The following is a 58,594-nucleotide window of genomic DNA, read 5'->3' as shown; positions in this document are numbered from 1 at the left end:
CCTATTTTCTTATACCTTCTTCCTAGATTAGAAAATATTATTTTTATTTTTAATCATTCATGGTTTTCATATATTTTTTCATCTATTATAAATTCTTCTTTGTTCATTTTTTATTTAATTGTTAATAGATCATGTTGGTATGTATATTCTAGACTATCTATTGTCGATTCTGAATTTGATATTTCTTTTTTTTTGTGCATTTATTGAGTTTTTACTAACTCCGGTAATTATGTTATATTGTAGTCTTTCTATTCTTATTTTTAATTCTTTACGTTTTTTTAGAAATAATTTATTTTAATTCTTTGTATTTTTGTACTTTATTTATTTAAACCATATTTATAATATTTTGATGGGTATCTAAATCTGATGTTATCATAATTAGGTGGTATGTGTCTCATTCTTCTAGATTTTAAATGGATTATTAATTTTTCTTCAATATTAGATATTAAGGTAATTAGGTAGGCTAATCTTTGTGGGTTTTCTTTTGTTTTATTTAGACTTACATATTCTGAATAATTTAAAATTAAAGAATCTTTAATTTTTCTAAAGGTTTCTCTGTTTTTAAATGGTTTCTCATGATTAATCAATATAAATTAATCTCAAGTAAATCAAATTTAAATTTAAACATATATGCTACTTCCGTATTAGTAGCATATACATAGAGTGGTCCAAATTATTTTTTTAGCCCAAAAGTTCAGAATGTTACACTTACACTCATTTAAGTTTGTCTTCAATTTATACGGGGAATAACAGCCTAAAAAGTGTTACAAGAAGACTTAAAAGCAACCAAAATACGAACTTATGGAAAAGACCTTCAGCATGTAAAGGCGATTTCATAGTGTACACAAGCATTTCTTGTAGGGTGTTTGGATGATCTTCTCTTAACTGACTTATTAATCAAAAGCTAAACGTCAAAGTTTGTCACAATCAACTTTTGATTTTTGACTTTTATTTATACTTTTTTAAGTCTAAAGTAAAGTACTTAAGAGTACTTTTGACTTTGCCAAACGTCTCTAAAAATAAAAAAAAATGATTAAAAGTTAAAAATACTTTAAAATAATTCAATTTAAACACCCTATTAGAATGATGATGTAAATAACTTAAACTCTATTAGCCATCACCAACAACTATAATTCGTAAGCTATAATAGGCCTCTTATCAGCCTTATTTAATTCATCAATTACCTAAGGAGCAATTTAGACAAGTGATTCTCATCATCCAATACGAATTTCTTAATTTATATATGAATTGACAGCAATTCTTTTTTGCATTATTTTTCAAATTGTCTCCACATTCTCTTTTATATTTTCACCTACATTATCATATAAACTTGAGTTCGTTACAATATATTACACATGACAAATGGTATATATAAGGAGAAGGATATATTGACCTGACTTAAATTCTTTGCATGACACGTTTTCAACATACGTAAATTCGTACGAGTTATTTTGAATGCATTTACGATTTACAAGTAGGAAATATTTTCATTTTAAATGATATCTTTTTTATAATTAAAACAAGTCCAAATGAAAAAATAATCAACTACATGTTGGGATAAACGTGTGTAATCTTGTAAGTTCTTGACCAATTTGCAGAATTCAGGCGAAAAGAACCTAAATGCGTATTTATGTATACTAGAAATGATTATCTTTATTTCTCCACTATGGAGCTTGTTTCAAATGTGAATTTTAGAAAAATCAGAAAAAACCAAAAGTAGAAAGAGAAGAGGCATCCAAACACCCAAGGACGTGACCAAATGATCAATGAAGAAGGTTGAAAATTATGAGGTCTCGGGTTCAAATTTCAATCGAGATAAGAACATTAGGTAATTTCTTCCTATCTATTCTAACCTTGGTGGACAGAGTTACCCGATACCTATTGTTGGTTGGAAATGGAGGGCAGATCTATTCCATAATAATAGTCGAGGTACGCGTAAGATTACGTGGACAGCTATAAAAAAGACAGAGAGAAGAGGCACCCCATGTAGAAGAGAGACAAAGAACAAAATATTTTTGTATAAAAATTACATTGGAATAGATCCCCTATAATAGGCAGAGTAATTTGAGAAAATGTACACAGGAATAAAATTTCTCATTCTTCACTTTGTACCGAAGGTTAAGGGTTATACATTCATGTTATGTTACTTTTGACTATGTATGGGTTGGTCATAAGACTAAACCCTCCACCAAGTTGTTGGTTCTTTAATTAAAATTTTTTACTTTTACTCGTCCACTATTTCGAAAATAAATTTTCGCTTTTGCTTATCACTTTTGACATATCAAGAAAAGACAATTATTAACTTTCTTATTTTAGTGGAATAGTATAGGGATAAAAAGAAGGACTTACATATGGTGTTCATCAATCTTGAGAAGACGTACAACAAAGTTCCCAGAGAAGTTCTGTGAAAGTGCTTGGACGCTTGAGGTGTTCATGTGGCATACACTAAGTCAATTTAAGACATGTATGATGGAGTGAAGACTCGTGTGAGGACGGTGGGAGGATATTCGAAGCACTTTTCTATTTTGATAGGATTGCACAAGGAATCAACTCTTAGTCCATTTTTTTTCACTTTGGTGATGAATGTATTGATGTGGCATATTCAACGGGAGGTGCCTTGATGTATATTATTTACTGATGGTGTAGTTCTAATTGACGAGACTCAAAAATGAGTTAGTGATAAGTTACAGGTTTGGAGACAAAGTCTAGAGTCTAAAGGTCTTCACTTGAGCAAGACCAAGACAGAATACTTGGAGTGCAAGTTTTGTGATTTGACACATAAGACTGGCGTGGTAATGAAGCTAGATTCCCAAGCCATTCAAAAGTATAGTTGTAAGTATATTGGGTCTATGATTTAATGAACTGGAGAGATTGATGAAGATATTACACACCTTATTGGTGCAAGATGGTTGAAATGGAGGCTCGCATTGAGAGTCTTGTGTGATAAGAAAGTGTCTCCTAAACTTAAAGCCAAATTCTATAGAGTGGTAGTCTGATCGACTTTTTTATATGGAGTAGAGTATTGGTCAGTCAAGAACTCCCGCATCCAAAAGTTGAATGTGGCAAAGATGAGAATATTGCGATGAATGTTTGGACCTACTAGGATAGATAGGGTTAAAATGAGATTATTTGAAAGAAGGTAGGAGTGACTTTGGTGGAAGACAAGATTCAAAAAGTGAGGTTGAGATAGTTTAGACATGTGATGAGGAGGTGCACGAATGCCACATTATGGAGGTGTGAGAGGTTGGCTATGAATGGTTTCAGACGAGGTAGAGGTAGACCAAATAAATATATAAGGAGGTAATTAGATATGACCCTAGATAGAAAGGTATGGATGACGCAAATTACGGTAGAGCGTTAGTGGGCAAGAGTGTGTCCTTGATAGTAGGAAGGAGTGCTTTGTTTATAAATGTACCTGTAGTCATAATATTATACGTGTGCCTTATAGTTTCTTATTTATGGTGTTCTGGTGTTGTTTGTGATTTCGAATAGATAGTTACTCTGTGGGTGTCTCATTTTTTTACTATCTATTGGTGTGTTATTCATGTTATTTTTGTTTTTATGTTTATATACTGTTATTTATCTTGAGCCGAGGGTCTATCGGAAGCAACCTCTCTACTTCATATGAGGTAGTTGTGTAAACTGTGTATACTTTACCCTCCCCAGAGCTCAATTCATGGGAATACACTAAATATGTTGTTGTTGTTGTTGTTTTTCTTATTTTACCCTATGATAGTTTTTTGGGCATTTAAATATTTTTTATTAATTTTTTGCATTTGTATTAGATAACTTAATGTTGGACGTTAGTGGTTGGATGACTTAAGTTACATTCTTGGAAGCATTTCTCACATCAATTGCCAATTACTCTTAGGGGTCCTTTGGTAGAGTGTATAAAAATAATGCAGAATATGGTGTGTTACTAATACTTGTATCAGTAATGCTTGTGTTAGCTATGTTTGCAGTATTTTCATTTGCAGTGTTTGATTTGATGTATTAAAAATAACATAAATTAAATAGTTCCTAAAAAACTAAAAAAATTACAAAGATAACCTCATATTTTTGAGGGATAATAGTTTCTTTAATCATGTTAATGTATGCATAGGATCCATTGCATTGCTCAAACCATAAATTTTAAATACACAATAGAGTGTCTAACTAATGTTTGCAATAGTTATACATAGGGTGAAAAAGTATACCAAACAAGGTATTAGTAGTACACATTAAACTAATGCATGCATTAACTTTCCAATACACTCTACCAAACAATCCCTTAAACAGTTAATGGTCTTCATTTTGGCAGTAAAACACACGTTACATGGCTTCCATTTGCAACTTTTTAACTTCCATTTAGTTTGTAGTTTATGAACCATTAATCACAATAGTTAGTATTGGTAGAATGTGGATATAAGTTTCATGTAACTTTCCACTCTTTATTCCTCCATTATCTTATTCTTTATGTGTTGTAACTCTTGTAACCTTTGTAACCTCTATTTTATTTATCTTCCTATTTATTCTTCCTATTCATTGCATGGAAGATTTCTTCACTTATAAATAGAGTTGGTCTTGCATGGTTTTGATATATACAAGATAATATAGAGTTCACAAAAGTTAGTACAAAATAAGAAAGTTTATCAATTGAAGGGAGGTGTTCTTTTTATGGGGCTTTGAACTCAACTCTTGTCCAAAGTTGTTGAGTTGTTCTTTGTGAAGGCTATTGTATCCTGGAGGGGACAAGTCATGAAAATTACTGCTGGAACAGTGAAATAATTTATTGCAGTGGACTTGAATCTTCTTATAGAGAACGAGATATCTACGCCTTAGCCGACAAAGAAGATAACTTTTATTTTTCTTCACTTGTATTTTTTTCAGTTGTAATATTAATGTAATTTCACCAACAGTTTTTAAGAAGATTCAATGGCAACAACTGAAAAACTCGCGGATGTCAAGATGGGAGATCTTAACAAGCCATTCAAGTTCAACAATGCTCACTTCAAGAGGTGGAAGGGTAAAGTATTTTTCTAGTTAAGTCTTCTCAATGTTTCTTATTATTAACTAAGAAAAATCCAAACAAAGTAGATAACTCTTCCATGACCGATGAAGAACTTATTTCTCTTCAAATGAAAGTTAAAAAATATGATAGAGACCCCTACAAGTGTCGGTATCTTTTACTTAATTGTCTATCTGATAGTTCTTATGATTATTATGATAGAACTTACTCTAATGCAAAGAAAATCTAAAAAGCATTGCAGAGTAAGTATGACACTGAGGAGGCTAGAGCAAAAAATATATGCTGCTAGCAGAATTTTTTGTTTCCAAATGATGGACAACAAATCAGTGGTAGACCAAGCCCGGGACTTCATAATGATTGTTGGAGAGCTCAGATCTGAAAAAGTCAAAATTGAAGATAACCTTATTGTTTGTGGCACAATAGACAAACTTCCTCTTTCTTGGAAGAAATTTCAAAAAACTATGCACCACAAGTAAAAGGAAACTTCCTTTGAGACTTTGATAATGAGAATCTGCATGGAAGAAGAAGCAAGGGTCCAAGATGCACTTTTGCAAACAGAAGAGAACAACATCACACCGAAGGTAAATTTAACAACTTGAAATAATGCTGCCCCTGAAACTAACAAAAATACTACTTTAAAGCCTAAGAAGAAAAAATTCAAGAAAAGTGATGGTAGACATCCCAAGGATAATAAAAGTGAAAATAATCAAGCAAAAAATCAATATGTTCAAGAAAAGGGTTCGTGCTTTGTCTGTGGCAAGAGTGGCCATATTGCTCATTTTTGTAAATTTTGGAAATGTGGGCCTACACCTCAGACAAATATTATCAAAAATCATTTGTGGCGGTGGTAACAGACATAAACATGATAGAGATTGTTGATGGATGGCGGGCTGACTCTGGCGCAAACTGTCATGTCTATTATGACAAAGACTATTTTAAAAATTATATTCATTTTGAGGAGCCCAAAACCATCATGATTGGAGATTCACACACAGCTCAAGTGCTTGAAATGGAAGATGTCGAGTTGAATTTTACTTCTGGAAGAGTATTAATTTTAAAAGATGTACTTTATACTTCTTCCATGAGAAAAAAATTGATTTCTAGTTTTCTTCTTACTAAAGCAGGCTTCAAATAGATTATTGAATCTGATCAATATGTAATTGTAAAAAGTAATATTTTTTGAGGAAATGGGTATGCATGTGATGGTATGTTCAAGTGGAATATTGAAATGAATAAACATCTACTTCTGTTTATATGTTTTCTTCTACTAATTTTTGGCATGCTCATTTGTGTCATATAAATGATTATTATGTGGGAATCATGAGTAGTTTAGGATTAATTCTAGTGATCAAGAAGAATTTTAGAAAATGTGAGGCTTGTAGTAAAGTCAAAATCATAAAAAAGCTTATTTTCAAGTTGAAAGAAAAATTGATTTATTAGAATTAGTTCATACTGATATTTGTGAACTTGAAAGAATTTTAACTTGTGGAGAAAATAGATATTTTATCAATTTCATTGATGATTTTTCTAAGTTTACATATGTATACTTAATGAAAAATAAGAGTGATGCTTTTGAAAACTTTAAAACTTTTCTCCATGAAGTTGAAAATCAGATTGGTAGAAAAATTAAAAGAATAAAAAGTGATAGAGGTCATGAATATGAGTCACATGAGTTCAATTCTTTTGTTCGATCATTGGGTATAATTCATGAATCTACTCCTCCTTATTCTCCTGCATCTAACGGTGTAGCGAAAAAGAAGAATAGAACTTTGGTTGAGTTGACTAATGTCATGCTAACTGAGTCAAGTGCACCTTTAAATTTTTTGGGGTGAAGCGCTTTTAACTACTTGTTACGTGTTGAATCGTGTGCCTCATAAAAAACCAAATTAACAGCTTTTGAGTTGTGGAAAGGTCATAAGCCAAATTTGAGATATCTAAGAGTTTGGGATTGCTTAGCCTATATAAGGTTAATGGATACAAAAATCTTTAAGTTGGGTAAAAAAGTTAGTACTTGTGTTTTTCTTGGTTATACTTCAAATAGTACAATCTATAGATTTTTAATCTTGAAGATAATATTATAATAGAATCTGTTGATGCTATTTTTCATGAAAATAAATTCTCTTTTGATTCTAAAAATAGTGGGGTCATAGGACTGAAAAAAATATTTTGTCACTACCTAGTTCTTCTACTTCTACTTTGAAAAATAAAGAAAATGATGATTTTGAGTTAAGAAGTAAACGAGCTAGAGTAGAAAAAGATTTTGATCCTGATTATTATGTTTTTAATGTTGGAGATGACCCTCTCACTTTGAAAGAAGTTTTGTCTTCACATGATGCTATTTTCTGGAAAGAGGTTGTAAATGATAAAATGGAGTCACTAATTTCCAATAAAACTTGGAAGTTAGTTGATTTACCACCAGGTTGTAAAACAATTGGATGTAAATGGGTCTTACATAAAAATTTAAAACCAGATGGATCTGTTGATAAATACAAAGTTAGGCTAGTGGCTAAAGGTTTTAAACAACTAGAAGGACTAGATTTTTTTATTCTTTTTCTCCGGTAACTAGAATTACATCCATTAGACTTTTAGTCGTTGTTACGGTAATTTTTTATTTACAAATTCATCAAATGGATGTAAAATCTGATTTTTTAAATGGAGACCTAAATGAGGAGATTTACATAAAACAACCCGAGTATTTTGTTGAGGCTGACCAAGAAAGCAAAGTGTGTAAACTTACTAAATCCCTATATGGCTTGAAACAGACACCAAAGCAATGACATGAAAAGTTTGATTCCTGCATGATTGATAATGGTTTTAAAACAAACGAGTGTGCTAAGTGAATGTATCATGAGTATTGGAATAATTTGCACATTTTATTTGCCTATATGTTGCTGATTTATTGATCTTTGGCTCTAATATGAATGTTATTGGTAAAACTAAAAATATTTTTAGAAGTCATTTTGATATAAAAGATCTTCGTGAGGTAGATTTTATTCTATGAATGAAAATTACTAAAATATGAGATGGAATTTTTCTTTACCAGTCACATTATGTTGAGAAAATTTTAAAGAAATATACTTTTCTTGATTGCAAGCATGTTGTAACTCCTTTTGATTCTATTGTTCACTTGTTTCCTGTTGAAAGTGAAAATGATGTAATAAAACAAAAGAAATATGATAGCATAATCAGAAGTTTGAGATAAGTGACTGATTACGCTGTGCCTGATATTGCATATGCAGTAGGAGTACTTAGCAGGTTTACTAGCAAGCCAGGTAATGAACATTGGCATGCTATAACGAGAGTAATGAGATATTTAGTTGGAACAAAAAATTATGGTTTGTTCTATAAAAAATATCCTGTTGTACGTAAAGGCTTTTGTGATGCAGATTGAAATACTTTATCGAATGATTCCTTATCTACTACTGGTTATATTTCACTTTGGGTGGTGATGCTATTTGTTGGAAGTTTAAAAAGCAAACTATAATTGTTAGCTCTACCATAGAGGCTGAATTAATTTTTATCTTCAGCTAGTGAAGAAATGAATTGGTTAAGAGATTTGTTATTTCAAATACCTTATTTTGAAAAACTAATTCCTCCTATTTTAATTCATTGTGATAGCACCGCTGCAATTGGTAGAGTTCAAAACTGTTATTACAATGGTAAATCCAGACCTATAAGGAGAAAACACAGTAATGTGAGATCATATTTAACAAATTATACCAGTAATGTTGATTATGTCAAATTTTGTGATAATCTTGCAGATCCATTAACTAAGGTCTTAGCAAGAGAGAGGGTCTAGAGCACAACAAGGGCAATGGGATTAAAGCCTATTGCATCCTAAGTCATATGTAAGGAAACCCAACCTGGAGACTATAGGTCCTATAACCAGATTCAATGAAAAAAATGAATAACATGATGACTTATTGTGAAAAAATGCACTATTTTTTTATCCCTTTCTATGGTGTCAACGCATTTACCTGTAATGATTGTTATGTTGAGTTTGAAAAAACTTTTAATGAAATTCTGTAGCTCGAATGAGTGGGCTGCTAAAATTACATGAGCACTCTCGACAGAATTTACCTATGTGAGTATGGAGGTAGGTCGCTTTCTATGAGAATTGGGCTTATTCTCAAAGACACTCATGAAATCGGGATAGCACAAGGCCGTAATGTGCTAACTATAATGCTTATTTCAACACCTTGACTATTATATGTAAGCAGTAACTTTTTATTTTCCTTACACAGTCATAGTTTAAGTCTGAGATCACTACGACTCTGGAGTAAAAATTACTGTTTTACTAAGTGGAGGTTCAATGCAGCGCACACCTTCATTATGCATGGTAGTCTTTCTTCAGCTAGTAGACTCTCTTATTACTATTAAAATTAGTGGAAGATTGATAATTTTTTGAGCATTTTAATATTTTTTATTAATTTGTCTCATTTGTATTAAATGACTTACTGTTGGACGTTAGTGGTTGCATGGCTTAAGTTACATTCGCATTTCTCACATCAATTGCCAATTACTCGTAAAGAGTTAATGGTCTTCATTTTGGCAGTAAAACACACGTTGCATGGCTTCCATTTGCAACTTTTTAACTTTCATTTAGTTTGTAGTTTATGAACCATTAATCACAATAGTTAGTATTGGTAGAATGTGGATATAAGTTTCATGTAACTTTCCACTCTTTATTCCTCCATTATCCTATTCTTTATGTGTTGTAACTCTTATAACCTTTGTAACCTCTATTTTATTTATCTTCCCATTTATTCTTCCTATTCATTGCATGGAAGATTTCTTCACTTATAAATAGAGCTGGTCTTGCATGGTTTTGATATATACAAGGTAATATAGAGTTCACAAAAGTTAGTAAAAAATAAAAGAGTTTATCAGTTGAAGGGAGGTGTTCTTTTTATGGGGCTTTGAACTCAACTCTTGTCCAGAGTTGTTGAGTTGTTCTTTGTGAAGGCTATTGTATCCTGGAGGGGATAAGTCAAGAAGATTACTACTAGACCGGTGAAATAATTTGCTGCAGTGGGTTTGAATCTCCTTAAAGAAAGCGAGATATCCGCGTCCTAGCCGAAGAAGAAGAACATAACTTTTATTTTTCTTCACTTATAATTTCTTTCTTTGTAATACACCCTTAACATTAATTACATATTCACAAAATTATTTTTCAAAACTTAATACTAAACATCAGTTGGTATAATAGTAAAACCATCATATCAATTATTATTTCTTAAGGAGGATGCAAATTTCAATGTAGAAAAGTAAGAATAAACAGAGGTAGTAACATTTACTCAAAAAAATAATAACTTCTTCAAAATTGGCTCTCTTGGTTTTGATTTGTTCTTTCCACACTTTTTAGACACAACTCACGGGCCATGATGGAGATTTATTATGATTATGTATTAATTAATTTATTGTAAATACTGTGTGGGGATAGTTTTATTATTACGTTGGGAAAGTAAAAAGGATTAAAAGGGGATGCTACATTATTGATGGGTTTGATCCCTTCGTCTCAAATGTAGAGGTCAATGACTATATCAAATGAGTTAAACTCTCAACCTAGTCCTTCCCCTCCCCCGCTCCCCCCCCCCCTTCCTCCAAGAAACTGTTATTTCTTTGAATAAATAGTATTCAAATTTTGAGATATTCATTTTCTTTTCTTTTCTATTTCTTTCTAGAAAAAAAAAAATTCTAAATGCTTTTATTAAGTATTAGAGAGTGTCATACAAAAGAAGTAATAAATATATGTTGAAAACTAATAGAATATCTATGATGCATATCAAATCTGTATACTTATAAGCATCCACTATCCCTCGAATTATGGCTAAAGTTGTTACGACATACTCCAATTTCACATGAGTCCTATTACTTTTTGAACTCAATTTTAGCATATTTTTGTCACCATTTTGATTTGTAAAAATGGGGCCCAAGTCAAAGATACCACATCAGTTAAAAAGATATCACATCATCTAAAAAAGGTGACAAAATACACTAAAATTAAGTTCAAGAAGATAATAAGACCTTTATTAAGTTGGATTGTATCGTAACAAATTTTATCATCATGGGGTACTAGATACTTTACTTCACTTTAAAAAAAGAAGTAACTTGTCTATAATTTCGACTGTTTGTTATAAATCCAACAATTTCTCAGATATATGTCGTCATAAAGATATAATAAAGGCATCATCGTACTAAAATATCTATTAGTAGCAAAAATTTTCAAAGAATCTATGATTTGACATTATATGAAACTTGTTTTTTTTCCGTAATCAAAGCCGCCAAAGAGTTCATAAAGGTGATGAGGTAGGCACTATTGGTAACAAAAGCCGACAAAGAGTTCATAAAAGCAAAAAACATAGGCCTATCATTAATGAAAGTCGACAAAACTTACCGACTCCATATACCAAATTGGGATATGGCTCCCCTCCAGTATAAAATCCCTCCAGTTCAGTGTCCCTCTAATTTTGTTACACTTGTCAACTTTTGGATCTAACGGTAAATTAGGTTTACTTAAAGGAAACCACCTCTGAAACCTTTTATTCAAATTTTGATGAGGTATTTCATTTCATATATTGTTGGAAATAAAAAAGCGGAGGGGAGATGGATTGTAAGCCCAACCTCTTGAAATAACAACACAAAGATCTAATAGTATAGGAGGTAACTTACAAAAAAAAATTAAGACGTCATATTTAGACCTAATATTTAGCATTTGAACATTTTCCAACTGGGAAGGCCCCTTAGTACCTTAAGGTTGTTGATTAGAGGCAAAACAAGAGGTTAATGCATTGGTGGAAGAGGTTGATTTAGTGTAAAGATCTGATTTGTGAGATTTTACTTTTTATGTAATATAATTATTTTGACCTTTATTATAGTTGTTGCATGTTAATTTTGACACTTGGGATAGTTGGAACGGTTTTCAATGTCTTTGAGAGGGTTCTAAGAGAGTTTGAGTTTTTCAGAGACTTTAAAAGTCCTAGACTTTAGTCAATATTTGATGTTTTGAGTGCCGGATGATTATTTGGATAGTTTTATTAGATCCATAATATTGAATTTGAGTTAGTAGCTGGGTTGATTCGGGTTCAGAACCTTTAGTTTGCATTTTGAGCTCTGTTTGAAAACTAGTGGAATTTGCCTTAGAGGGGGTCCCAGGGGCTAAATTATTGAAAACAACTTCTTTTTGAAAATTTGATATTGTCATTGAGTTTAAAACGTTAAAAATAACCTAGTAGAATATGTAATTTATTTCCTTGGAGTTCCGAATGAATCCTGAGAGGTCCGTTCGAAAAATTTAGAAACTTGTATTTCAGGTAAATAGTTGATATCTGGTGTAGACCCCATTCTTCTTTGCCAACGCAGGCCTCTGGTCATGAATATAGAAAAGGATATTTTTCCTTCATGGCGACCGCGAAGAGGGAGCCACAGTTGTTAAGAGTAGTCGGGACCAGGTCGGGTATTTTCATTATTCGTGAACGTGATAGGATTGTCGTGAATGTGATATTTTGGATCGTGGACCTTTGCAAACATGAATTCTTGATTACGAATGCAAAGGTCAATTAATTGGCTGGTCAAAGTTTTGACCGCGATTATGGGGTACTGTTCATAGAATAATATAACACTTTAATTTTGCAATTTTTCTCTATTTTTAAACCTCCAAGCTTCGGGAAATATGACTTTCTAGGATTTCTTCATCATTTTTGTGTGTGGGTAACCTCTAAACTCATCTTTTCATTAATTCTTAGTGATTATGTCTTTGAAAATTCTCTTTAATCTTGATTTCAAATGAAATTTTGAGGATTTTGCTAGTAAAAGTTAAAGGTAATATTTTTTCGATTTGGACCTCATTTTTGTGTTTGTTTTTAATTGTAGACTCCTATAACCTGGGAGAACTTATTTCTAAAATAAAATTTTAGTTTTAACCCACTCGTGTTCGAACCTATTTAAGACCTGACGTAAAAATAGTCAATATGAGTATCATTAGCTTTCTTTTAATGAGTAGATGTTATATTTGTATATTTTGTTTGATTTGAGACTATTCAAAAGGAGAAAACTCCATATTGAAGGACTTTAGGCTTGAATTTCGACGCTTCGAGGTAGTTTATGACTTAACTTTCTTCAGAGTGGGTTGGATCGTTAATGAATATGTAAAACGTGCTATGTGTCTGGGGAGAATAACTATGAAAATTGTTGTTTAAGTTTATTATAACTGTTGTGTGCCCGTTTGGAGGCTTATATATTTGTTGTTGTTGACTTGTGATGTTTATTACGTGTTGCACGTGTGGGGGCTTTATCTGATATCATTGTCCTTATTTATACTTTTAAACACCTTTATTCTTAATGTGATGTCCGTGCAGGGGCTTGAATAGATATTATAGACTTTATTGAGCATTGTTTGTCATTATCATGATAGAAATGCTTGAATTATGAGTTGATATGATATTATTAATGTATTACATGTATACTTAGTCTAATAGTGCAAAACTAGAATTGATATCATGAAATGTTGATATATCGAGTTGATTTCTAAACTCGCTTATACACGTATTGAATGAATTTTGTTTTCTTCATACAGATTTGATTGTGAGCATTATATCCTCATTCATACATACACATTCATGAGATATCAATCTCACCGAGGAATATTGTTTTAAAGAAAATAAGATATTTTTGTAGGAATCTTGGTCCATGAACACAAGCCATAGAGGTGTGTTGAGACTTTAAGATAGTATATGGACTGCCAACCCCTCATGAGTCCTACTTTGGGAGCATTGAGCCTCGATAGGTGTATGCAGAAAGTCATGCGGTGACTTTCAAACCATTCACTTTATTATTTCTTGCATTGCATTTGCATATGCATTTCATGTGTTACTTGACGTGTAATAAGTTTCTATGTACTTCTGTGTATGCCTATTTCCTTTTGATTTTCGTACATACATATTAGAATTGTTTTGGAGAGGATATGAGCTACTATTTGGGAATTTTTCTATTTGCAGGTGACGTGCTCATAGTATTTCTTTACTTGTATTATTTCCTACTTTGCTCAGTCGGCCTATGATGCCTATTGAGTACAAATAGACCGTACTCACTCCTATATATCCTTTCAGTACAGATCCTAGTATGATTATGACACACGATGACTCATTTCGTGTTGATTAGAGATTGGTGATTCGAGGTATTGGCACGCTCTAGGGCTTTTAGAGTTGACTGCAAACCTTCTCTTATCTAGTTTGATATCTTTATTAGTTTTCGGAGATAGTTTCAGTATTTCCGATGTATTTATTAGATGTTCTACACTTATGACATCAAATTTTGGGGCCTTTATGTATTTTGTTCAGACTTCAGTTTAACTTTTCATATGTGTTGACATAAATCATTCTAAAAGTCTCGTCTTGTCTTATATTATTATTTTTCAAATTTTCTTACTTTGGGCGATTGATTTATCTACTAATTAAGGTTGGATTAAAGTAGACGCAATTATAACCTCACTTTTTGAGTCGTGACAATTGGCCAAGAAACCAGCCACCTGATTGGCCTCTCTAAAGTAGCGAGGAGCCATGAGATTATACTGGTTCACTAATTGTAACATTTGTTCTATGATATTATTAAAGTTGTAACGGTTGGTTTTCTTGTGCTGGAGCATATAGGTAATCAAAGGCATTCGATTGTGAAATCATTGAAGACATTTTGAATACACCATTATATCCCAGATCGTGTTGCTTAAGCTTCAAAATGGTTATTGCTGATACATACAGTAGATTGCATCTAAGAAAGCCAATATGAAATCTCCATTGTCATCTCCCACCACCTCGTCAATATCCTACTTTGTCATTGTTATGCTAATTGTTCAAATTTATTAAGCTATGGTCAGGTTTGATCCGATAAGTAGTGGCAAAAATTGGGACAAGTTGTAGTTCTTGATAGGAAATAATATGGATGCTTGATTACTTTATAAGCATAAAATCTTTTTCACTATTTTATGACAAATTTCGTTCAATATTTGAGGGGATATTACGATGTTAGTTGGATGGCCAGTAATAATGATAATAAACTCATGTGGATGAATTTTCACTTTAGATGGCTGATCGATTTTCTGGACTTTTTAAAATCAGACATGTATTACTCATTAGAGAATGAAATTCGAGTTAGCTGCATTAGCAATTTACAGAGCCAAACTGATTGAAAAAATTATTGTTACAGATGTGGTCATCACAAGAGCCTATTGTACTATTATTTTGTGACAGTGAAGCAACTATGTTTAAGACATTCAGGAAAAGATACAAAAAGAATTTAGATATATTTTTTTAAGACACGAGTATATAAGACAACTGATTTTTTGAAGAAATTATTACAATTACATAATATTATATCTATGAATAACCTTGTTGACCGATTTATAAAAGCACTCACGAGGGATCTGATAATGGACACCACAAATGCTATGAATTTAAGGTAATTAAAATTCATCATTAGTAACATAAACACTTTTTTTCCTTACTCATCAGTTTGAATAATTGGATGAAAGTTTTGGAGGAAAATAAAAAATTTGATTATATTTTTAAATGCTGAAAGATGGAGATGAGCACTGGGTATTTGAAAAAATTTAAATAGCTTGGAATTAACAAATACTTTTTAGTAACCTATTAAATTTATTTTATTCATTTAAAATATTTTTTTAATTAATCAATTCAAAACATCTTTTTGAATTTGGACAGGTGACTAATTATAAAGGTTGATTCTATTAATTCAAATACACTCCATAAAGTTATTATAGTATCTGTATTTTTGGCAAAACTTGAGTGTCATTTGATGATATAAAATCTTGGAGAAATTCTGTCATCATCTCTGCAATAATATAAGTGATATTATAGTATCTGTACTTTTGGCAAAACTTGAGTTTCATTTGATGATATAAAATCTTGGAGAAATTCTGTCGTCATCTCTGCAATAATATAAGTGAGGCTTAAATTTTTTAAGGACTAATTATATTAAAAGACCAATTTATTTATTCCTCGTTTGTGAAGTTTAATTTTGAAAAAATTACATAAACTATAGCATACTTAAGACATTAATTACATAGAATAGCAACACTTTTTTAAAATTACAACTTATAGCAAAAGCAATAATATTTTATCATTTTTATTTAAAAGTGTGTGTTGCCCACCCTTTATTTTACCATTACCTATTTTCAAGCCACTTTTCCTATTTCAGTTGCTTCCACTGTAACGTTTTCTTTAATTTTTTTTTTCAAATTCCGCTATTTTTTCTCAATTTTCGGATAAACATTGTTTTCCATCAATTAAGGTAAGTTGATTTTACAGTTAATGCATGTTATTTTTTCATATAACTTTTTTTTTTTAATTTATTTTCGACATTTTTCAACCTTCTTTTGCTTTTTGAGTTTTTATTTTGTTTTTTTTTTGTTTTTTTTTGTGTTGAAATTTCTGGAGTTACACGATAATGGTAGAATATGCACATCGTTGTAGTTGAAAACATTTACTACTATGACGTACTTGTTTAATGGTGACTTTTGTGAAGTGGGTTTTTGTTTACTTCTCTATTTCTTTTATTCTTGGAACGTTCCTCTCTTTTTTTGCTTTTTTATTTTTTGAAATTATAGATAATTTTCAATTAGCAAATATTCTTGAGTTTTATCTATTAATCTGTCATTAATATATCATTATGTTTCTTCATTAATTGTTATATGTTAATGTTTAATCATGGGCATTTGTTATGTGGTATAAAGGAGCAATCTTTGGAGACCCCATAAAGGATTAGATGTAAATGAAGCCTAATTTGAGATTATGTAGTTTGATTTTTAAGATTATATTATATCAAGAATTTGTTTAATTCTGAGTTCCAAGATTGTTTTTTTTTTTTTTTGCTTAATGGAGTAATGAATTTGGGAGGTTTATTTGGTAAAAATGGAGCAATCTTTGAATACCCAGAAAGGATTAGATGTAAATAAAGTCTAAGATGAGATTTTATAGTTTAGATTTGTTTAATTAAGAATTTTTTTGGCTTGGATTACTTCTAAATTTGAGACATGATTATGTTTCTTGATTAATTGTTATATATGATGTGTATTTGGTAATAAAGGAACAATCTTTGGATAACCTAAATTCTCAGAAAGGATTAGTTGTTAATGAGGCCTAATATGAGATTATGTAGTTTGATTTTGTTTAATCAAGAAGAAGTTCAGTTGAGATTTTTTTGTTACCCCCTCCCTAAGAGCTTGCACCCTTTTTGCTCTCTTGGTGACTCAAACTCGCAACCGAGTTGATAGTGACGGGTGTTTACCATCCGAGCAACTCTCTCTTGTCTTGTCGTTTAGTTGGGGTTACTTCTAAGTTTGATTTTCTGATACGGGACTCCCCAAGAACACAACAACACAAACACCAAAATTAGTCCACTCGTTTAAGAACTATGGACTCTTTTGATGACCTCTCTCGGATTTACAAGAAGAACAAGAAAGGAAGTGACATCAAGAGTAAAACAGACTAAAAAATAGCAACAACACGTGATGAACAAGATGAACACAAGAACACAACTTTCGTATTCAACAAGACACAAAAACAGTCCACCACAAACATAAAAAGTGCAATAAGATAAAAGATAGATAGATAGACCAATGAAGTGGTACTATTAACAACCCAAAAGCTTATTCCACTTTTGGACCTTTAATATCACACGCAACCTAAACCTATCTCTTACGTGACCTCCAGGGAATCGGAATTTCCAAGAAATCTCCGTTTCTAAGCGATTCATCAACACAAGGATTCCACCTTGCTAAGAGGCTCTCAAAAAAAGGCTACAAATATCATTAAAAATCTTTCCAAAATAACCTAATGAGGTTCTATTTATAGCTAGCTTAAATTAGTTCAAATGACTAAAAATCCCTTGCAAAGGGGTGGATGAACAGTGACGGATGAACAGTAACAGCTTTGCAGTGTGGGACTTGTTCTCTACACTTCAAAGCTTATTTCTTATATGGTCAGCCCCACAAGCTTGGGTCTTCACTTACGTCTTTATGTCCTCGAGTGTTAAGATGCCTCTTTGACCCGTATCATCCTATCCTCCTTAGAAAGGATTCGTCCTCGAATCCGAGCCTTGCAAAACAATAAGAAGGACAAACAAACACAAGTTCCTCAAGGTATGAGGGTTAGGGTTAGTGTAATGAATCATAGCATTATGCCAAGGTGGCTCAAACTTCACGTATACCCAAATATCCCTCGGGTTCTAAAAAATGATAAACCAATCACAGAAAACTCAAAGTACATACAAGACATGCTTAGCATCAACATAATCATGCTCATACAATGCACACATATCATTCCCGAATATAGTTTGAAATGAATCAGTATCACACCTCAAGTGATCATCGGGTTCAAAGGGGTAAAGTATTCATGCACATATGTCATTCTCGAATATGCTTTGATATCAAATGATATGGGACTCCCAAAAAACACAACAACACAAACTCCAAAATTAGTACACTCGTCCAAGAACTATGGACCCTTTTGATGACCTCTCTCGGATTCGCAAGAAGAACAAGAAAGGAAGTGATATCAAGAGTAAAACATACTAAAAAATAGCAACAACACGTGATGAACAAGATGAACACAAGAACACAACTTTCGGATTCAACAAGATACAAAAATAGTCTACCACAAACATACAAAGTGCAATAAGATAAAAGATAGATAAATAGACCAATGAAGTGGTAATATTAACAACCCAAAAGCTTATTCCACTTTTGAAACTTTAATATCACACGCAACCTAAACCTATCTCTTACGTGACCTTAAGGGAACTGGAATTCTCAAGCAATCTCCGTTTCTAAGCGATTCATCAGCACAAGAATTTCACCTTGCCCAAGAATTCCACCTTGCTAAGAGGCTCTCAAAAAGAGGCTACAAATATCATCAAAAATATGTCCAAAATGAACTAATGAGGTTCTATTTATAGCTAGGTTAACTTAATTCAAATGACTAAAAAGCCCTTGCAAAGGGGTGGATGAACAGTGACGAATGAACAACAATAGCTTTGGAGTGTGGGACTTGTCCTCTACACTTCAAAGCTTGTTTCTTGTATGGGAAGCCCCACAATATTGGGTCTTCACTCACGTCTTCATGTCCTCGAGTGTTCAGATGCCTCTTTGACCCGTATCATTTTCAGATTGTATTTGTAATTTTTTATTTTATGGACAATATGTTCATATCTGTATTTTTGTATTAGCAATGTGAAGATATACACTATTACATTAAGACATGTATTTTTTATTAGAGATTATTTAAAATATATTTTTTACAGTGTCGATATGTATTTGTATTTTGGTACTGATTTATATTTGTATTTATTTTTATTTTTGGTACTGATAAGAATTGTATTTATTTCAGTATAGATATGTATCTGTATTTGGTAATGTAAGATTTGTATTTGCTACTGATAACTGATAAAATGTATTTGTTACAGTATAGATATATATTTTTATATTTGTAATCTTATATTTGATGGACAATATGTTTATATATGTATTTTTGTCTTTGTAATATGAAGATATATATTTGTTACATTAAGATATGTATTTGTATTTTATGGATTATATTAAATGCATTTCTTTCAATATAGATATATATTTATATTTGGTACTGATATGTTACTTCAAGATGTATTTTGTAAACACATATGTGGTACTGTTTTGACATGTAACTGTATTTCTAAATGTTAAGATATATATTAGATATGTTTTTTTTTATTTTCAATATTAATATGATATGTAATTGGTGAATGGAAATCATTGTATTTTATGTTTTGATTTAATACAATAGCTATGATTTAATAAAAAATATGTGTATGATTCTGTAGGTGTTGCGTGATCAAATATACATGGCAAGAGTAATGCATGCATATGTTTCAACTGTTGATGGTGTTTCAATTGTTGACTTGATCCAAATCTTCTTCGTATGAGATATGCTTCAATGTTGTGGCATTATGGTTTGAGGAAAGAAGGAGAAGGCACAAAGTGATGATGAAGCACCAATGAGGCCTCCTAGAAATATTGGAATAACAGAAGATATTAAAGTGCATGATATTTGAAGTTTATTTTGAATTTATTGTATTTGACAATAGTGAACTAAAGGTGGACAAAGATTTAGTTGAATATTTCTTAGGTTTCATATGTCATTTTAATATTGAAAGTTGATATCTTAATGTTTTCTTTGCTGTAATTGTTAGATTTTTGATGTTTAAGTTTCTAAAATAGAGTTGTTCGTGCTTAGTTTATGTTACTGTTATACATATTTTGGTATGAATATGTGCTTTTCAGTTTTGAATATAATTTTCAGTAATGCATATGTATGTTCCAGTCATTATATTTATTTTTCAGTTATGCATTTGTATTTTTCATTTTGTGCATATGTATTTTTGAGTAATGCATATGTTTTTTTCAGTTCTGCATATATACTTCTGAATAATACATAATTATTGTATAGTTTTGCATAAGTCTATATATTTTTATGATGCATATGTATTTATGATTAATACATATTTATTACATAAATGTATGTTAACTTATTCTTAGTTTTTATAGATTGACATAGGAAGATTCTTATATGTATTTTTTCAGATTAAAAATTTGGCTTGTATGGCGTACATTTTATTAGATATAAATAACTGATGTTATATTTCTTGTACAATATATTCATAATGATAACATTTGCAACAATTTAACTACAAAAAGTTCAATAACATCAACAAATTTTATCAAAATTTAGAATCATATAATAATCAGTGAAAAATGAAGCAATTATTTTTTGACTGAATACATCAATAAACTTATCATTTATTATATTTACTACATGAACACCTATTGTGGATGAACTGCAACAATTTTTATTTTTCTTTTCGAATATATCTCTTCTCGATTTTCCACGATTCTTTTTGCTGGTCTCCTAGGGGGTCACCTTGTATTTTGGGGGCAGAACTATCTCCTTCAATATCTCCTGTGGAATTACCCAGTCATCTTTGTGTGGTAGAGGATAAATGGAAAGATCATATATTCTTAACACATTTTTTGGTTTGTATAGATCAGAGCAATATGGTCCCTTTTGAAAACTCTTGCTATCAAGTACTGCACAAGCATGCACACACAGTATCTCATCCAATTGAAATACATGGCAAGAACTTTTTTTTCTTAAGGCAAATAATAAAATGTTTATCCTTGTCGTAGACTTTATAGACATACTCTGAGGCTGGTATAACCTGAAATTATTAATACAAAAATAATTTTAAAAAAAGTTGTCAGTTCAAATTGTTTTAGTTTAACAAATGTATTTTTTTTTGAAGTAACTTATGTATATTACAAGTCTTAATATGTATATTTATGATATGCATTTGTATTTTCATTATAGTATATTAATTACTGTATATGTATAATATAAATACATATAGCTGGAAACATATGAAACAAACAGTGAACACATAAATAGACTGCATACGTATATTATAAATACATATAGCTGTTAATATATATATATACATATAACTTTTAAAATACGTAATTTATACAATAATTATTTTGTATATATAAAAATGCAAAACAAATTCTAACAAACAGGAACAAACAGAATTTGCGAATTCCTCGATTAAACAAACTAACCGTTAAGAAGAAGAAATCAGAAAAAGAAGTGCTTCAAATGGATGTATATAAAATTATCATTAACATTTAGCACTCCATGACAAGGCAACCCAAGATGAACTTGTTATATGAGGAATGAGGATGAATACAAACTAACCATAAAAAGAAGAAAAAAAGTTGATAATATTGTTAAAGAAAAGCATTAAAATACATCGAATAGAGGCACAATAATACCGAATGTAGTCATCTTTAATAGTTTATGTTCCTGCAATTCTTTCCGATTTCTCATTTGTATCCTGTTAAAGGCAAAATATTTCCCATTTTCATCATAGATTTCGCGAATTGCTCAAAGAAAATCTCATTATTTTCTTCATATACAATCTCAAATTTTGTAATTCCACGACTGTTACGCAACTTTGTTGCAACTTTTTCAGCAATTCTCGCAATATTTTTTTATGAAATGCACAAATAGAATCAAGTTTGTTTATCGATACCTATAATATGAGTATTGTATTTTCAATATTTTCTCCAGAATTTCAGATGATCATCAATAATATTGAAAGCACTCTGTTTTTTGAATCTTCTTTGATTTTTTGTTTATGAAAATCATTGTTTAAATTTGAATTATGTTGATGTAAATTAACGGTTGAGGTAAAAATAAAAGAGTCATATAAGGTAAGGAAATCTGTTTAATTAAATGTGGCATAAATTAAGGAACAGTTTCATCCCTTATTTAACTCTAACTGATTAGAGTTAAATAAGGAACGGCTACCCTATTTGTCTATGTATTTATATAGCAACCTTTTACTAAAATATAGAATACATATAGCTATTTTTCATAATTTTAAAACTGTTGCTATTAAAGTTATAATTAACGCACAGTAACTATTTCTGAATTTCCCAATAATTTTTCTAACATTCACGTTAAAAAAGTCGATTTATTTATTCCTTTTTTGTGAAATTAATTTTTCTAACATGCACATTTAATATCTATATCTATAATATATTAAAAATATGAAGACTCTTAAAAAAGTGATTTGAACTTTTTGTCCTTCATTAAAAAACTCTCCTTTAGATAAAAATGTCTTTTCACTATTTTCTTCAATTTATTATTTAATTATTTTTATTATATTAACTAGACTCCTAAAATGTATGGGACTCCTAAAATATATGGAAGGAGAATCAATTAATATTTTTCTTTGTACTGATCAATTAGAAAAATACTCCTAAAATGGGATACAAAAATACTCCTAAAATAGGACTCTATTAAGACAATACTTTAATAAATATTGAGATACACGTTAAATTAGAGAAGAACCTGATTTACTTATTGGAAAAATATGATTGATACTCATCTAACTTGATTTAGTTGCATGTCTAGATTGATGGATATTTAATTTTCTAACTCTCAACTTCTTCACTTTTATCAATATAATAAAATTCAATATGTGTGTGTGTATATATATATATAGCTTCTTCGTTTTTATTTAAGTCATTCTTTAGTGTCAAAATTTTCGCTCAAACAAGAATTATTTCATCAAAACTGAAACTTTGATTGTATTATTTTGTTGTAATTTACAGGTTGTAGATGAATTTACAGGTGGTAGATGAATGTCGGTCGGCTTTGAGAAACTTTTTTAGGTAAAAGTTAGATTTAATTGTATTATTTTTATATCTCTGTTTTGAGAATTTTCTTTTAAAGGTAAATTTTAGTTATATTATTTTGATATCTCTATTGTTGTATTATTTTGTTATAGTTTACAGGTGGTAGATGAGTGTTGAACAACTTTGAGGAAATTTTTGTGTCAAGGTTAGATTTAATTATATTGTTTTGATGTCTCCATCATCGTATTATTTTGTTGCAGTTTATAGGTGGTAGATGAATGTCGATCGGCTTTGAGAAATTTTTTTATTAAAGGTTAGGTTTAATTAAATAAATTCTCCAAAAGATGTTGAATTTAATTATTGTATTCATCTTTATTATAAAAACAAATATCCTAACGTTTGAACTCAATAAAGAGAGGTACATGCGCGAAGCACGTACGCCTAAACTAGTATATATATATATATATATATATATATATATATATATATATATATAGATAGATATATATTCACTTTTCGACTCGGGGCTTTGAATAGTTTATCTTACTGTGTTAAACAAATTTATTTATAAAAACATAAGTCTTCCGAATATTTTGGGTGGATAATAAGGGTTCTTCTAGCTACTTAGGATAGCGTAGGTCGTCGTCCGATTCGTTAGTTCGAATCGTGATAATTTCATTCAAAATTAATCTAGCTTAAATTTTTAATTCTTTATTGGAGGAGAATCTTAATCCGAATTTTGACACGCTAGACTTTACTGTAACGACAAAAAGAATAATTGCACGATAGAAAGATAATGTTTCATTTTGCTAATTGCATGATAGAAAGACAATGTTTCTTTTGCTCAATAGCATCAACATATTCTTGGTGATCTTTCCTTATAAAGCGAAACAAGAGAAAATTAATAATTAAGATCTTAGCCCAATATTATGTCCATTAAAATGAACTTCGAAGGACAAATGTTTCTATTATCCATTATTTTTCTTTCAAAGTATGCTTCCCATAATCAAATTTTTTTATAACGATATTATTTTTCTAAATATTTTTTTATTTCTATAAGAAAATACTATTATAGATAACATGTAACATAATTTAATATAAAAGTCAAATTTTAAAAACAATTTGGTTGTTATAATTACATTATTGTAAAATAGCTCTTCCCAGAGAATAGAATTTAGCTTGAAGTGTGTCCTTTTTCTTGAGGATATTCCTCCTAGACAATAAATAATATTATTCGACATATTCCTATGAGATTCATCAAATTCTTCCAATGATTAACAGGAGAAAAAAACATGTCTTCAGAAAGAAAATTCAATTTTCTTAGGATAAGATCAAAGTAGATTAAAAAAAAAAGTTATTTCTTAAAATAATCTATATAAGAATTGCTCCGATGACTAGCTTGACTATAAATAAATAATTTACTAAATAATAAATAGATATAAAACAATTGTAATATTAGATAAAATTTTAACAAATCAATAATGGGCATTCGCTCATAAAATGACACAATTATTTCAATGATATCAATAGAGAGACGTAATTTTAGTATTAGAAGGTAATGGGCTTCTCATTTTCTTTTCTGTATTTTGGAGTTCAGGTAGGTTGAATGTGAAACGATCTCATGCGACGTGTCAAAGATCTTTTATCTTCTCACTTCTCTTTCGGTGATTTTTCTGTATAGAAGAAGACAATCTTTTTATGGACTTATTTCAACTTCTAATTTTCTTTCCCGAATTCAAGCTGAAAATAAAATAAAATAACTTTAAATTCATCACTATCTCTTTTGTTATCTCCACTCTTACTTTCTATAACCACCATTTTCTATATAATCCAACAACGTACCCCCCACCCACTTCATTTTAATATAAAGTACTCTTCATCCAGACCTCTTTAAATATCCACTCAAAAATAAGAATAAAGAGAAAGTGATTGAAGCATACAGAATAAATCATGTCTTCTATTTTTAAAGAGACCGATGTTGTTGCTCGAGCTAACCATAATAAAGTTGATACTAATGTTGTTGCCACTGATGTTCCTACTAATGTTGACGGCGAAATGATATCAAGTTCAACTCAAAAAGAAGTTGACACAACTTCTTTATCTTCATTGATTGGTGTGTTAAGTACTGGAGGCTGTTGTGATGATGAATACGATGAAGATGCGCAAAGCAAGGCTGATCTTGATGAAGGATCCTTTAACTCATTAGCAACATTGGAAGTCGCTCTTTCTTTATAGTCAATTTTTTATCCTTTAATTAATTTCGCTTTTGACAAATTATCCAAAAAAAAAATTATTTGCTAATGAGTTTTATTTTTCATATAATTTTATATTCCATTAAGGAGATAGAAATTTTATCAGAGGGGTCTATAGCAATTTATAGCAAAATTTTAACCTTATTTTGCTCGTGCCTTTAGTGTTCTTCCCATTAAATTTTGATTTACAACTCAAATATTATCTGAAAGGATTGAATGCAGTAATTCATCTCTTATTTCTAAAAGACAAATTACATGAATTCAGGCAAGATAAAAGAATTCTCCAATAGATTCAATATCTTTTATATATTTTCTTTTACTTATAAGAAGTCTAATTTTTATCATATAATTTGTTGGTGTTTATGATGTTTTTGTCATTGCTTTAGGCGAGGATTATCAGGTTATTATGATGGAAAATAAAAAACATTCATGAATTTGAATGAAGTGAGAAGTGTGAAAGAGATTAAGAAGGAAGAAAGCCCGTTGAACAAGCGGAGATGTTTGACCGTGGCACAAACTAGCTTATATAAATGGGGTAATAGCAGCTCATCAAATTCAATGCCTTATTTGACACCCGTAGATGATTAAAAAAATACATAATGCTGGAGATGAACAGGAGTTCAAATCATCCCCAGCAGCACTAGCTCCAACTCCGTCAACTCTACCATCTAGTCATCCATCAATTGACTGAGTTATCTTATGCGCACCTTGATGTCTAGTCATTGGTCATGCATTTATTGTATGAACAATTCATTTTTAAAGTTTTTTTTATCATTTTTTTTTTGTTTTAGTTGTGATGACATGTTGTTTTTCGGCTCTCAAGGTTATGCTTATGTCTCATTTTCCCCTTTTAAGTATGTGGATATGCAAATTATTAGGGACATGGAGTTTTCTTTATTGGCATCGATTTGATGATTTTGTGTTGCCAATTAAGTTCTTTAAGAGGTATCATGACTTAATACTTTTCCTCTGAAATCTAAAGATCTTACTGCTTCACTAAACTTTACTAATTATTTGGAGAAAAGTATAAAAAGAAGTTAGTGAGATCGAAGAAAGAAATTAAAGGAAATGGGGATATATATATATATATATATATATATATTCTACTTACTAATAAAGGGCAATAGCACACATCTCTTCAACATGCGTGCTTGGCATGAAAGGGTATATCTGTCTTTTAAGCTTCCAATTCTATTTATGATATTCCATCCACCGCCTCATCCATCATCTCTCAGTTTATCTAATTCTTATCCCTTACTCCACCGCCTCGTGCATCTCTCAGGAGGCTGCACCGTGCTGGTCTAAATAAAAGAACACCAGTGACTCCTAAGAGGCTGCACAGTGCTGATGTGCAGATTGCTCCTTTTTCGCCACTTACACAGCAACAACAATTGCAACTACTAAAGTCCTATTACGAGTCAAAGTATGAGAAAAGAAATTCATAACAACCAATGTTGGAGGCTGCGCATGACATTTCCATCTACATTCACCGGTTCCACAATCTTGACTTGTTCCAGCAAGGGTATGCGGATATCATGTTCCATAGTTCTTTATCTTGCTCCTTTGGTGGTTTGGCTATTGTACTTCCGTTGCCTTACAATTTTTTCAAATATCTAGATGGTACCATATTAAGATTACAATGAGATGGGAAGATGGTGATAATGGGTTATTAGGAACTCCATCCAGAATCCTCCAATATGAAGGTAAATTTATTGCAAAAGTTTGCACCAATTGTCAGGGTTTCAATTTGTTTGAGATTTGGTACTTTTTTTTTTGAACTTTGTAATTTTTGGTCCTTTGTTATTACTAACTTAATTTGACTTGCTGCATTGTGTATCTTTCCAATTTGGAACTCAAAATGACAGCCTCTCGGGTTTGGAGATTAAGGTATGTAACATTCATTTGAATTCGAATATTACTGGTGGTTCTGTATGTGGTAATATTTTTTTTCTACATTATGCTGACTGTTGTTATTGGATCAGAGAAAACTTGCTCAAAGATAGGAAAGGGTAAAGTCAGTGGATCTACATCCCACCGAACCATGGTAATGGAACTTCCATTTTATGATATTTGATCAATATGTTAAGGGTGTTTTTTTTCCTTTGGTGGATCCCTTGACATAACTTGTAAAATTATTGCCACGTGACCCGTAAAAACAACCTTTCATAGAAGTGCAGGTCAAGGCTGCATAAGAACCTTGTGGCCCGCCTTTCCCAGACTCCGCAAATAGCAAGAGTTTTAGTGCACCGTGATGCCCTTTAGATCAATATGTTTTCTGATGCATGCTTGCTTTCTAATTTTGAAATGTTACATATTTGAAAGACTGGCCCTACTAGAGGGAAATGGATATATAGAATTCATTTAGATGACACCAAATAGTCATGAATTGAGGTAGTTTAGTGAATTGTTTATTTGAGGGATACTTTTATAGGAAAAGAAAAATATGTATTAACTTTTTGTATATATTTTGAAGTGGGAGATAGAGTGGGGTTGAACTAAGTATGATGTTGGGTTCATTTGATTAAGAAGAGCTGTTTATTTTATCTTTAATTTTAGCTCTCTGTAGCTCATTATTTGTCTTCTTTCTTGCAGGATATTGGCAAGTTTGTATTCAGGGACTGTGTGCATATAGAACTACCAGACCCAGGTACCGAAAATTGTGGTGTTTTCTACTTGAATCTTTTGAGAAACATGTTTGACATTATCATAGAATGCCATAGATTTTGGATGTTCCAGACTTAGCAATATATACACATTCATTAGCTTCACTAAAGAGAGTCTCACTTTCTAGTTCAAATCAATTTGGTTTTAGTATTATTTCCAGTTGCAGCAAATTTATCTCTACTCAAAATCAGCATGCACACTTCCAAAATTTGTACCTTTTTCCTGGGCCTGCTGCGAATTTGTATAAATATGTCTTCTCATTTTTCTTGCCTTATCTGTGTAGGTTCTTAAATAGTGTGAAGCTTTTTTTTTTTTAATTATTTCAACTTCGCATAATATAGTTCTCTTTAGGTATTTTGCCTGTCACTTGGAAAATATGTTCAATCAGAGTTCATGTCTAAGTGCTGAAGTCCAGCTCTTGAAGCTCTTTATTCCACATTGATAGGTCATTTGATTCCTGCAGTAAATTACCCTAGAGATATAGTTATGGGACTAAAATTCCAAACCAGCAACGCATTTGCTCCTGGAAAATAGACTATCGCTTTCAATCTATGGGTTTGCTTTCCTCTTCACATCTGCATATGATTTCTGTCGGCTTTGGGCTGCCTTAAGCCTCTCCCTGATCAACTGTACTTTCTTTAAAGCATCAAACACCAAGTCAGGCCCTACCAAAGTGGTTTCTCCTCCTTAAAACCAACTAATCAGAGATCCACATCTCCTTCCATATAGAGCCTCAAACGGAGCCATCTGAATACTGGAATGATAGCTGTTATTATACGTGAACTTAATCAAAGGAAAGTAATTACCCAACTGCTCTTAAAGTCGACTACACATGCTCTCAACATATCCTCAAGGGTCTTGTAACGCCTCGAATCTGGTACCCGGAATGCTACACGGTGCCCATGACCCCGAAGAACCACAAGCTAACCCATGACTGATATCTGTTACTGAGCACTGCATAATATACTGTACAAATGTGGAATATAAGTTGTAAGGCCGTAAGGTTCAAAACTGTAACATGACTGATAAAATAATATCTGAACGGGGTATAAAAATACCTAAAACTGAAATAAACTGTCTGAACATCCTGTAGTTTGAAAGCCTCTAAACTGTTTGAAATCTGTGGAGTTAATGGGACATGTCCCCAACTAACTCCAAACTACTGAAGTAAACTAAGTGCTGAAGGAATAAAATAATTAAATAATAACATTCTCGAATGATGAGGACTCACTACTGACTCTGACTGCTAAAACTGGAATGCTACCGATGCTTTAGAGCTCGTGCTTCTGAACCTATGATATAAAAACACCATAGCACAAATGCGTCAGTATGATTGAATGCATTGGTATGCTAGTGAGGTAGGCTGAATGCAAAGGGGTTCATATGCATGAACAATGCTAACTGACCGTACAACATGAATGTGAGAATACATGCATGAATAAGTAACTAAAACTGAATTCGTGTTAACACTGACTACTGAGTCTGAATATTGTAACATGAGTTACTGAGAACTGATATAACTGATACTGAGTGACTATATCTGACAGTCTAGATTCTGATGGAACTAGCAGAACTATCTGAGTTCTTTAACTGAGACTGAGTGATTGTATCTGACAGTCTTGATTCTGTAACTGAAATAGTAGGAGAATTCATCTAATCGACATGCCCCTAATAAGCTAATATAGCTGAGTTGGGGTCCAATTCGTAACCCTAATTGGAAGGGTGTCAATACCGTGCCGCTGATAAAGACAAACTATGAGCGACCCTCATCTGACAGTGTCCCCAAAGGAGAATGGTGGGACCCTTATCTGATAGTGTTGATCTACCTCAGCAACCCTCAACTGACAGTGTTGATGTCTTAATCTATGCTGGCTACATAGTTTTGGAATGCAAGGATTGCTTCTAGGAATCACACTCTCTACTGACAGTGTGTGTTCCCATTCTTGGGTTCACTCGGTGCTGAATCCTACTCCCATCTGAATAGACACTGAACTGTACTGGACTGATCTGTTACTGATTTTTTTACTGATTAACTGGACTGAACGGAGTTTACTAAATTCCATTGACTAACGAAATACTACTGTGATCTAATAACTAAATGAGATTTCTGAGATTACTGGGTACTGGACTGATACTAAATTTACTGAATTTTCCTGAGTCATGTGAATGACTGAATTCTACTGATCATGGCTTTACCGAGAGTATCGTGAAAACTGATACTAGCTCTAGGCACACAACTAAATTGTCGGGTATTAAATACCCCCAGGACTCAATAACATAATAAGTAAATCATGGCACAAGCTTAAAAGCTCAACAATGGCAATAGGTTCATCATTCTTTCATTAAGATATTTCAACGAGCACTTGTGATACATTACTTGTACATGGATGAGGAGTACATATTCGTATACTATAGCATGGCATTATTTCATTCTCGTAGACAATTTATCAAACACTTGCATGATACAACTTGCACATAAACTAGCATGGCATGAGTTCTTATTCTTATTAACCCACAAGGGCAATTCATCAAACCCCTTGTGAGCATAACATATGCACATAACGCTATTCAACAAATAGGCATCATAATTCATATTCCTATTGGCAAATTTCAAGGGTTAAACATGATTTCACATAATACTACACATATATCACTTTACTTCACATCGATATTGCGATTAAGTCATGAACTAGAGAAGCCATTAATATAATAGTCATGAACACAATCAAACTAAATCATGAAATTCACCCAAAACATTATCTTGAGTTTTGAAAAGGTTTCTTTGACTCCAAGGGTGGAATGAACCCTTGGATGAACACTTGACATACCTTAGTTGGTGAATTCTTGAAGGTTGATGGTGAAATCTCTTGGAAATTGATTCTTGAATTGATAGCCCTAGGGTTTTGTTCTTGAGAATTTTGTGAAATAATGAATGTATTTAGCCAAAGAGGGCTAAATTTCATGTTTATGAGGGCTGAAAGTCGGTGAAAAAGACCCAATTACCCTTAATGATGCAGTTATTTAATGACTGAAAAACTGGGCATCGACGCTATAAGCGACCCGACGCGTCAATGGATCCAACGTGATACCTGATGCGTTGCGCTATGATCGCGCCAAGCCTCAGTACTTTTGGCTCTAGCAACCTGCAACAATATTAACCAACGCAATGGGCGACGCGGCGCACCAAGATCGCGTTGGTCCACTATTTTGGGATTCCAAACATGGTCTAAACGAGTTCTTAAAAATCCAAAACTTGTCGAAAATACCTATTGATCTTCCTGATCATAAATTAATGGAAATATAGACTATTTAAGAATTTTAAGATCACGAAATGAGATTGAGAAATTTCGAAGGCCAAAAATAAACTAAGTCTGGAAACTTAGCTAGAATTTTCTAAGTATGTGACCCTCTTATCAAGCATAGATGGACTGAATCAAGCTTAGGATATTGCATGGTCTTATAGGTCTGAATGGTCCTTTCTGCGTGATCATCTATCTAAGGGTGGAAGGCTGTACTAAGGTGAACTTGGGTACCAAGACCCTTCTGAAAAGCTCTCCAACAATGAGAGGTAAACTGAGTACCTCTATCTTAGATGATAGATATCGAAACATCGTACAACCTAACCAACTCTCTGAGATAGAGCTTAGCATAGTCCTTGGCAGAATAAGAAGTAAAAACTGGCAAGAAATGAACTAATTTGGTCATTTTGTCCACAATTATCCAAATCAAATCATGCTGCTGACAACTACGAGGCAAACCTGTCACAAAATCCATGTTCACTTTCTCCCACTTCCAAGTGGGAATACTGAACTCCTGCATAGACCCACTTGGAAGCTGATGAACTTCTCTAACTAACTTTTTTTTTCATCCTCAATATGAGCAACACTACCCATAGACAATATACTTAGGGCATCTGCCACTACATTGGCCTTGCCCGGGTGATACAAAACACTTACATCATAATCTTTTAGCAATTCTAACCATATCCTCTAGCGCAGGTTCAAATCTTTCTACAAAAATACATATTGCAAGCTTTTGTGATCTCTGAGCACATTAACATGCACCCCATACAAATAGTGCCTCCAAATCTTCAAGGCAAAAACAACAACTATTAACTCAAGATCATGGGTAGGGTAATTCTTTTCATGGGGCTTAAGCTGTGTGGAGGCATAGACCATAACCTTATCCCTATGCATCAAAACACATCCCAACCTAACTCTGAACCATCTGGCAATGTCAAAACTGGGGCTATAGTGAGTCGAGTCTTCAACTCCTGAAAACTCTTCTCATAAGAATCGGACCACTGAAACTTAAATTTTTCTAAGTCAATCTGGACATGGGGGATGCAATAGACAAAAATCCTTCAACAAATCATCGATAATAGCCAGCCAAGCCTAAAAAAACTCCTGATATCTGATGGAAAGATGGGTCTGGGCCAGTTTCTCACCACCTCAGTCTTTTAAGGATCGACTCTAATGCCATCACTAGAAATAATATGGCTAAGAAAAGCTACTGATCTTAGCCAGAATTTGCACTTACCGAATTTAGCAAACAACTAATGGACTCTAAGAGTCTGCAATACTATTCTGAGGTAGTCTGCATGATCATTTTCGTTACAGGAGTTACAAGGATGTCATCAATGAAGACTATGGTGAATATGTCCAAGTAATATTTAAACACTCTGTTCATAAAGTCCATGAAAGCTGTTGGGACATTCGTGAGACCAAAGGACATGACTAGAAACTCGAAGTGACCAACCGAGTTCTGAAAGCTGTTTTCAAAATGTCATATTCTCTGACTCTGAGCTAAAGATAGATGGATTTGAGGTCTATCTTATAAAATTAACTGACACCTTGAAGTTAGTCGAACAAGTCATCAATTCTGGGAAGTGGATATTTGTTTTTTATTATGACTTTGTTCAACTGATGGTAGTTGATACACATTCTAAGAGAACCGTCTTTCTTACGCATGAATAGGACTGGTGCACCCCACGGGGAGATGCTGGTCTTGATGCATCCCTTATCTAGGAGATCTTTCAACTATTCTTTCAACTCTTTGAGTTTGGCTGGATCCATTCTGTATGGAAAAATAGAGATGGATTGGGTATCTAGAGGAAGGTCTACTCCGAAGTCAATTTTCCTTTCGGGAGAAACTCCGGGAAGATCTTTAGGGAACATATCTGGAATTCCCTTACTATTGAAATTGACTCAAGATTTGGGGTCTCAAAATTAGAGTCTTTGACTTAGATAAGATGATAAATACACCCCTTGGATATCATTTTCCTCGCCCTAAGGTATGAAATAAGCTGATCCCTAGGAGCTGTAGTACTACCCCTCCATTCAAGGACTGGTTTATTTGGAAACTTGAAATGAACTACTCTCTTTCTACAATTAACTAAAGCATAACATGAATAGAGTCAATCCATGCTGAGAATGATGTCAAAATCTGCCATCTCTAACTCCACAAGATTAACTTAAGTAACTTTCTGAGACACTGTAATCGGGCAGTTCCTGTATACCCGCCCGGCTATAATGGAGACACTGAGGTAGACACTGAAAAGGGCTATGCTAACATTTTGGGACTGACTCTGAAGTTAATGGCTATATAAGGGGTTACAAAAAAAAGAGAAGCTTTATGGTCTAATAAATCGTAAACATGTAAATAAAAGACCTGTAATGTACCAGTAACCACATCAGAAGAATTTTTATGATCCTGTCGGGACTGAAGGGCATACAACCTGTTTGGATGCTGACCACTGGTAGCACTGGAAGTAGCACCCTGCTGAGTTGGGTGGTCGGCTGGAATTGGGGGACAACTGGACTGACCTTTCTGACCACTCTTTGGACAATCCCTAATTTGGTAGCCTGGCTTGCCGCACCTAAAACATACATCACTATCATCTCTACAAATACCCTGATGGTTTCTACCATATTTCTGACAAAGAGGATTTGTATGACCACTGTTAACACTGCCATGGGACTTAAAGCTTGGCACTCTATCCATATTATCATTTTTGAATTTGGGTACTAGGGTACTAGCTGAAGATGGAGCTGGGACTGAAGATTTTTTATGGAACTGAGGACGGTTACTACCTTCTGACCTTGGCTGATTAAAATTAAAGCTAATCGTTCTTGCCCTCTTGTTCTCTTCATCCTTCTCCTTATTCTTCTGCTCTTCAATCTGTTGAGCATGGACCATAAGCCTAGACAAGTCCATCTCCTTAATCAGCATTGTGGTCCTATACTCTTTGACCACACTGTCAGATACTCCAAACACAAACTTGCTCATCTTAAACCTGCTATCATCTACCATATGAGGAGCATACCTAGCTAACTAAGTAAACTTAGGGGAATACTCTTTCACACTCATGTTGCCCTACCTCATGTTAATAAACTCTAACACCTTGGCTTTCCTCAGCTCCAATGGGAAGAATCTATCTAAGAAAGATGTAACAAACTCTTCCCATTCTATAGGCCCTGCATCTTCACCTCTATCTACCTTCCACTACTTAAACCATGTATGAGCCACATCTTATAACTGATAGGCAGCTAACTCAGCACTCTCACTAGCAGTTACCCCTATAATATCTGTTACCTTATGCACCATGTCTAAGAACTCCTGTGGTTCCTCTTTTGATTTGGATCCCAAAAACAAAGAAGGATTCATTTGTGTGAAGTCCTAAATCCTAGCTGCGGCAGTATTGGCCACTGGGTTAGCCAAAATAGTGGTTGGCTAAGTATTTTAATCCGCTACAGAATGGGATAGAGTAGTAAATGCAACCCTGAATTCTGCATGAGAAATATGCTCATTTAGGGGATGTTTCTTAACGGGCGAAGGTGTTGTCTGGTTTACATTTCTTCTTCCGTTAGTCTTTCTAGGAGGTATATTCTATAACGGAAGGAAGAATAGATTAGACAGACAGTTTAACATGACATCATGCTCATTCTCACGGCATGAATACAAACAAAAGGGAAACTTTTCCTAAAATACCTCGTAGCTTCTGGTCCATAAGCATGGCGTGCTTCACATCCATGCACAAGACTCTACTTGACGTGACTTTTAAACTTCCTAGGACACTTTAAAATGTTAGGCTCTGATACTAAGTTTGTAATAACCTGAGAGTACACCCTGGGTGCCACACGGTGCTTACAGTCTCGAGGGACCACAAACTAACCCATAAGATGGTAGCTGCTGTGAGCACTGAGTAAAACTGATAATGACATAACATATGTAGAATTTAACTGAGGAATTCCATAAGGTTTTAAGTAATAAAACTAACAGAATCTATAAACCAAACTGATAATACTGCTAAATCATCTCACAATGATAACTGAAATCTGAGAACTGAACATCTGTCTGAAAAATCCAAAAGCCCCTAAACTGATTGAATGAGAGTTGATGGGACAGGCCCCAACTAACTCAAACTAGCTACTGAACTGAAATGAGTGAAACTGGTAAAGAAATTTGAGCTAAATAAATCATGTCCTCAAAATATAAGGAATCACCACTATTACAGCTGATAATTTGGGAAGTCTATACGCGATCCGAGAACTGAGCATCCGAACCTATGATATGATACGTCATAGCGCAATAAAAGAGTATGCGATCAGTACTTTGAATGTACTAGTATGCTAAATGAGGTAAGCTGATATGCATGGTTTGATGTGCATGAATAATAACTGACTAAATAAATAGATAGCATGAAATACTAAATAGAATGTATGAAATTTGTAAATAATGAATATGCATGAAATCTGTAAATACTGAAGATACATGAAATATTTAAATACTGAGAATGTGTGACCAAGAATAAACATGTGCCAGGGGTACTAATACTGGCTGTGTGATCCAGTAGAGTGTTGTCCTGAAGGACTAAGGGTTACACTCAACTGGGATGTACCCGTAGGAAATCAACCCTCAACTGGCAGGTTAATATCTCAAACTATGCTAGCTACATAGTTCTGGAATGCAGGGACTGCTACTAAAGGTCACACCCTCAACTGGAAAGTGAGCCCCCATCCCTGGGTTCGGTCGGTGCTAAATCCTACTCCCAACTGAACTGACTATAAATCCTACTCCCAACTGAACTGAATTGTTCTAAGTTTAACTGATAACTGATTGAACTGATATTGCTTAAAATATGTCTGAAACTATTATGAAGATACTGAGACTAAGTAAACAGCTAAACTTTCGGGTATTCATAACCCCCAGGACTCGATAGCAATAATAGTAAAATAATACTAAACTTGGAGGGCATAACATGAAAGCTTTTATCAAATATTCATTCTTGTAGGCACTTTATCACACACTTGATATTCATAGTTTAAACTAATCATGGGAATGGTATGAAACTTGGAGTAATTGCATGATTTCAACATCAATAACACTTAATCATGATTTAAATCAGTGAATAACAATATTAGAACATGTGGGGTCTGATAAACAACAATAATTTCATGTAAACATGGTATAGAATTTCAATTCATGGGAGTTCATGGTTAAAATTATAATTTAAAATCATAATAACTTGTAAAGATCACAACTTTAGATTTAAAAGAGGATACTTGGACTCCATGGGGGGAAGAAACTCAGGGATGAACACTTAACCTACCTGGGTTAATCAATTCATGACAATTGATGGTGAGTTCTTGAGATTTGATCTTAAATTGTGGAGGCTAGGGTTTTTGTTCTTGTTAGAGGGAAATTCTTATTTGAGTAATTTATGAAATAATGAGCAATTAGTGCTCTTTTAGGGCTTAAATCCCGTATTTAGACCGACTGGGGTGAGGAAAAAAGACTTAAATGCCCTTGGAATTAAAAATTCAAAATTGACTGAAAATATCGATTTTGACACCTGGCGTGATGCGACGCAATAGAGCAGGGCCACTAAAAAAGGGACGATCCTCATTTTGTCCATCAGCGCGACGTGGTGCCATCACATTGCGCCACTGAAAACGGAAGATCCCAAACTGAAACTTTAGCACAAAGCGATGGCAATCGCGGTGCCTCATAGGAAATTGACAACTACAAAAATGCCCCTTGGTGGGATGCGACGCTTATCACGGTGAAACAATGAAAAAGGATGAACGTGAAATTGTCCATCACCGTGACACAGCCTTATCGCGTTGGGCTACTATTTTGTACTAAAAGTGCCATAACTTCTCACCCAAGTATCGGATTTGGGCAAAATTGGTATTGTTGGAAAGCTAATTCAATTTCCTACAGTTTGGCGGGTCTTGAGCTGGGAAATTATGAGTAAAGAAAAAGATATGCTTGTTTGAAATGGATTAAAGCAACATTCTTACTAAAATTTCAATCGATAAGTACTATGTTGATTCATCTAATAGCTGGGAGTTATTTGAGACCTTAATATAGCTCAAACTAACTCATAAATCTAGTAGAGAACCATTATGTATTATGTATGAGCTTGAAAGATGGCGCTAACATGGGTTTGAATTTTTGAGGTATTACAAAGGGTGTTCATTAACATGATAATAAGTGAAAAGGGGCTACAGATATGATATGATGTGAATTAATTGACTTGAAAGTAAGGTATGACGATACTTAGTGATGACATACCCTTAATAGAATAAGTATTGAACATTTTGAAAGTATGAAGCATGAGCTTAAAGAACTAAAAATTGGGCTTAAGAGAGCTAGTTGGTTACCTGAAAAAGGCATTTGAGTCTTAGGGCTCATCGCTAGAAACCGTAGTTTCCGATGCGAGACTTATGATATATTATCCTACATGAAAGGCCATTTAAGAGATCTCACATGGGGGGATTTCCTATGGTGTGCTCACATAGGGGATCACCACTCCAATCCTAGGGGCTACTTGGATTGGAGGCTTGGCCGCCAAGTCAAGCGAGGGTTCCACATAGCCCATGGGATTACAGATTTGTAGGGTGTATCGACTAGCTCAAAAGAATAATAAAGAGTGGGTCAGTGTTGTCAGGAATCGTTTAAAGTTCTCTAAAGCATGCCCATGTATTTTTCCTGGTATTGTATTCACTGATATTATGAAATACTCATTTATTTTATATAAAAAGCATATTATTTTTGGGTTGTTTCACATACCAATACAATTGTATTGACCCCCTATATTTCAGGATCTGAGGCACAGTCTTGGGATCCCGTTAAGCAGTAGATCGATTTATCCAAAGCTAGCAGTTGGTGAGCCTCCCTTATTTCGGAAGGCCGATTTTATGAGACATTGTTATTTTCTTTACTTATGATCCGACTGGGGCCCTTTTCCCAACTTTCAGGCAGATATTGGCTTTTGGTATTATTAGAGATTTCGCAGACGGGTATCATGTGTTTTAATTATTAAGAATTTCCATTTCTAGATGCTTAGTTGATTTATGATATTGATCATGATTCCGTATTAATTTCTTCCACATCTCTTTTCATCGTATTAGTGTTGTGCATGATTGCCGAATAGAATGGGGCGCCCGAGCCTTCATGGTTTGGGATGCCCGTCATGGCCAGGGCCTCGGTTTAGGTTGTGACAGTTAATCTCGAAAGTACTGGTATGTAGAACAATCCAAAAAAATATATACTTCATGTAAAATAAGTGAGAGCATTATGAAAACACTTTATACCAATATATAGAAACACATGGGAAAAATCAGTGAACTTCAAAACATTCCTGCAAGTCATGACTCAATTCTTTGTGTTACTACTGAGGTAGATGGTATACCTTAAAATTCTAATAACCCACGGACTATATGGGCCCACCCTTGACTCGTCTTCCAATCCCCCAATCTGAGTTTACCGCAAGGATTGGAGTACGTGATAAACATAAAGTATGCCTCCTTGGTGACATACTGTGTCATGAGAAAGAATATGTCTCCTTGGGGACATACCTTTTTATAATAAACATGCATTGACAAAATACGATTTTCAGCTATGAGTTATCTGAAGTCGTGACTTCTTCAGGTAACCATCTAACTCTCTTAGAGCCCATTTTTAGCCTTTTAAAACATGCATCTTACTGAAATCATGATCTGAAATCTGAAAAGTCTGAAATCTGTTTTATTCTGAATCTGTCATGACAGTTATCTGATTTGGTATCGTCATACCAAGACTTTCAAGTCATATAAGCTATATAATATCATGTCATAGTCTTTTCATTTAAAAACATGTGAATAACCACCCAAAATATTTACATCATATGAGAGTTTTCATTTCAAAAACATATGAAAGTTATGCAAAACACTCGTCTTTAACACATGGTGGCCAACTCTTTCATAAATCATATGCAATTCTTTAATTTAACACGAAGATCACATATATAACAACAAAACACCCTGTCATTAATCATAACCAATGTCCAGCCCATAAATGATAGTAACACATTTGACTCATACTTTAGGACATGAAATTTAACAATCCGTAACATGTTAAATCAAACAAATTTCATGTTCAGAGGGAAATTTCATGAATTTTGCTCTCATATTAATTGTTAAAAACATATAACATATAAACACGTGAACATAATTTAAATCAATGGAAAAATTCATGAAAATCTCATCAAAATAGGTTCATGAATGCATGATCTTTAATGATTTCCAAAATCCATTACATACACATAATTGTATATCCTTAAAGCTTGCGAAAATAATATACTTACTCCCATGAGAATTAGGGTAGTCCCACATACCTTTGAATCAACAAAAACATTGTGAAAATTGACCTTTGAATCTTAATTCCTCAAGCCCTAGTTAGCCTCTCTTATTTTGCTTAAGGAAGATGAATTGGGGATTTTGAGAAGTTGAATAACATATGTTAAGACCCTAATTTCATCCATATATGACCAGTTACGATTATAGGGTGTGAAAAGACCTCAACGCCCTTAAAATAGAATAAAATGGAACATTTTATGCCTCTTACCTTTTGCTTTATGGAGCAAAACCAAAGACAACTTTAGATTAGCGGTGAACAACCAAATCCAACCTTAGGGTTGACGGCGCACAAGAAAAGCCAACCCAATCCAGTGGTTTTTGGCATTTGTTCCGGTATGCTAGGCCTTTGTGGAGGCTCACCTTTAAGGACTAAAAGCACTCCCAACACAACCCATACACTCCCAACACAACCCATAACATCTAAACATGGTTTACCATAGATATAGGGGGTCCTAAAGTTCATTTGTAAGGCATTACTTAAGCATTAAAAACATGGGGTGTGACATTATCTCCCCCTTGGAATCATTCATTCTCAAATGATGGGTAGGAACTTGTCGAAGCTCTAAAAGTATGGAATGAAGGACGTAACCTCCCATTAGGAATTTTCCTCAATAAAACATACAAAGGCATCAAAAGAGCTTTATGATAACCACTAGGGAATTATGTCGACGCGAAGCATGAGATAGTGAGAATCGACATAGAGATGGCTTTGCGCATGAGTCCTATGGATCATAATCATTGCAATATAAGGCATGGGTTTATTTTGCGATCATTGGTTTTGATTTGAATTGATACTCGACATGAAATAAGGTTTTGCAAAATAGGAATAGAAGCATTCTCCAACTTACAAGATACAATGAATACCCCTTAAACTTAGAGACACTACTCGACTATGTCCCAAACAATAAATAACATAATTTATTATTTCCAACTTACCATGTTGGAAATAACCACAGGAGTTTAAGTCCTACTATATAGTTCTTCCATGTTGAAGCCTAACCCGGAGTTGAAAGGTGCTAACTTAAACTACGGGATCTTATACTCTACATCTCATTAAGAATATCACTCCACATTATCACTATAATCCAACACCCTCAGGTCTTAATTAAAAGAGTATTAACTACATAGCACATTGGTTTATGTTTTCATCAATCACAACATTCAAGCCTATCGTTACTACACCCACTTCATGGATCTCCCTACTAAGACCAACAACTTCAATCACTCTCACAAAGTTTTTATTCCACATATATCCTTCCTAACTATTTCAGATAATGAAAGTTCATCTCTTTCTCCCTTCTTCAACTATAACCTTAGGTCGAGTAGTCACACCAAAATTTTCACCATAAGAAGCATCTACTCTCTTATCCAAAACATTACTATGCTTCCATAACTACTAACATACTAATATAAGGAGGTTCATTGAGGAACCAGAGCACAAACATTAAGAATGGGAGTATCACTATTCAATTAGCACTTATATTAGTGAATCTACTCAACGTGGGGCATGAGAGGCCAAATACGATGTAATAGGCATGAAGTGATTCATATATCAAATGCCTAGATCATAGAAAGAGAGTTGTTTGGGCGTAAACATACACAACATGAGTTCTTAGGACTAGGCACAGTGAGAAACATGTTAGCATATATCATGAGTTTTATAACATAAAGGCAGAATTCATGTAGTTAATGACTAAGACAAAGATTGTCACTTAAAGCTATTGCTTCTCATTTTCAAAGCTGAGATAGTTACGAGTTTGCATAAAATTTATCACTTTGGCTAAACCCGACATAAAATAAATTAGTGACATATAGAAAATATATTTTCGTAGAACCAAGCATGATGTGAGACATGGATTTATGGATCATGAGCATCATAACATAGATCTTGAATACTTGGAAAACTGGATTACTGAGACATCATTGCTTCTAGTTTGGAGGTCGAAACATGACATAAGTCACATAGATAAGTTGGACCTTAGGAATAGGCATGACTTGAATACATAAGGCATTGGTAGAATGTCCTCTTAAATTAAAGTAGAAGGAGTTTGCTTGAATAGGAATAGATTTATCATGACTCTTCCCTGAGAATTGCCACCATGAGAAAATTCAAGAACTACCTTAGTTTGTCATGTCCCACTTAGATCAAAGTCACAATCCTAAACTTGCAAACATATCCCCTCATTAAATCTATAACCATAACTTTCAACATAATGGGCGTATCAATATACACAAGAACACCAACTCCTCTCAATAATTTTAATATAAAGACACTAAGTTCTTCTAGGACATTCCCTTCAGGGATACTAATCATAACTTCCTCCAACCCCCAAAGTCATCGACTTATGACTAATATTATCATGAGCCTGGACATCCATGCTTCTAAACTCTTAAACTCTATCTTCAACTCCTTAGAATACTAGCATTACACATCCAACATCATAACCTCATAACTTAAAAAACTTTTAAAACTACACTAAGGGTTCACATAGTCTCTCTTTCTCCCTCAATTCATATCTATATAACACCATATACAACTCCCTAGACTTCTCCATACTAATAAACTTGCGAACATAGACTAGGTGTACCTGCCACTCATAAATCAAAATTGAGTACATTGTATTCTTATAACTTAAGGCTCCTATCGATTAGATGATTTAGTTACCATTTCTACTTCAATAGTAGACCTCATGCATATATCAAAATTACATACTCCAATATTTTATAAGTCATCAACCTAAGATCTTTCACACATCACGTCAATCCTACTAATTCATTCCCGCAAAACATGCATCATTAATCTTAAGCTACTATTCTTACTACCACACTCCACATCTAAAGTTCAAGCCTATAGTCTAGCATTAATCATGTACCACCGATAATGCATGCCACATACTATACTAGTACATCAAATTGGGAACTCAACCCAATTGTCTCATTTCACTTAACTATGACGTTCAATCACATACCCTCCATGACATTACTACTACACCTCAAAATCTACTGCATACCTTCTCACACATTGTACTAGCTTACAGCTACCAGAGAAAAGAAAATCAAGAAGGTAAAGTCACATAAGAAGGATAGTCGATCTTAATCTTACAATATAACCTATTACGATCTATTAGTCTATTCTACTTCTCACTTCAAATCTACTTACCCATGCATAAAATTATACTACTTCAAAAATCCCATAAACATCACTAAGTTTTCCCCAATTTAGTCTATACTTATAACTTATTGTCTAATCTACCCCTTTTCACTCACAACATATAAATCATTCCTACAACTACCATAACTATCCATTATGAGCACTTTCCCTATTTAAATAAATGATAATCATAGCCAATCACTTCCTTCACCGGCTACCATGCAGTCTATAAATCTTGCTACAACATTAATCACTCACTATAAAAGGCAGCCCACCCCTCAATCAAAGGTTATGCAGCTAAACTAGCTTCTTTATGAAAAAATCACCCTTACTATGACTTCTAAACTTGTGACTTTGTATCACTAACTTCTGGACCATCTTACTACTCATATATTATGACACCTTATCACATACTACTACTTGGGTGGAAATACTGTTCGAACATTCTGAGACATATTATTACACTTAAGTATGACATCTGCAACAAGGATTTTGAAAAGGGCTGAATACACTTCAGTCTCAGGCTGAAATGCATGATTGATATAGATTGGGGTATAATCTAAAATCAACATACTTTGAAGCACTAACGGAATCCTCTCAAGTCCTTGTGCTAGTTCATATCCTTTTATGACTCAATTAGAAAGGACCACATCATTTAGACTCTAAGATTTTGTACTTGAATCGCCTCAATGATGAGACATAACTAATAATATTAGAGTAAAGAAGAAATGTGGATAACTTCCATATGGACAACACAATGGCACTATCTAGAGTATGAAAGAATGGAAAATATCTCCTAAATGCCTTATAGCTTCTTCCTTATAAGTGTGGCACACTACACACCCATAACAAAGACTCTACTCAACACAGCATCTTAGATAGCTTGGGACCCTAAACTATGCTCTGATACTGACAGTGCTCGAGTGCACACACAAGTGTAAGTAGTCTTATCAAGTAGTAAAGTGGCTTCAAGAAAGTCCAAGTATCGATCTCTCAGGGACTTGCATTCGCCGCCTATCTAATTCTAGTTTAACTAATTAAAGAAAGTAACAAATAGAGTTTTAGAATGTAAATTAAAAAATAAACTAAACAAATGCGGGAAAATAATAACTTTGGACAATCAGTGGATAGAAGACCAGGGTTAAGTCTTACGAACAATCATACTACGTTATTGAACTTCATTCGTTAAATTTCTTATCTTAGTTGTTGATTCATAGGGTTAATTGCATGATTACGGTTTACCAACCTCTAATCGTTTACCCAAGTTAAACCTTACAACTACATTATTGAGCGGGGATGTAATAGTTCACTTAAGTTCTTTACAAATATCATCCTACATGTGATTCAAGTAAGGCTTCTAGGTACATCCCTGTCCTAAATGCTAATTCAAAATCCTTATTTTATAAAAGGCTACTAACGTTACCTGGCTTATTACCATATTATATCGCCCTATTTCCTCTCCCGAGATCACAAGGTTGACAGTTGATGTATTCTAAGGGTAGCTAATCCTTAAAATAGTTAAAACAAGAATAAAAAAACAACCAATGATGATAAGAAAATCAATAAGCTTAATTCAAAATGAAAGTAGTCATAATCTTGGCCTTAACCCCGAAAAGGGAGTTTAGCCTCTAATGAAAATATTCATCATCCAATCCCTTGGATTAATGATACAAACCATGAAAGAAACTAAAGTAAAGAGATATAAACCCTAAAAAGAAGTTATGGTAGCCTCCTCAATCTTCCAAGACGTCCAAAAGTATGTAAAAACATTATAGAACATATATTTATAACATAAGGGTAAGCCGAATCCCAATAGAAGTCGAATTAGCTTGAAAACACCCAAGTGTGGAGGAAAGCGTGCGTTGCATGCTCCATTGCTATGGAATAAAGAGTGTGCCGCATGATAATCGTATGCCCTCTCTAGAATTTCTTCTTCAGAATTTTTGTAAGGGACAGGAGCACCGAAATGAGCATGCATCACATACTAACAGCCTTTAGGACCACCACACACGTATCATTTAATATTTTGGGCCTCTTATGAATCCATTGGTATTTTGAACACGTCAATTGGCCTCTACTACTTTATACACACGCCCAATACATTCCAGGGGTCCAAAAGTGTGTCAATCAGCGTATTGTGCCTTTGTTGAGCCATTTCGAGACTTTTTGAGTTGTTCCCACTTAATTTAAAGCTTTTATATCCTTCATGATTTATCATAATCCATTAGAAAAGCATACTATAGCATTAAAAACAATAATTTAAAGCTCAAAAAAACACAACATCCAACATGACGAACTAGAAACATAAGCTAAACATAGGCTAATTTCACTTTGATCTTTAACTCATTGTTTTGACCCTTGGCTTGATCTAATTGACCCTTGAGAATTATCAACAAGTAGTTTCACATATAAATACTCATAAAAACCATTTGGAACACTTTAAACACATTAGAATCCACCGGAATCAACTAGACAAGCACCTAGCTCAAGCTAGTAACACTAGTTTTTTGGGTTGAACTCTAAATGAATCTTTTAGGTACAAACTTGTTTGAAACTCACTCTTAACAACATAAACACATGCTTTAACACTTTTATACACATTTATCTCACTATATACCATTATAGCATAGAATCATCCTCAAAACAAGGATAAAAAGGCTAGAATAGGGACACTAGAATGCATATATACAACCAACATCACCACCCCACACTTAAAACCTTGTTCATCCTCAAACAATTCTTAACTATAATCATCATCAACTAACGTGACTATACACTTCTACTAAATGTAAGATACTCGAGCTAGCACTACAATGACTACATTGAATGCAAGTTATTCACTAGGCACGTTACATACACAATTGAAAGCTCATGAACACTACTCTAAAACTTCCTAGCCTCAAGAATTGACTCACCTAGTGGAAAACTCATGCTTATCATTCAATCAAGGACATCATACAAGTCACCCATATTCATCAAACATGTGCCCCTCACAATAAGAGAGTTACTCATAATCACTCACAATTAAACAATTTAGAACATGTGGGTACAAGAATCAAATTACGCCCACTCTCACAAAGAATTCACAAGTTACAAACAATGAACCATAGGCTTTCCCTTAGTGTAATGCTCCACTAATAGTTGAATGTAAAGTTTAGGATCAATTAGAACTTTTTCGGGTTGTAATGTAGGCTTAGGGAAGGGTAGAAACTATTTGGGAATAGTGACTAACCTCTCTAAGCACTTTAATACACTACATTATGCAATTAAAACCACTCTCCATCAACCAAATTAAAATTTTTCATTCATCTATACCTTTTATTTTTTTCCCCATCTCTTTTAAGCATTTTCACAAACACTTGGTGGACACATAGTTTACTACCACAAGAATCAATTTTTCTCTTTTTTCACAATCATGGAAACATTTTTAGCATAAATTATATCACAACCATCCACCACACATCAATTATACACCAATAACCATTACCTTGGGGCATCAATTTTACCTTTTTCTTCTTCAATTTCTCAAACTCCTTACTAATTTAAGTTTTCATTAAAGCACTTAGGAGCTTTTTGGATCAAATTATGGTTTATCCAAGAAGGGGATTAGGCTACATATGATTTTGCCACAGAAAAAGCTAAAGGCTCAATGGGGTTAACTAGGATTATGCACAAGGGTAGGACAAATAAAAGGTATAAAACAAGTCTATCAAAGAAATGCCTAAATCATCTCCTAAATCCACTCTTTATTTCGCTTCACACACACACCGGGCAAGTTTTAGACATCACATGCAACAAGAAATATAAAAAATCTCACACACACATGGCACATGCTCAAGTCACATAGGATCATCATAGACTCCCAACCACATAATAGCATGAATTCAAATTTTAAGCCAATAAATACAAGATCATAAACATGAGCCTAGGAGTCTCATAAAATAACAATTCACTCAATCAACATGCTTTTACAAACAAACATACTTTCACCATGCAATAAAAAATAGTACCAACAAGAATATTTCACACAAAAATTTTTAAATTGAGCCAAAATTTGGAAATTTCCCCACCCCACACTTAAAAATCTACTTTGTCCCCAAAGTGAATTTAAAAGTAAAAAGATAGAAATACTCCCTGAGGCCTCTAAGCATATCTAGTAGCATCTTCACACAAAGGAGATCCATGGGACCCCACACTTATTCTTTGCCATGCTTTAAGCTCAAGTTTATGGTACTCAAACTTCCCATTAACCTGTGACTCAACCAAAAACAAAAACTACGTGAAGTAAACAACTCAAAACTAAAAAGAAAACATACCTTAGCTTGGGTTGCCTCCCAAGAAGCGCCTAATTTAGTATCGCGGCACGACCCAATCAAATTTTTCCTCCACCTTGAGAATATAAATTTCATCCCCAATATCGCATCCATCTTTTTGCCTTGCTCATAGGGTGGTGGTACAAAAATTAAGGAATCGAGTAATGGAATGTGCATGGTAAACCACTCGGCCTTAAAGTGAGGTGTGTTTTTATGCTGCTTATCAGGTGTAAAATCAAGAATATAGGATTCTTGTTCCTCATATTCACACTTTTTCACTGTTTTAAATGAATCCACAGACAAGATATCATCTAAACATAATGTAGAAAAATGATTTGAGTGAGGCCCAACCAATCCTATTTCAAAATTTACACTATATACTACACACTCACTTTTATTCACCTTCTCAATTTTAGTCTCAAGATAAAGATGACAATCGAGTGGCTGCGATTCTTGTGTTTACTCCACAAATTAGCTAATATCCTCCTCATATTTTTCTTTGCTTAGCCACTGTAGACATGGTTGCAGTGGTATCTCCTCAACCTGTTCAACAATTTTAGTTTTCGAGTACTCATACTTCCTCGAATTATCAACAACTTCATCTACAATAGGATGGGAATTCAACTCTGCATCTACCTCCAGCTTATTATCCAATTGCTCTGCAATCTCCCGATAGTGCTTCATGTCTGCCAATAACTGTACTTGAGACATTAAATTTTGTTTCAACATCTCTTCTATTTTACTCGTTTAAGTTGTGGCCTATATATTTAGTTGTTGTAGCTGAAACTACTACTGGTTGGTCTATGATTGAATTTGTGATTGATTCAGCCCCGTTTGATTGTAGTAGTTTATATATTTTTGCCTTTTAGTATAGCCCACAAATAATTCTGAATTAGGATTGACATCACACATAGCTGAAGTATGACCATTTTGACCACAAACCAAACACCAAGTTACAGTCTGCTCCACAGATAGAATAGTATCCGCATTATATTGTAAAGGTCTCATCCACGCACTTCCATCAAAATCTAGACAATAAGCCATTTTGTGTGGTCCCCCACAAAAATAATAAGAATCATCATTACCTGAAAACCATCTATCCCAGGATGACATATCAAGAAGTGTGATAAAAAGAGAAATAAAAGAAAATAATAAAAGACTAAAAAAAAGAAACAAAAATTATTTACAACTCAATATAGGAAAACTAAAAATAAGATATTTGCCTAATTACAAGTCCCGAACAACGGCGCCAAAAATTTAACAGTGCCCAAGCACACACGCAAGTGTACGTGGTTTTATCAAGTATTAAATTAGCTTCAAGAAAGCCCAAGTATCGATCTCTCAGGGACTTGCGTTCGCCGCCTATCTAATTCTAGTTTAACCAATTGAAGAAAGTAGCAAATAGAGTTTTAGAATGTAAACTAAAAAATAAACTAAACAAATACGGGAAAATAATGACTTTGGACAATCAGTGGATAAAATCCCAGGGTTAAGTCTTACGAACAATCATACTATGTTATTGAACTTCATTCGTTAAATTTCTTATCTTGGTTGTTGATTCGTAGGGTTAATTTCGTGATTACAGTTTACCAACCTCTAATCATTTACCTAAGTTGAACTTTACTACTACATCGTTGAGGGGGTGTAATAGTTCACTTAAGTTCTTTTCAAATATCATCCTACATGTGATTCAAGTATGGCTTCTAGGTACATCCCTGTCCTAGATGCTAATTCAAAATCTTTATTTTATAAAAGACTACGAACCTTACCTTGCTTATTACTATGTTCTATCGCCCTATTCCCTCTCCCGAGATTACAAGGTTGACAATTGATGTATTCTAAGGGTAGATAATCCTTAAAATAGTTAAAACAAGAATAAACAAACAACCAATAATGATAAGCAAATCAACAAACTTAATTCAAAATGAAAGAAGTCATGATCTTGGCCTTAACCCCAGAAAGGGAGTTTAGCCTTTAATGGAAATATTCATCATCCAATCCCTTGATTAATGATACAAACCATGAAAGACACTAAATTAAAGAGATATAAACCCTAAAAAGAAGTTGTGGTAGCCTCCTCAATCTTCTAAGACGTCCAAAAGTATGTAAAAACGTGATAGAACATGTACTTATAGCATAAGGGTAAGCCAAATCCCAATAAAAGTCGAATTAACTTGAAAAAGCCCAGGTGTGGAGTGGACCGTGTATCGCATACTCCATTGATATGGAATAAAGCATGCGTTTCATGCTAATCGTATGCCCTCTCTGGAATTTGTTGTTCAGAATTTTTCTAAGGCACAAGAGCACCAAAATGAGCATGTATCACATGCTAACAACCATTAGGACCACCACGCACCTATTGGTTGATATTTTTGGCCTATTCTGAATCCACTGGTATTTTGAAAGCGTTCATTGGCCACTCCTACTGTCCACACATGCCCAAGATATTCCAGGGGTCCAAAAGTGTGTCAATCAGCATATTGTGCCTTTGTTGAGCCATTCCGAGACTTTTTGAGTTGTTCCCACTTAATTTGAAGCTTTTATATCCTTCATGATTCATCATAATCCATTAGACAAGCATAATATAGCATTAAAAACAATAATTTAAAGCTCAAAACAACACAACATCCAACACGACGAACTAGAAACATAAGCTAAGTATAGGCTAATTTCACTTTGATCTTTAACTCATTGTTTTGACCCTTGGCTTGATCCAATTGACCCTTGAGAATTATCAACAAGTAGTTTCACATATAAATACTCATAAAAAACATTTGGAACACTTTAAACACAATAGAATCCACCGGAATCAACTAGACAAGCACCTTGCCCAAGCAAGTAACACTAGTTTTTCGGGTTGAACTCTAAATGAATCTTTTAGGTACAAACCTGTTTGAAACTCACTCTTAACATCATAAACACATGCTTTAACACTTTGATACACTTTTATCTCATTAGCCACCATTATAGCATAGAATCATCCTCAAAACAACTAGAATAGGGACACTAGAATGCATAAATACACCCAACATTAGATACCAAGCTTGTCATGATCCGGTCAGAGGCCCTGGCCGCGACGGGTATATCAAACCATAAAGGCTCGAGAGACCCCTTAGCATGTAATCATAATCATATGTTATATGAATTGGAAGTACGAAAGATAAACTGACAACATGATAGTCCCATAATCAAACTTAAAACTTCGTAACATCAAACCATAAGAAAACCCAAATCCAATCTAAAACATTCTATAAAGCCTCTACTGAGCTGAATATACTAGTTTGTCTAAATTAGGACAAGGCCCCCAGTCAGACCATAAAACTAAAAAGGGACCAACACATGGGAAAGATGACTTCTAAAGTAAGGAAGGATTACCAACTCTGATTGTCTGGGAATAATCTACTGGTTAACGAGACCATGGGACTGAGCCTCAGAACCTGAAATATAGGGGTTAATACTCGAAAGTACTGATATGTAGAACAATCCAAAAATAGCATATACTTCATGTAAAATAAGTGAGAGCATTATGAAAACACTTTATCATAATATATACAAACATATGGGCAAAATTAACGAACTTCAAAACATTCTTGAAAATATTCTTGAAAGTCATGACATAACTCTTTTTGTTACTTCTGAGCTAGATGGTACACCTTATAATTCTAATTACCCTCGGGCTATATGGTCCCGCCCATGACTCGGCGGACAAGCCCCAAATCCAAGTTTGCTACAAGGATTGGAGTACGTGATAAACACAAAGTATGCCTCCTTGCTGACATAACGTGTCATGAGAAAGAATATGCCCCCTTGCTGACATACCTTTTCATAATAAACCCACATCGGCAAAATATGATTTTGGTCTATGAGTTATCTGAACTCGTGGCTTCTTCAAATAACCATATAAATCTTTTAGAACCCATTTTTATCCTTTTAAAATATGCATCTTACTGAAATCATGATTTGAAATCTGAAAAGTCCAAAGTCTATTCTGTTCTAAATCTGTCATGATATTTATTTGATTTGGTATCGTCATACCAAGACTTTCAAGTCATATAAGCCATATCATATCATATCATATCATATCATATGATATCATATCATAGGATATCATATCATATCATATCATTCCATAGTCTTTTCATTTAAAAACATATGAATGAACACCCAAAAGATTTACATCATATGAGCATTCTCATTTCAAAAGCATATGAAACTTATGTAAAACACTCTTTTTTCAAGTCTTTAACACATGATGGCCAACTCTTTCATAAATTACATGCAATTCTTTAATTTAACATGAAAATTATATTTATAACAACGAAACACCCTCTCATCAATCATAACCAAAGTCCAGTACATAAATGATAGTAACACATTTGACTCATACTTTAGGACATGCAATTTAACCACCCATAACTTGTTAAATAAAACATATTTCATATTGAGAGGGAAATTTCATAAATCTTTCTCTCATATTAATTCTCAAAAACATATAATGTATAAACACATAAACATAGTTCAAATCTATGGAAAAATTCATGATAAACTCATCAAAATGGATTCATGAATGCATGCTCTTCAAATGATTCCCAAATCCATTACATATACATAATTATATATCTTTAAAGCTTGTGAAAACGATAAACTTACGCCTATGATATTTTAGATAGTCCCACATATCTTTGAATTGATGAAAACATTGAGAAAATTGCCCCTTGAAGCTTAATTCCTCAAACCGTAGTTAGTCTCTCTTCTTTTACTTAAGAAAGATGATTTGGAGATTTTTAGAAGTGAAATAACATATGTTAAGACCCTAATTTCGTCCATATATGATTAGGAACGGTTATAGGGTGTGAAAAGACTTCAACGCCCTTAAAATAGAATAAAATAGAGCAACTTATACAGCTTGGCCTTTGCCTTGTAGTGAACTGCCAAAGCCGACCTTAGAGTTGGCGGCACACGCCAAAAGGCAACCCCATCCAGTGGCTGTTGGCATTTGTTTCGCAATTAAATGCCTTTTTAGAGGGTCCAATTTTTTACACACACTCACCTTTAAGGCCTAAAAGCATCCCCAACACAATCTATGACATCTAAACATGGTATACCATCGATATAGGGGGTCCTAAAGTCCATTTTTAAGGCATTACTTGAGCGTTAAAAATACGGGGTGTTATAGTTATTGTAGCCTTCCTATCATAATTGATTGTGAGAGGTTCAACAACATTGTTATACACACTCAAGTGGACAAAAAAATTGCAAGCCAAATAGCTTCTTGCACAGCAAATGAAAGTACTATGAATTTATCGTCCATCGTAGATATGACTATACATGACTATTTATTGCTATTCCATGATATAGCACCATTGTTAAAAAAGAATACATATCCATAGGTGTACTTTCTTTCCTTTAAATGTTCTCTCTAATCAGCATCAGTGTAGTCTTTGAGTTACAGATCATTTCCTTGATAACATAAGGATTAGTCGATTGTGCATTTTAGATACCTCAATATTCTTTTAGATTTTTTTCAACGTTGTAGTTCTGGGTTGGATTGATATCTACTAACCTAATGGCATAACAAATATCAGATCTAATACACATCATAACATATATTAGAATTCTGATTGCATTGACATGAGGAACCTTTCTCATTTTTTCCTTCTCTTGTGGAGTCTGAGGGTACATCTTTTGATTTAAAGCTTCACTTTTGCAAATTGAAGTGTTTTATGGGCTTTCAATCTTTCATATTAAAGCATTCAAGAACTTTCTTAATTTAAGGTTCTTATGAAAGAGACAACAATCGCTTTGAACGATTTCTTGAAATCTTAACTCAAAGAATGTATGACGCTTCACACATATCTTTCATCTCAAAAGTAGATGATGGCCACTCTTTTATTTCTTTTACATATTCGATGTTACTTGCAGTTATAAACATGTCGTTTACATACAATGATAAAATCACAATGATCTTTGAATCTTTTAATGTATACACAATGATCTTCGTGAATCATAACAAAATCATACAATATTATTGCATCATGAAAACATAAGTACCATCGTCTAGAAAATTGTTTAAGTTCATAAATCGACCTTTGAAGTCAAATACTTTATTTTCATTGCTTTTTTTCACAAAACCTATAGATTGTTATATATAGATTTCTTTTTCTAATTCTCCATTGAGAAACGCAGTTTTCACATCTATTTGATGCAATTCAAGATTCAACATAGCCACTATAGACAAAATTAATATTATTAAAGTAAAGCGTATAACAAGTGAAAATATTTCTCCATAATCAATTCCTTTCTATTGTATGTACCCCTTAGTTACTAGGTGGTCTTTAAATCTTTTGATAGTAGATGAATTGTGAACCCCTGATGAATTCTATTTTAGGAGCATTGAGGCTCGATAAGTGTATGCAGAAAGTCATGCGATGACTTTTAATTCACTCACTCTATTATTCCTTGCATTGCATTTGCATATGAATTTTATGTGTTCCTTGACGTATAATAAATTTCTATGTACTTTTGTATATGCCTATTTTCTTTTGATTTTCGTACATACATATTAGAACTGTTAGCGGAGAGGGTGTGGCTACTATTTGAAACTTTTATGTTTGCAGGTGACGTGCTTATAATATTTCTTTTATTTGTATTATTTTATACTTTGCTCAGTCGGCCTATGATACCTATAGAGTACAAATGGACCACACTCATTCTTATGTATTCTTTCAGTGCAGAACCTAGTATGAGTACGACGCACGATGGTTGATTTTGTGTTGATCAGAGATTGGTGATTTGAGGTACTGACACACTCTAGGGCATTAATTTCAGAGTTGACCGCAAACATTCTCTTATCTATTTTGATGTATTTATTAGTTTTCGGAGACAGACCTTTATACTATCAATATTTTTGATGTATTTATTAGATGCTCTATACTTATGACACTAGATTTTGGGGTCTTTATGCATTTTGTTCAGACTTTCACTTAATTTTTCATATGAGTTGACCTGACTTCATTCTAGAAGTTTCGTCTTTTCTTATATTATTATTATTCAAATTTTCTTTACTTTGAGCAATTGGCTCATCTATAGGTTGGATTAAAGTAGAAGTCATCATGACCTCACTTTTTGAATCGTGACGATTGGCCAAGAAACCAGCCACCTGATTGGCCTCTCTAAAGTAGTGAGGAGCCTAGAGATTATATTAGTTCACTAATTGTAAGATCTATTCTATGATATTATTAAAGTTGTAGCGGTTGGATTTCTTGTGCTGGAGCATATAGGTAATTAAAGGCATTGGATAGTGAAATAAGTGAAGCAATTTTGAATACATCATTATATTCCAGATCTTGTTGCTTTAGCTTCAACCTGGTAATTGCTGATACATACATTAAATTGCATTTAAGAAAGCAAATATGAAATCTCCATTGTCATCTCCCACCACCTCGTCAATATCCTACGTTGTCATTGTTATGACTGTAATATGATAATTGTTCAAATTTATTAAGCCATGGTCAGGTTTGATCCTATAAGTACTGGCAAAAATTGGGACAAGTTGTAGTTCTTGAACTTTCTCATAAAAATTTAGCAGGAGTACACAGTTGCTGGGGAGTTGATAGGGAATAATATGGATACTTGATTACTTTATTAGCGGGATATTACGATAATAGTTGGATGGCTATTATTAATGCTAATAAACTAATGTTGGATGAATTTTCACTTTAGATGGATGAACAATTTTGTGAACTTTTTAAAATCAGACATGTATTACTCATTACATAATGAAATTCGAGTTAGCTGTATTAGCAATGAACAGAGGCAAACTGATTGAATTTTTTGGTCACAGATGTGGTCACAATCAGAGCTGATTGTAGTATTATTTTGTGACAATGAAGCATTTATGTTTAATACATTCAGAAAATAATACAATAAAAAATTTAGATATTTTTCTTTAAGACACGAATGTATAAAACAACAAATTTTTTGAAGAAATTATTATAAAAAATAAAATAGAGGAAAATAAAAAATTTGATTATATTATTAAATGGTGAAAGATGGAGATGAGCACCGGGGCATTTGACAAAATTTAAATAGCCTGAAAATAATAAAGACGTTTTAGTATCCTATTAAATTTATTTTATTCATTTAATTTTTTTGTTAATTAATCAATTCAAAAAAAAAAAATTTGGACCGGAGACTGTTTATAAAGTTTGATTCTATTAATTCAAATACACTCCATAAAGTTATTACAAGTATTTGTATATTTGACAAACTTTAATTTCTTTTGATATGATAAAATCTTGGAGAAATTTTGTCATCATCTCTACAATAATATAAGTGAGACTTAATTTTTGTAAGGACAATAATTATATTTAAAAAATTAATGTATTTATTCCCCGTTTGTGAAATTTAATTTTTTTCAACATGCATATTATAAATACATACACACATATATATGCATTTTGACTAGTTTATCTTAGTGTGTTAAACAATTTTATTTAAAAATCATAAGTTTTTCGTATATTTTTGGGTGGATATTAAGGGTTCTACCAACTGTCTAAGATAGCGTAGGTGTCCGCTCTGTCCGTTAGTTCAAATTTCTATAATATCATTCAAACTAGTCTAGTTTGAATTTCTAATTCTTTATTTCAGAAGAATCTTAGTCCAATTTTTAACATGTTAAGGATCATTACATGATAGGAAGACTATTTTTCTTTTGCTCAATAAAATTACTCTCCGTTTTATTTTATGTGTTGCCTTTTAATCGAATATGAAATTTAATAAATAAAAAATGGCTTTGTAAAGTTTATAATATTGCTCCTTTTAAAGTCACTTTAATGTTTACTTTTTAATTTTCTTTTCTTATTAAGTGGGATCCAGCAAAAATAAAATAAGGAAGACGTCATTAAGTAATTGCCAAATAAAGAAATGTGACATTCTTTTTGGGACCAACAAAAAAAAATAGCAACACATAAAAATGTAATGAGGAAGTAACATATTCTTGGTAAGACAATTTTCTTTTGCTTGGTAAAATTAACATATTCTTGGTGATCCTATCTTATAAAGTGAAACAAAATAAAATTAATAATTAATCTTTTAGCTCAATATTATGTTCAGTAAAATAAACTTTAAAGGACAAATCTTTCTATTAGCCATTATTTTCCTCTCAAAGTATGCTTCCAAAAATTTAAGAAAGTAAAGAAGCACAATTAAATCTTTTTTATAACTATATTATTTCTCTAAATATTTTTATATTTAAGAAAGTAAAGAAGCACAATTAAATCTTTTTTATAACTATATTATTTCTCTAAATATTCTTATTGCTATAACAAAATACTGTTATAGATAACATATAACATAATTTAATATAAAAGTCAAATTTTAAAAATAATTTAGTTGTTATAATACATCATTGTATAAATAGTTCTTCATAGAGAATAGAATTTAGCTTGAAGTATGTCCTTTTTCGTAAGAATATTCCACCTAAACAATAAATAATATTATTCGACATATTCCTTTAAGATTCATCAAATTCTGAGTTAATTCCTTAAAATGTCATTGAACTTGTATAAATATCTCATTAAAGTAACTTTTATTTCGTTTAAGACAATATTGTCACTGAACTATGCACTTATTTTCATTATAAGGTAAAACTAAGAAATTGTTAATGATATGTTTGGAGATCCACAAGAAAAGTGAAATTAGATGTAATTACATAATCCAATTCTCAATTAGGAATAGAGAATTAGGTGCAATTACGTGATGTAATTACAACGTTACATTTTATTTCTTTTTTTAATTTTAATTTTTTTTCTTTTTCTTTTATTTTTTATTTCTATTATTTTAATTACTTTTTTATTTTTATTTTTTTCATTTTACATTATTTATCTTTCATTTATTTTCTTCTCATTTTCCAACCTTTTATTTCTTATGATTCAATATAATTACTCGTATTTTTTTCTTCATTTAACGCATAATTGCATTTTTATTCTAGTGTTTGAATTAAAGTAGTATTTCATTATTGAATAAGATGACTTATGTTTTTTTCCTTCCTTTTGAATTATTTACTCGTTGGAATTTTATATAAGAGTATTGTGTTTTTCCTTGAATTTTCAATTTGTGTTTTGTTTTATGTTTCAATTTATTTGTTTTAATACTATAGACTTGTTATTTTATATTGCATGTCTCTTCAAATTATCGAGTTAATTTTTCAAATTGTCATTGAACTTGTGCAAACATCCTACTAAAGTAACTTTTGTTAATTTCTTTTAGGAAAATATTGTCATTAAACTATGTACATCTTTTCAAAATAAGGTGAAACTAAAAAATAGTTAAGGACATATTTGGAAAGCCATAGAAAAATTGAAATTATATGTTATTAGACAATATGCAGTGACATGCAATATGAAATAGCATGTCTATAATACAAAAACAAATAAACCGAAACATAAAATCAAAATCCAAGAGAAAAACATAATACTCTTGTATAAAATTCGGACGAGTAAATATAATTCAGAAAAACGAAAAACACATAAGTCTATAATCTCATTCAATAATAAAATACTACTTTAAATCAAACACTAGAATAAAAATTATAAAAATTCGATAATGCACTAATTAAAGAAAAAAAAATATGAGTAATTATATTGAATCATAAGAAGTAAAGTTGGAAAATGAGAAGAAAAGAGATGAAAGATAAATAATGTAAAATAGAAAAAAAAGTAAAAATAAAAAAAAATTAAAATAATAGAAATAAAAAAGAAATTTAAAAGAAAAAGATATTAAATTTTATTTTAAAAAAGAAATAAAATGTAACTTTGTAATTAAATTACGTAATTGCACCTAATTCTCTATTCTTAATTGAGAATTGGACTATGTAATTACATCTAATTTCACTTTTCTTGTCGTTCCCCAAACATATCCTTAACAATTTCTTAGTTTTACCTTATAATGGAAAGAAGTGCATAGTTCAATGACAATATTATCCTAAAAAAAATAAAATTTACTTTAATGGAATGTTTACACAAGTTCAATGACATTTTGAGGAATTAACTCTCAAATTCTTCCAATGACTAACTAGGAGAAACTATATGTTTTCAGAAAGAAAATCCAATTTTCTTTCGATAAAGGATAAAAGCAGAGCCGATAAAAAAAAGTTATTTCTATTTGTGTTGACCAAAATATGTATTTCTCCTCTACTCTGGTTACTCCCCGCCACGGCTTCTTGCCTCATTGGTTTCACCTTTAGGATGACATAGTTCTTAGGGATCTTTCTCCGTTT

The 58,594-nt window shown here is 32.8% G+C and overlaps 1 long non-coding RNA gene across 8 annotated transcripts; it reads left to right on the top strand.

Moving 5' to 3' along the window:
* The first annotated feature begins 25,773 nt into the window (after positions 1-25,773).
* On the top strand, positions 25,774-54,298 carry LOC107852741. Of its 8 annotated transcripts, none has more exons than XR_007054461.1 (8): positions 25,774-26,039; positions 26,787-27,026; positions 27,122-27,207; positions 27,370-27,391; positions 27,487-27,548; positions 28,097-28,151; positions 38,278-38,475; positions 54,046-54,298. It is a non-coding gene; the product is annotated as an uncharacterized LOC107852741 (long non-coding RNA). The 8 variants fall into 8 exon arrangements; XR_007054475.1 differs by lacking the exon at positions 25,774-26,039 and having other exon boundaries at positions 26,682-27,026; positions 38,278-38,341; positions 38,434-38,475; positions 54,051-54,298; XR_007054453.1 differs by lacking the exon at positions 25,774-26,039 and having other exon boundaries at positions 26,682-27,026; positions 38,278-38,341; positions 38,434-38,475.
* Positions 54,299-58,594: the final 4,296 nt, after the last annotated feature.

The sequence above is a fragment of the Capsicum annuum genome, chromosome 1 (genome assembly GCF_002878395.1).
Source record: "Capsicum annuum cultivar UCD-10X-F1 chromosome 1, UCD10Xv1.1, whole genome shotgun sequence".
NCBI classification, from domain to species: Eukaryota; Viridiplantae; Streptophyta; class Magnoliopsida; order Solanales; family Solanaceae; genus Capsicum; species Capsicum annuum.
The sequence above is the reverse complement of the archived record's forward strand: the minus strand, read 5'-3'. Positions and strand labels throughout refer to the sequence as shown.